Source organism: Aythya fuligula, chromosome 23 (assembly GCF_009819795.1).
Source record: "Aythya fuligula isolate bAytFul2 chromosome 23, bAytFul2.pri, whole genome shotgun sequence".
Classification (NCBI taxonomy): domain Eukaryota; kingdom Metazoa; phylum Chordata; class Aves; order Anseriformes; family Anatidae; genus Aythya; species Aythya fuligula.
The window spans coordinates 7,130,018-7,200,627 of NC_045581.1; the positions used below are offsets into that span (position 1 = coordinate 7,130,018).

At 43.8% G+C, this 70,610-nt stretch overlaps 2 protein-coding genes across 7 annotated transcripts in view; both read left to right on the top strand.

Annotated features, from left to right (window-relative positions):
• SRRM1 (serine and arginine repetitive matrix 1) overlaps positions 1–10,581 on the top strand; it is a 17,832-nt gene extending 7,251 nt beyond the window's left edge. For 2 of the 6 annotated variants that reach the window (XM_032202123.1, XM_032202129.1), the window contains 12 exons: positions 373–576; positions 1,127–1,246; positions 2,764–3,035; positions 3,193–3,273; positions 3,621–3,707; positions 4,243–4,387; positions 4,953–4,994; positions 6,448–6,552; positions 6,893–7,351; positions 8,243–8,429; positions 9,192–9,386; positions 9,595–10,581. In XM_032202123.1, coding sequence (XP_032058014.1) covers positions 373–576; positions 1,127–1,246; positions 2,764–3,035; positions 3,193–3,273; positions 3,621–3,707; positions 4,243–4,387; positions 4,953–4,994; positions 6,448–6,552; positions 6,893–7,351; positions 8,243–8,429; positions 9,192–9,386; positions 9,595–9,699 — 2,002 coding nt within the window. In that variant the 3' untranslated portion in view covers positions 9,700–10,581. The remainder of the gene's footprint in view (positions 1–372; positions 577–1,126; positions 1,247–2,763; positions 3,036–3,192; positions 3,274–3,620; positions 3,708–4,242; positions 4,388–4,952; positions 4,995–6,447; positions 6,553–6,892; positions 7,352–8,242; positions 8,430–9,191; positions 9,387–9,594) is intronic. The other 4 variants (XM_032202124.1, XM_032202126.1, XM_032202127.1 and 1 more) reach the window with 4 other exon arrangements.
• A 15,869-nt stretch (positions 10,582–26,450) lies between these two features.
• On the top strand, positions 26,451–55,664 carry CLIC4 (chloride intracellular channel 4). Its single transcript, XM_032202095.1, has 6 exons — positions 26,451–26,573; positions 41,965–42,074; positions 47,544–47,669; positions 48,987–49,093; positions 50,422–50,603; positions 51,405–55,664. The coding sequence occupies exons 1-6, from the start codon at positions 26,502–26,504 to the stop codon at positions 51,567–51,569; spliced, it is 762 nt and encodes a 253-aa protein (XP_032057986.1). The 5' UTR covers positions 26,451–26,501; the 3' UTR covers positions 51,570–55,664.
• Positions 55,665–70,610: the final 14,946 nt, after the last annotated feature.

Consider the following 70,610-nt stretch of genomic DNA (forward strand, 5'->3'; position numbering starts at 1 on the left):
CTCCTTATCCCCCTAAAATGGCAAAAGAATTTAAGAATCTTCAGTAAGATTTCTTTTTTCCTGTGTAGAATTCTGAAGGTAGACTGCTAAGCTGCCACTGTTGTTTCATCGTACTGGGCATGTTTTCTGCTTCTGACAATGTCATCTTGTTTCCTAGCAAGTTAAGAGAGAGCCTGATTATTACTTTTCCTTGTCTTTGAATCATTGTACCATATTCTAATTCTTTCCACAATTTTGAAGTGGGGTCTGTAACGTCTTGTCAGTGGATGGGCAAGAGAATGTTGTTGGGGAACATCTTGTCAGCTTCTAAAATGTTACTCCAGTGGTTATGGTTTGTATGTGCTTGTAAATTAATTCTTTGTTTTTTAATAGTGATATCCCAAAAGCTCCTAAATCTGAACCTCCTGTGCCAGAGACTAAGGAAACTTCACCAGAACGTAATTCAAAGAAAGAGAGAGAGAAGGAGAAAGAGAAGACTCGTCAAAGATCCCCAACTCGGTCCAAGTCAAGGTCAAGGTCTCGATCCCGTTCTCCATCTCATTCCCGACCAAGAAGGCGTCATAGATCGCGGTCAAGGTAGGACTTCAGCTTGTCTTGATTGCAGAGATTGAGAACTGAATATTTTCTTCTGATGTTGCCATTTAATTTAATGTTCTCAGTTAAGGTAATGATGTTTTTAATGATGTTGAGTTGTGAGTGTTGTAGGCCAAATGAGAATGACACATTCAGTGAATAAGCGTGCTCAGGAGTTTTCATCATATCAGTTCATGGGAAGATTCTTACAGGGACTTACACTGACTGAGGAAAGAACAGGGTACTTAATGCTGACTGTGTCATTTGGTAGTGGGATTTACGTAGCCTTTTAGCAGGTAGGTTTACTGAAGGTTTTGCAAATTTTCCCCTCCCACTTTTTTTTTTTTTTTTTTTTTTTTTGCAACTTAGCATAAGGTATTGGTAAACATAAAAACACTGTGGCTGAATGTACTGCGTGGCACCATAATTTAAATGCTGCTGTAATGTAATGCACTTGGAGAGAAGCAACTTTACACTCAATTCCCTGAGGCTAAATTTCCTCAAATCTGAAAATTAGGTAGTTGCTTTTCATTTGAATTTTTGATTGTGACAGGTCTTACTCTCCTAGAAGGCGACCAAGCCCAAGACGACGACCGTCCCCAAGGAGGAGGAGTCCTCCAAGGCGATTGCCTCCTCCACCCAGACACAGAAGAAGCAGATCGCCTGTGAGGCGGTAAGGTTCCCTTTTTTTAAGGCATTTGAAAATTTTATACTCAGATTTAGAAAGTAACAGTCATTCCTGAAAACTCAATGTTATCAAAATCACCTTGTTCATCTTAACCTAATGCTGTTTGTAATAGATAATTTGAATGATGTAAGAGCTGCGATGTCATATTTCATAAGTATGGGGGGGGCATTCTAGTTGCTGTGGCATGATTTCTTTTGAAATGAAATTATTGCTGAGAATTCCAGTTCTTTGAAAAGTAGCAACTTCAAAACTTCCTTGAAATAGCTCTTGGTAGCTCCCAGCACAGACGGACATTGCATCTACTGTAACAGTTTTTTTTCCCCACTTGAGGGAAAATGTTGAATAATTTACTATGAATTTTACTTTTAGGGATTTTTTTTTTTTTATTATGAGTCACTTTTCCATCACATAAACTTAAGGTCAAAATTAAACTTTTGACTTGAAATGTATTTCTTCATATTCTTTTGCATCAGTAAATAAAAATCTTTTCAGATTGGCTCTTTGGTGTTGGAGGTTATATTTTTGATGGCGTGAGCAATTTTTCTAGTAGGAAAGCTCCGAGTTGTACTGCAGAGAATTGTATACTTAGGGTGATGTCAAAATAGATGTTTGTCTTCATAGGCAGAGAATAGATTCCTGTTTTTGTCGTAGAAAGAGAACTAGCGATGCTTCCTGTGTACAATAGTTACTTCTTTTTAAGAAGGAACAATTCTTCCTTTTTTTTTTTGTTTATGACAAGGTGATAAGTACTTCTTTGAGTTTGTAGAGATGCTCATTTTGCACAGTTACTGTGAGAACTGTGAAAAGAATCAAATATGTATGTTTCGAGATGTACAAGAGCTCCCTTTCAGCAAATGTTTATCTCACTCAAGGTAGGGTTTCTTTTTTCCAGGTTCTCAGGAATTCTGCAGCCAAAGGTGGATTCTGCAGGTACACAATTACAACAGAACTTGCCACAAATTTTGCCGCAGAATTCTAGAGGCCCTACCTTTTTAAAATTGCAAAGTAAAGTTGAAAGACTAAAACACAAGGAGGGATATACTGATTCAGAATTGTTAAGCTGTCTGAATTTTTTTTCTTCCTGGTGTAAAAACTTTTTAGCATACTTGCCCACTAAACTCTTAAATAGATCTGTTTTGAAGATCATTAAATCACATCTGCTAACATGGAGAATTCTCTTAACCATCCAAAAGTTAGAAAGCCCAAAGAAAACTAATTGTACGAAGGTGAAAAGCTTAGTTGTAGTCTGTAGATTGACAGAAAGCAAGCAAAGGTAACACTAACATTTTTTTTTTTTTTTTTGCTCACTGTAGTTTAAAGATAACTGAAAGATTGGTTGTTAGTCTGTTCTACAAGCCACGTGTTGAAGGCTGTCCACCATGTTTTGGGAGTGCTGTTGTATGTGGCTCTCTATGTGCTTGCAAACAAATGCAATTCTGTGTTCATGCTCAAACATTTCCTAAGCTGACTAGTCATTGTCTAATGTTATACTTGATTTGCAGGAGAAGACGGTCATCAGCATCTTTATCTGGTAGTAGCTCCTCTTCCTCCTCGTCACGTTCCCGATCACCACCAAAGAAACCACCTAAAAGAACTGTATCCAGTCCTCCTCGTAAAACGCGTAGGATGTCTCCTTCTGCAAGCCCTCCTAGGCGGAGGCACAGACCATCTCCACCAGCAAGTCCACCTCCAAAACCACGTAGATCTCCAACGCCTCAGCAGTCAAATCGTTCAAGAAAAAGCCGTGGCTCTGTTTCACCTGGCAGAGCATCAGGTAACAATTTTTTTTCAGCACTTTAATCTTTTTGTGCTTTCATTTTCTCACAGATGGTATTTACTGTTTGTGAGAGCAGAGAAACATGCATGGATGTTTTTAAAAAAAATAAAATAAAAAAAAATTACAGCACAGTAACTTGACTTTTGTCCTTTAGCACCCAAACATAAGAGTACTGAAAAAAGAGAATCTCCTTCACCAGCGCCAAAACCAAGGAAAGCTGATCTGTCTGAATCGGGTATGGTTGTCACTTTTCAACACTGGTTTTGGGTGGGATTTTTAATCAGGTGTATGACAATAAAAGGTACTAGTAAAGTGCCAAACCCTGTTGATAAACTGGCATTGAAAGAAAGATTTTTTCAGAAACATAAAAAATGCTCACTCATGCTGCGTAAGGTCTTTCATCTGAGCTTTCTTGGGAAAAGCTCAGCCAAAAAATACACCAGACTCAATACAACCTTAAGATGAGGAGAGTTAATTATTAAAAAAAAAAAAAATGCTTGATCTACTGTACTTAATTACTTCTGCCTCAATAAGACAAATTTGTATTTTTAATTTAATTTTTGTCTGTATGTACCTTTTCAGAAGAAGATAAAGGAGGTAAAATGGCTGCAGCAGATTCTGTGCAACAGAGGCGTCAATACAGAAGGCAAAATCAACAATCTTCATCTGGTATGGATAATGTACATTTCCTAAAATTGGGTTGTATGTATTTACCACTCATAATCAAGTACCTTTATTCTTTGTGAAAGTAGTGTGAGCAATAATTAACTTATTTTTTTTAAGGTTATGGTACGTATCATTAAAAATTTGCATCTTTAAAAGTTGCACTTCTAAACTCTTACCCTCAGATACAAATATTGTTTACTATCATAGAATCATACTATGGTTTACTTAATCTATTGATGCATTAGGTTATTTTCTAATAATTTGGACTTTTGCTTGCTTGAGGTCAGTAAGGTAACTTTTTTTTTTTTAAGTTACCTGGCTAGTTAAATGTTACGTGGATGGTTAGGTTGCTGCAAAGTTTATTACGCAACTCTGATGGATTTATTTATCACATCAGCTAATGTTTGTAGTTGAATTGATTGGAAACAGAGGCTTCTTGTTTTGCAAGAGTGGAAATTAGTGTAAACAGCAGTATAACCATATCAATAACTGCGTAATGAGAATCATATTCCAGAGAATAATTCTTCTACATTTATAGATTCTGGCTCCTCATCTTCATCTGAAGAGGAAAGACCTAAAAGATCCAATGTGAAGAATGGAGAAGTTGGTAGACGCCGACGCCATTCGCATTCACGCAGTCCATCCCCATCTCCACGAAAACGACAGAAGGAATCCTCCCCTCGGTAATTTCTTCTTAAGTTGGGCATAACTGATGTCTTCTTTTAATAACTGGTTAATGTTGTGTTTATCTGCTATGTGACTGTCGGCAACTACCCAAAAGAATTGTCGTGCCCATTTAGCCCCAAATCGTGCAAGCAGATAAACCTTTTTCTCCAAAGTAACTGTCAAAAGAAAATGAGGATCTCAATGCTGGTTCTAGCAAGCTTCCTCTATAGTGACATGATCGTGTTGTGGCCTACAATGCTTTATTAAAAGCCCCTACTATGAACTAAACTTGTGGAAAAGTTCATGGAATTCTCTTAAAATTGCTAGCCTTTGGAAATCACAAAGATAAATTTATTTTTTTTTAATACGGACTGCTTTTTATTCTATTTCCTTGAAGTATCTTCAGCTGCCTGTCAAAAACGGGATGCTGGATTAGATGGACCTTTTGCTCTGCTTCAAGATTGCACTCTTGTTTTGCTCATTTGTTGAGAATTACCCTGAACTTTATTTGAACTTGCTCATTTTTGCCTCAAATATATGGCAGTTAGATGTTTTGTTTTGTTTTTCCTCCACTGCTATCAGGATGCAGATGGAAAAGAGGTGGCAATCGCCAGTGATGAAAAGGTTGGTTAGAAATTAATATGTTAAACAGGATTTGCATATCATTTAGGCTCTCACTTATTTTGTCATGGACAAGTACTTCTGCCCTTTGGATTTGTGCACTCAGAGCAGTAAGGTGAAGGAAATTCAGTCTTATCTGTTCCTTGTTGGTTTGTATTTGGGACCATTTCATCGGCAGGGAAAAAAGATCAAACAACAAAATTAACACCTGTATTATCTCACGATAGAGAGACTACTTGATAATTCTAATGGAGCCTGTAACAGCTAATAACACTAATGTTCTCACTGATGCCTGAAAATAACTGAATACTGGCCTTTCATATTACGATTAAAACCCTTCCCTGGACTTGGAATAGGGGATAAAGATCTTGATGTTCTGGGTCACACTTAATTTGTGTTTTCAGTACTCTGATTCTTCCCATCCATAAGGTATTTGGAGCTAGTAGTTGTGTACTAATAGCTAATACCTATTTTTTCTTATGTAGGCAGTATTGTTAACTCTTCTATTTGTGGAATTGTTTGGTATGTGTTGATCTTGGAATGTTGGAACCTCAGTGTATGATGGGTTTATTAATCCGATATAATCATCCATGTGAGCAATCTGTGATTAAGACCTAGCTAGAATACGGTTGCAGCATACATAATGATGTGAGATTGTGTGACTGCTTCTACCAGTGTAGTCAATTCTAATCATGTATCGTATCTTGTTGTTTATCAAACAATTCTATGTAAAACAGATTAGAATTCAAAGATCTTAAACTTGGCATAAAACTTGCAGCATACTAAATTCACGTACTGCTTATTGTGTAAATGCTTAAACACATTTAATTAGGGCAACTATGACATTTAGAGGCTGTTTTTTTCCAGATCATAAAAGAATGTGTTTTGGAGCAAACTCTTATGTATAAAAAGTGTAATTCATTGCCTTGGAGAACAACAGCCAGGGAAGAATATTTTTTTTCTTTACAAAACGCAAGTTTTCCTCCCTTTATAACTTCAGGAAAGTATAAGCTTTATTGAAACTTCCCTGGAAGTCTGTTTTAAAGTCTGTTTTACTGTCTGATGACTGAGAGTTTTTGTTGAATGAGTAAGCTGGTCTGACTCATCACATTATCACTAGATTCAGCCCAAGGAAGGTGGCAGAAATGAACTTTTAGGAGAAGAAGATGGGAGAGAATGGGACTTCCTCTTTGGTTGCAGGGTGCAAATAGATCAGGTTAAGCAGAACGTGAAATTCTTGTGACTAGTGTTGTGGGGTCTGAAAATTACAATAAAAATCTATTACCTCACTCTGTAGAAATACTTGGATGTATATATATTTTCCCATTAGTGGTTCTACTAGAATTAGAAGTACATGAGCAAGATGCTCTTGTATAGTGAAAGCATAATAATTAAAAATAATAATAATCTTGTAGCTCAGTTGCAATTTTTCTGAGTAATCCCTTTATCTCCTTAGTAGGAGGAGAAGAAGTCCATCACCCCCACCAGCCAGGCGACGGCGCTCTCCTTCGCCTGCCCCTCCTCCTAGGCGGCGACGGTCACCTTCATTGCCTCGCCGAAGGTACTGCATTGCATTTTTGTTGTGAAATAACTGCTTTTTAGTTTGTTGACTTCCAACTACGGTATGTAAAAGTAAATGCCATAATACAGGAAACCCATTCCTTGATTTACAGCTTTACTAAGGGGAATGTAGTTTTGCTGCCGAGATTTTCTGTGATAGGCATGTGGTCTGGATACAGTTTGATTGCTGTTATCAGGTACTGAATAACATCTATTCAGTTGATTTTTCCAAAAAGTTTTTATTTAATAAAGTTTTTCAGAATTTCAGAGGAATGATCATGTAATCATTTGAAATTGATTCACATGGCTGTGTGGCACCTGAACATCTGTTTTCTTTCTAGGTCTCCGTCGCCACCCCCACGTAGACGCTCACCTTCTCCACGGAGATACTCTCCACCAATACAGAGACGATACTCTCCTTCTCCACCTCCAAAGAGAAGAACAGCTTCTCCTCCTCCCCCTAAACGACGAGCATCACCGTCTCCACAGTCAAAACGCAGAGTCTCCCATTCACCACCGCCAAAACAAAGGAGCTCTCCAGCTGCTAAAAGGCGTTCACCTTCGATATCTTCCAAGCACAGGAAGGGTTCTCCTCCCAGTAGGTCTAATCGCGAAGCACGTTCTCCACCACAAAACAAAAGGCATTCACCTTCACCAAGGCCTAGAGCTTCTCATACATCTGCAAGCCCACCACCGCTGCGAAGGGGAGCTTCAGCTTCACCGCAGAGAAGACAGTCTCCATCTCCAAGCACTAGACCCATCAGGAGGGTGTCAAGAACGCCAGAACCTAAGAAGACAAAGTAAAAAAAAAAATCTTGTCTTACTCATTGGTGGTGGTTTTATTATTATTATTTGATAATACAATGAGAATAGCTAGGGGATCACATGAAAAGGGTTCTCGTATCTTGAGGTCACTCAAGTATTGGGGGCTCTCTTGGCTTTCATAGAACCAACCCCTAAGTGATTTTTTTGAGGTTTATTTTAATCACTGTTTCCAACTGTAAGTGAGGTGTGGGGAGAGGCATTACAGAGGATCTAGAGTCTGAGGAGTCTTTTTAGTAGCCTAACAAATTACTGGGAATGAGCAGATAAAAAGAATTTAAAAACTTTTTTCCTAGCTATGCTTAAAGCAAAACAAACTTTGCAGTTAGCTTTTAAATAAAACAGAATAGAACCAATACTTTTAATTCATAAATCATTTCCCACGTGGTTATGGCAGATAAATACTTAAAATTTTATCAGTTTTCTTTAATGTGATGTTGCTGTTATGAGCAGATTGGTGCACAGCAATTTTGGTGCTGGATTATTCTTTCAGCAAGAAAATGAACAAAATGGTTTGCACTCTTCCTTCATTGGATGATAAAATAGCATTGCTATTCTCTTGAATTTTAATGAGGTTATAAATTAGTCATATCAGAAAAAGAAAGGGAGCAATCATTCCTGAACAACAATAGCATTATTGTTTAACAAGCTATCAAGTTGCAATATCCTTTTGCATTACGGATACACAATGGTATGAGATCGTTTTGCCCTTTGTAACATATGCCAGCACAGTAACTAATTTTTTTTTAAGTGGCTGCTTAACCAAGTTATAAATACAAATGTTCTTTTGACTTTCTGTAATTTTTACTTCCTTGTTTCATGTTGTATTTCTAACACTAGAATCTAAGTGTGGCATTTCTGTTTTCAAGGGCTTCCACGCCAAGTCCACGATCTGCAAGACGGGTGTCTTCATCGCGGTCCGCATCAGGATCACCTGAACCAGCTCCAAAAAAACATCAAGGACCTCCATCTCCTGCTCGATCTCGTTCCCCTTCTGGAAACTGGTCACCTGCAAAAAAGGCTAAAAGTCCAACTCAGAGCCCATCACCTGCAAGGGTATTTCATTGCTAATAAAAGCAATACTGTTTGGGGGTTATATGGCAAGTTATTTTCATAAAGACTTAATGATTGAACAGCTCTAAGCTTATTCACATGACAAAATGAAAAATAGTCTTGGAGTGATTTTTTATAGTTAAAATTCTTAGATCACAACACAAACATTTCAAGCTTAACGTTTCTGAGTCTGAAAAAAAGTGCTGTTATAACTTCTGAAACAAAATACGTTCTCATTTCATGAAATCACTGGGATTACTTAAGTATTGCTTTACTTGTAATTAGTTTGATGGCCTACAAAGTGAGGTGGTCTTGAATTATGCTTGGCAGTGTTATTTGCAAACTATATTCATAATAGGAAAGAGCAGATAATTTGGCATTCTTATCTGTTCTGTGGATGTTTCCTAGAGACATTGCATTTCTTTCGTAGAAGAGTGTTTTAGGGAGTTAGATTCCACCTGCAGTATTCATTTCTATGAAGAGGCTTGTGTGTTGTTGCTGTGACAAGCATATCAAGTTTGTGTGGTGTTACATTCTGTATTCAGACAGCACAACCATGCATTGTGTTATCTGTCTTCTGGGATTGCTACTGTCAGTGCATTGGCACGTGACTTTCCCTAAGTTCTGAAGGCAGTCTGGACTTGACTGAGTTTCAGAAGTTGCACAGTCCATCTGAATTGCCCAGTGTTTGGGTGTGGGTTTGTTCTAACTGAATTTTTAAGTCTTGGAAATGAGTTGTAATGTCTGTTGAATGGTTTGTTACAGAATTCAGATCAAGAAGGGGGTGGAAAGAAGAAGAAGAAAAAGAAGGATAAGAAGCATAAAAAGGATAAGAAGCACAAGAAACACAAAAAACATAAGAAGGAAAAGGCGGCGGCAGCTACAGCAGCTGCTGCTGTGGCTGCAGCAGATACCACCTCAGCACAGGAAGAACAGGAAGCAGAGACAGAACCTAAAAAGGTAGGAATTTGGTAGATACGACTGTTTCAGAGTAGAGTGTAAGAAAATAGGTAGAGAATGTACACAGCACTCTGATAGCAAATAGCAGTCTTACTTCAGAAATGCAACTTACTGTTTCATGACTTTAATTGATGATTTACAGTAGTGGGAGGGCTGCAGCCCAGCTTGGCTTTCAGTATTTGAAGAAATATTTTATCTTTGTTTCAAGGAGACAGAAAGTGAACCAGAAGACAACCTCGATGACCTAGAGAAACACCTGAGAGAGAAAGCACTGAGGTCAATGAGGAAGGCGCAAGTGTCACCACCATCTTAGGCTGAATCCTTTGATATAATGTACATTTTATTTGGTTTGTACTCAGAATTCAATTTCAAATTGCTAAATGTGTTTGAGCTTTAGAATATAACATTTGTTGTAATAATTGCTAGGTTGAGGTTCACCATGTACAAAGGGCATGGATTTACATTACAAAAGGTGTCCACAGTGTACTAGTGACATTCTTTCATTGACAGTCAACATAATTTCATTTAGCGTGAGACTTCTTAGAAGCAGTAGGAATTTGTTTTGAAGGTTTCAAACATGACCGTCAATTCCCTAGTTTCTTTGAAATTCAACAAAGCATTTAGAATAATTTGTGAGGGTCTCATTTGACTTCTTTTATATCCACTTACATTATGCTACTAACCTTTGTGGTTTGTAAGCTTGCCCAGAAATAAAACCACTGCAGAATTACCAAGGAAGTACATATATTTTAATGCTTTCTACTGTTGCCTGTACAGTCTCCATTAAAGCAAATCAAGAATAGCAATTTAGAGTGGTACATAAATGAAAGCATGTTGTTTACCAGGACACTGTGGGTTTATATTGATGTAACATGTTGATTTGGAACACTGGAATTTCATTTGTATTTTTATGTTCTTTTTTTTAAAGGGCAGTTTCCATGATCAGCAGTCCCAGAAAAATTCCTTCAGTTACATAAATTTTGTTTGTGAGATGTCGTTGCCCCATTCATAAATCTTGTCTCGTTGCGGTTCTTCTGAATGGTATAAGCAACTTTCAGAGATGTGGTCTTTGAAAGTTTGAGGAACCTGAACTTTGGATATTGTCATGTTTTCACTGTTTTTTGTTTTTGTTTTTTTAACTAAAGCTATATAAAGCTTGTGGATTAAACAAAATAAATTTCTAAATTTAAACAGATGTTGGCTATTTTTATATGAACACTTAACATTTGCTAATCAGCTTTCTTTTGTACAGGGTTAACAAATACACAGATAAAAAATATTTGATGCAGTATGTTGGCTTTTGAAAAATCAGGACCTTTGTTTTTAACTGTCCTATAGATAGCAGAAATAGCCCTTTGTTAATTCAGTGGTGCTCCTAATGTGTCTAGATTGTTTTACTCTTGTTTTGCAAGAACATCAGTCTTACCTGGTCAGCACTCTGTTAGGATAGTAACATCTAAAAATAAGCGCACAAAAAAAAAATGTTTGCCAGTGAAAACTGCTTGTCATAGGAAGTAGAATGTTTCAAAGTATTGCAAAAAAAACAAACAAAAAAAACCAACATGACTCTTAAATGTCAAGTTTGCGTAAATTTAGTTAATTAACTTCATGTAATCACTGGTTTGAATGATCATCTAAAGAATTCTGGTTGCTTGTCTTGTATAGTCATATTTGAAACTTGGTAGATTGCTGCTGTCAAATTCCTTTAAAAATTCAAGCTCTGATTCTGTTATCAAGCCAATCCTGGAGTCGTAAGGCTCCTCTGGAAGGAGGACTGAAACATACAAGCTTTTGAAAATTTTGTTCTATGTCTGACATAGATATGGTGTGCACAATTAAGTGTAGATATTTGATTAGTCTTCTTTCTTGACATTGTGTAGGGTTTTAAAATAAAACTGGTATTATGTAGATACCAGATGCAAGGGTTATCTTTAAAAGTTGCTTCTTTCTTCATTTCCTTATATGCTGAATCTTTTTTGTTCCTTAGCCTAGTATACATTGAATACTGAAGTGCTTGTAAACTTAGTACATCAACACTCCAGTGTTGAGTGTCATCTGTTATGTGTATAATAAATTCCAAGAACTTTCTGGACAAACACATTTTGAAAAATACATTGGAGTCAATTTGGTGCTATGAAACTACAGAACCTAGCAATGTATTGTGCTGATGTCATTGCTTTTTTTTTTTTTTTTTTTTTCCTGTGGTGTTTCTTGGCAGCACAAACGATTCTGAAATTCAGTCTTAAGGGACTGTATGTGTGCAGTTTTCACAAGGAGTTAACATTCCGTGCTTTACAACTTCCATGTTATTTTCATACGGATTTTTGACCTCTGCACCTTTTAATCTCTGGAATAATAGAAGCTCTTTAAAAATATTCTGTACCTGAGTCTCTGACAGCTTAACTTTCCTTATTCCCATTTTTCATGTCCTGCCTCCAGGACTGTACTTTTTGATAAAGGACTTCACTATTGATTTGGACAAACCGTGAAGGAATACCAGAACTTCCTGAGACTTGGGTGTTCCTCCCTTTTCCTCTGTGGAGTTTCAATTCTTAGGCGCCCCCTTTCTCACTTTTTTTGGTGTCTATCCATAAAGAATAATTTGTTTGAAAAGAGGAATTAACACACTTTTCAAGAAGAATTTCACTTCTAAATAGAATTCAGCATAATACTTAGATTCCTTCCTACTTAGCTGTGTATCACATTACATTCAAATACTAGACAAGTGATAGCAAGCGCCCTTGTCATCTTTTGAGTTACTACACCATCTCTTGCTGTTCTGAATACCTGTTGTATAGATACTTTGTTTTAGTACAAAATCACTCAAGGATAATAACCTTTAGTGCTTGTGTCTGTACTGTGGAATTTTGTAGTGGTGAACTGTTGCCTTATCATTGAATTCCTCTCTTGATTGTCTGCAATTGAGATCACATCATCCAAAGTCAAACTTGTCTGATCTATGTGCCACTGATCTTAGTTAATCTTCTGTCTCTGTTCCTAAATCCTTTCTGTAGTCATGCTGTTGTAGTTCATAAGTAACCATGTAGGATGCCTTGCACAATGTGGCAGAATCTCTAGTGCATGAATCATACTTGTTCTTTTTATTCTGAATCTGCTAATGCTGTATGTGTACTTGTTAATCAAGGCAACCTTCCTGAAATGACAGATAAGTGGGTTTATACAACTGACTTGCTGCAAAAACTATAACTATGCCAAAAAAAAAAAAATCAAGTTTAATTGGACTTCAATAATTTAGATGAAAATGATTCCACATAAGTAAACATAAGGATGAAATGAGTCACTGGCAGTTCGATATCTATAGTTCATAGTAAAGAAAGATGTATTTGTAGCGTCAACAGATGTGACAATAGCAAGGGTGTGTGCAATAGTTTATAGAAACTCACTGTTGAACTATTAAATTTTTCCACGTACGTGACTTTGGAATTTTGCGTAGTGAGTTCTTCATGGGCCAGCTCCCTGAGCTTTACCAGAAGTTTTACACTCACACTAATTTATGAATTCCCTTAATGTTCAGGGCAGAGGCAGTTCTACTGGTTTGTGGAATGTCTATTACTCTGAAAGCTGGTGTAGTCTGAATGATAAATAACATCACTAAAGCAGAGTTCAGTGCTTAGAGTCATAACTAAAATTTTGCACGTTAAAGCTTGCTCAGCTGCATGTTGTCTGATTAATTTGTCTCCCAAGCAGAGGCTCAGAGCTGGAGAACTGCCTAGTGTAGGCTATGACATAAGATGCACTAACTTGTAGCAGCTTAAATATCACGTGTTTTTGCACACTGCTGATCTCATTCCACAAACACTAAACAAACTAATATGTGTGTTTTCATACGGAAAGTGCTATTGAAAGAGTAGCTTTCAGCAGGGCATTGAACTGCATTTCTACGGAGTTTAAGTTCAGCTGTTGAGTGTGATAACATCACTTAGTATAGGATCATTTGCTTATAAAACCTTGACTCGTATCCAGCATTGACAGCAATACTTGGTTCACTTGTCAATCTCCATCCAAAACTGTTGTACAGACTTTGGCAGGCAAAAGGGGATCTGCCACTTTTTAGTGTTACCTTGCAGCTTCTTTTGCTTTACTGGAGGGCAGCTTGGTTTTACTGCTGTACCTTTTCAGCTTGCCTGTCATTCACAGAACTTTACAGTGGAATTATTTTTTTCCCTCTTGATCAGGTCTCAGTCATTGTAATAAGTTACAGTGAAAGTAGTGATTGTTTTAATTTGAAAAAGATTCTCAAATCTGAAAACCATAGGCAATTTCCAGATTCAATCAACAGTTTGACTTTGAACTTACTGCTTTGGCTCTCCTAGAACTAGTTTGAAGAGCTCCTATCTTTGAGTCCATTTTGCTACAGAACAAAGCAAAAAGATGCTGTTCCCTGCCCGGGTGGCTGGAGTAGTCCCATAACAGTGACTTTTGTCTGAGCTCCGCCTCAGAAATCAGACAGTCAGCTGCTTTAAGTACAGCACGTGTATCGCATAGTGCTCCTGTATTACATTCCTGAATGCATAAGGTACGTAAACTGTTTAACTTATAATGTAGTCTTTGTTTCAAGGTATATTCTGGTTCAAATAAGCAGATCAACTTGTTTTTTCTTGTTCAGGTTTGGTTCTGACGTAGTAATATTGTTTTCCAGTAAAAGTGAAGCTGAGCTACCGTTCATCATGCTTAAAAACCTTATGGTGATGTTTTATTTAATTCCATTGTTGCTTAGGTTACCTCTAGTAATCAACATGTAAATACGCGGACAAAGTTCCTCGTATGCCTAGTTCTGTGCATGGAAAATGTCTGAGAAGGGTGAGGTCTTATTTCAATGGCCTTAAAATAGTAGAACCACTGCTGATCTGTGTTTAGAGAGGTGGTCCTCAGTCTATTCACTGCAGACATTAATAACACATTTGTCTTACAGGCCTGGCTGGGGAAAGCTAATGCAAGCGGAGAGCTCTGTAGTAACTCAGGTGCTGTGTGCGTGCTATGTCGTGCAGCAGCTGAAGATACAAAAATGGGGATTCAGCTCGGGGAGCTGTGCGCTTGTACCTTCAAAGGATTTGTTTTGCTTAAATGCAAGCTGCAGTTATCGCAGGGCTACGCCTCTGCTGTCCTCCTTGGATGAACGGAGGGAACTGAAGCTGCTGCCGCCGGCCAGGCTTTGCCGGGACAGGATGCACTTGCGGGTGCCTCGCAGCAGGTGGGGCTGGGAGCAGGAAGGCAGGGCTGTGCCAGGGATGGGCGAGAGAGAAAGGCGCCTCTGCGACTGGTGTCTTGCACTTAAAACAAAACTAGATTTCAACATTGTTCAAGAGGAGTCACCGATTAAAATCGTATCAGTTAAAGTCTAATTTAGTTATCTATTAAATTTACTCAGTGCAGAAACTTCCTGAAAAGGACCCCAGGAGAAAGGTGTGTAGCCTTACCTGGATGATCGTTGATGTGGAACTTTGTCTGACCCAAATACACAAAGACTTGGGTGTTTTGGTGCAAGAGAAGCTTTTTAATAAAATTATAAAGTAGTCTTTAGGGTCTCCTCACAATGTGAAAAGGGCTTGCTTTGTGTTGCTGGGCTCACTTGCCCCGTTCACTAAAATGTTGTCTGTTGATGACAATGAAAAACACTGATGCATGCATACGTGCAACAAAATAGGAAACATTTTTCTGAAAAAAATATAGAAAGTATACAGAGCCTTACCAGAGCTGTTTTAAATACTGTTAAATGTATTCAATACGAGGCAGTGAAGCAGCATGCAGACTGTGCTTGTCCACAAACCTACCAAAGGAGCATGAGAATTGTTCAGTTTTTCAGCTTTTGAAGAGGAAAATGGCTGTGAAAATCACCAGACATAGCAAAACAACTGGGAAAAAAAAAAAAAAAAAAAAAGTTCACATTTTGTTCTAATTAACTTTCATCTCTGTGCAATTTGGCAAAATACTGGGGGGGGGGGGAGGAGGTGGGAGGTATTTAACAAATTTAGAAGTATGTATGTACATTGTATGGTAACTGCTCACAAGCGTACAGGGATGCTGTATCAAACTTACAAAAAACATCATCAAGCTTAGAGTAGGGACCCACAGAGCTGTAAACTGCATGCCTAGCATTTATATCAGTTACTTTCCTTAAAGAAAAATGAAACTAAAAATGCAAAATAGGGTAAAACTGATTCCTTGAAAAGATGCTTCCTGTCTAGTAATTTAAATCAGGATTTAAATTAGTGATTTCAATTAATTCAAGCATGTTAATAGGAAACACTGATTCCACCCATCCCTTCTTAAGAGAAAATGGGGAGCTCTCAGCCTCCTGCTGGAACAGAACACGATGTCTTCCATGCCAGGGCTTTAGGAAATGTGGTGCTGGCTGCTCCTGGAGACAGGACAGTAGATTAGATGGAGACAGCCCGATCCATTAGGGTAATTTCTGTGTTGAGGCTAGCAGTGCCAGCTCTAGCCCAGCATACAGCGGGCCACTTAATTAAATTTTATATCTTCTCTTATCTGCTAGAGGGTTTGAACTGGAAGCTGTTGCTTAAGGGAGAAGGATTATAACTACTTTGCAGAACTACAGAAGTACTGTTGGAAAGTACTATTTTTTTTAATCTTTCACTTAAAATCATGAGCTGCAGTACGCTTCCTATCCATTTTGCTGATGTCTTATACAACTGAGAAGGGGCTGTGTCCGAACAGCAAACAGTTATCGCACAGGGCCAGCTAGTGTACCAAGCAGGGGAAATACTATGGAAAATCCAAATGCTTCCTTGGCTGGGAGTGTTGTATTTTATAATGGGCTGGTTCCCGGGGCAGGTGAGTCAGTCACTGAGCTCTCATTTGGCCAGGTGAAACTGGGATTAGAGGGCACAGTGACGCACAGTGACCTCCTGCTGTATGTACCCACTTGTTCAGCAATGTTTTGCTTCTGTTTTTTGCTGAGATCGTTTTGGTTAACCCAAAAATCAGCACTGCAGGAAAGAGCTTGCTGGCTCCCAAACTGGGACCGGCATCGAGTGCTGGCAACGCCCCAGCAGCTTTGGGAGATTTGCTGCAGAGGGGTGGGCAACTCTGAGCCTTTACCACAAGGTGCTCCAGTCACAAAGTTTTATCTCTGCAGTTCGTATCATGGTAGATTCCTTGGGAATTGTGTTTTCTCTCATCTGGGATCAATCCCTGGGGGTTTGCACGCTGAAAGCCTGAGGCAGGCGGTTGTGCAGGACTTAACCTCTAGGCTGTGAGTGATCCCCAGGGACCGGGGGAGCCCGCTCAGGCCAGGCGGTGCAGGGGAACAGGAATTGCTTTTAATTCCCACATCTGTTTCCCCACCCAGGGCATGCTGCAATACACGATGTAATGAGTTAAGCAGCAGAAGGGATGTGGGTCCGGCTGAGGCCTTCCTTCTATACAAACGCAGGATGTGTTTGCCCCTCGGGCAGAGCGCTGTAGGTAGCCCTTGCTTGGGAAATCAATGCTGCCTTTGTGTGCACGGCCAGCCCGAGCAGCTGTACGTTTTGGGAACAACAATTCCTGTGCGGGAGAGGCTCGGCCAGGAGGCGAGATGGGAGCGGGGCCTCACCGAGCGGCCACAAGGGCTGTGAGGCCGGCGGGATACGGGCCCGTGACGCAACCGGCTTAAAGGAGGATCTTGCCACTGCATTAAGGTAATAAATCCAGGGCATAGGAGGTGCTTACAGAGAAACGGAGAAGGAGGTTGTCTAATAGATAGCTGACTGCTCAGGTTGCTCTATCCAGTTGCGGGAGAGGAGCAGGGCTGGTCTGGAGCACGTGAGCTGCATTCACAGCCCCTGGGCGCGGGGTGGGAGCTGCGTGAGGTGATGCTCGTGGCATGCCAGCCTGGATAGCTCTGAATCCTCCCGTTTTACTTAAAAGAAAACATGGAAAACAGTGCTGTCTTGGGCAAGCGACGAAGGGGAAGGAATTGTTCAGTCCCTCTGCAAAAGCTTTGTGTTAAATCCAGGGGCAGAGCTTCAGCTCACATAAATTGTTGCGGCTTCGTTGCAATAAATGGCGTTGTTGCTGATATCAGACTGGGGGAGGCCCCTGGAGTGAGGTCCACCTTGTGCAGCCAGACTGACAGAAGCTTGTGCATCACTTATCTGCTTGGCCAGACCTTCCCTCCAGTTTTCTCCCCACCCTTGAGCTGTGCCGATGCTGCATCCCACCCCAGGCCATCCCCAGCAGCGCCCGTCTCGGCTTCCTTCGTGGCACTGCCCACACCTCGGGCTGTGCTGGGAGAGGTCAGGGCATCAGTGTCCCTGGTCCCTGGTGGGACAGACCCTGCCTGGGCTTGCAGCTCTATTCGTGAAGATCATGAAAGAGTTGGCTGGGGACAGCAGCTTTTTGTGATTCCTCATCCAGGTTTTAAATATAATTGTCTGTCTGCTTCAAATGAATGACTGAAGCTAGCAGAGTTGTTATGAAAAAGTCAGACCTCCTTTGTAAATAGCCCTCACGTGTTTCCCCTCTCCAGAAGGGGTTTTCAGCTCCCATCAAAGATTGGTCTCTCTGTCAGCTGGACTTTAGCTCAGGGAGCAGATCTGACTACCGATGTGAAAAAATTACCTTTGTCATTGCGATGATATTTTTTTAATGAGATGGAAATTGTTTGGCTCCTTTCCAGCTTATTAAAACCTCTACAAGTCCACATGCACCGACACAAGGGGACAAGAAGAGAAAATTATATTAAGTGCATGATTGGCAAAACAGAATTGAGCTCTTTCTTATTTATTTTTAATCTATTACAAACATGTGAATGAATCCTTTTATTATTTATGCTCGAGGATAAAGCGAGCTGTTCTCACAGCTTCTGGAGGGAGCAGACTCCACTTTCAGCTTCAACTCTTCTTTCCAGGCAAGGAAAACGGACACCTCGCTGTTATCCGGGACAGAGATAACTGACAGCAGTTATGTGAAAATGGAGTAACTCGCACGTTTTGTGGAAGACCCAGGAATTACCCAGGAGGAGACCAGCTCCACGTGCGCAAGGCACAGGACTGGTTGAGTGGCTCATGGTGGTGGTCTGTGGGTTCCCGGGGCCTCCACAGAGTAAACCTCACTGCTGAGAGTGAGCTTCATCCTCCCAAAGGCTCTCAGACTGCTCCAGCTGGGGCATCCTGTGAGCTCGGTCACGCCGGTGTCCGCTTACTGCTCCGAATGGCTGATGGGGCTGCAGCAGCACCTCAGCCGGAGCTGTGAGCACCGCTCTCCAGCTACAAAGCTTTGCTTCATCGCTTGTCCAAATTACGCTGTATGCACAAAACACCTTGTCTCAAGGTTAGCTCTGCTGCCAGCGGGGACTTGGCCTTGCTCCAGCTGCTGCTTCCTTCCTCCCTGTACTCAGTGCAGCACTCAGTGCCTTTCGCTGCCTCAATGGCAGCTTGGAGAAACTGCAGCAAAATGTTAATGTAATTTGCTGCTCAGTGTCCTTTTCTGATCATTTCTCACTGGGGAAGAAAGGAAATGATGACGGTCCTGAGCTGAGGACACTGCACTGCAGCTTGCTCCGCCAGGGCCTTCCTCCCACTGCCGCAGCAGGAGCCCGGCTCTGAATGCCACTGTTGTCATCCCTGGGGTGGTTCGGCTCTGCTGGGGAAGGGGCCCTGGCTCCCTAGCCTTTTGAGCAAGCTGTAACAGTTTTGGGTTATCAAATGTGAATAAAAGATCCGTGTACCCCAGCGCCTTTCCACACCCACTGCGATCGCCACAGCTCTGCTTTGCCACGAGAGTGCTGCACCCACCTGCCCTCAGCCACAAACACAGAGTTGGTTTTGCCAAAACACAAATTAGCTTCTGTTGCTGGGAGTTCCCAAAGGAACTAAAAATGCTCTGAAGTCCCTGTCCATGTCAACCTGGTTTGTCTGTAGTAACTTTTCCCCCTAGAGGATCCCAACGTGCTTTGCCCTTGCAGCCGATTTTCCGGTGATGCGGGTCGCAATGGGCTGTGCCGGGGGCTTGGGGACCATGGTTTGTCCTCCCAGCTCCTCGGTGCTGGACACCGGTGTCCTAGCTGGGTGAGCAGATGGCCAGATCCCGGCCTGGTGCCGTGTGGGCTTCCACAGTTTTCGGGAGGACCCAGGGCAGTTTGCATGCAACCAGCAGCACCGGTTTATCTGGGCTGATTGCAGTGGGGATTTGCCTGCAGATCCCAGGCGGCTCCAGCTCCTCCCGTGTGGCTGCTGGGCTCTGCACTGCCCCCACACCCTGACAGCACCCGGCAGAGACCCTGGCACCACCCTCGGATGGAGACATCGAGGATACAAAACGCAAGGAGCACAGTTCCCCCACAGCAGCGGCCCCCACCTTGATGTGCCCTGTGTTGGACCTCGGGCATGGGGCTGAGGATGGGTGCGGTGCCCTGCCCTGCCTTGGGGGTGGGCTTGCTTGTGAAATAACCCCCTGGAGGGATGGGGAGTCCCAGGCTAACCAGTTCCTGTAGGGGGGAGTTATGTGGAAATGGGGGATCTGGGTGTAACCAAACCTTGTTCGGGTTTGTGCTGGAGCCTGAGCGGCGGCGTGCGTGGATTTTTCCCCCCAGGTTGCGTCCACTGATGCAAAGCGAGAAGTCTTCCAAAGTTATGACTGGATTAACAGGATAATGCCAAGGCAGATGGCGTGGCATTGCGCGAATGCAGCAGGGACCCTCCCTTCCAAAACAGGGTTTCTGCCAAAATGCCCAGGGAGCCCTAAATCTGCCCACCCCTGCGGCGAGTGCCCTGCAGGCAGTGCAGGACAAGGGGTGTGCAGAGGGTTGGACTTCTGCCAGCTGACAACAGGGGATTGGGGCTTATTGTCTCAAAATACACACCTGCGTTTTAATGAGGGTTTCATTTGAATTTAAATGACATCGCAGATGTAGCCCTGCTAATTGCTCACTTGCATACCCAGAACGTTAGATCAGTAAGAGAAAACTGAATCACAGAAACCTCTTGTGCATCTGACTGGGAAGGCTGTAGGAAAGCAGACCATGTTTGAACCACTTCGTAGCGATGTTTGCACGCTGCCACACGTGGCTCTGGTGTGGTTCCACTGCTCACCTCGTGGCTGCGAGGGGCTGGGACGTGCTGCAGGTCGCCTGGCGGTGCTGCCACCGCGGATGGGATGGATGCAGAGGATTTAAAAGGGGAAAGCACGGCCAGCTTTGGTGCTCAGAGGGGTGCCGTGCAGGGCCCGGGGGGGTCTCCAGCAGCTCTTGTGTCCGGTGCTGGGCTGGTCCTGTGAGATGGACGGAGGGAGGGATTGGCCCCTTGCACGGCTGCCCCAGTTTTGCATCTAATCTTCGGGCTCTACATGTCTGTTATTGTAACGTAGTAGGAGCCTTATTTCTATCACTACAAGAGTGTCCTGTAGTGATCATTGCACAGAAAAGACACTGGGTTAAAGAGGTGATTATTAGAATTGCAAAATCAAATACCCAGTGTTCAGAAATACCAGAAATTCAGCCTGAGCAAGTAGAGTGCATGCTGCAAATAACTGGCTCTTGTAATGGGAATATTTGGGAAATCTCTGCTCTGGTTCTACCTGTAGGATTGTCGTTCTCCCCATCTCCTGGGTGAAAGAGGTTTTGCTGTGACAAGGACCGCAGCTGCTCCTGTGAGTTTTTAAGCTGTGACTCAGGAGGTTCAAGTTCAGGTCTCCATCCTCCTGTGGGCATATCAGGGCTTTGGGCAAGTCACTTTCTCGGCATTGCTGTGCCTGCAAGGTTTGAAGAAGGTGGAGGAGTTTCTGTTACTGTGTTTAGAAAGCTGCTAGCACTATAGGTGTTGCTGGAATACAAATAATTTTATCAATAAGATTATTTCCAAGTCCTCATAAGATTGTGAGACCTTGGCTTCTTGTCCAATCACATTTCCTTTTATTTTTTTCAAGTCCTTTGAAAAAAAGTCTTACTCATTCCACTGTGACTCAGGAGGAAATAAACTCCACATTCACCACGTCACTGCTTGAGTCAACTCTGCACTTACGCCATTAGTCCAGAGCTGGTTGGCTCTGTGATGGGCGTTTGCTTTTGTGTCCTATGATGATTGCAATATCCAATCTTGGATATGGGCTTTGCCCAGAGAACCACCTGGAAAGCTTGGGGGTGTTTGGATGCCTCTTTTGTGGTGCGCAGCTTTGCCCTGCCCAGGCAGCGGCTGCCGTCCTACCGCGAGCGTGGAAATGCTCTGAGCAGTGGCTGCGGGCTGGGCTGCAGCAGGGGACATCAGCAGTGTTTACTGATGAAAAAACACAATGGTTTGTATTTTTAAGAGTGACAGTCTTTCAAGAAATTGAGATGGATGATCAGGTGTCTACAGTGGTTGTGTGGTTTTTGTATTCAACAAGCATGAGGATAAAGAGCTTTTGGTGTTGGTTTTGGGGTTTCCTTTTTTTTTTTTTTTTTTTTTTTTTTTTTTCTTTCCCTTCTTTTATTTTTCTTTCTGATGTTAACCTGTAACCAGAGAGAAAATAGACCGTCTTGGTGTCATGGCTTTAATTGGGCTGATGCTCTGCAGACGCTGTTTGCAGGCTGATGAAGGGACTGGTGCTTCCACCCTCAGCTCACACACAACGGAGCACGCAGCGCACCAGAGGCTGTCTGTGCTGTGCACTGCTTTTCAGCACAAGATCTTCCCCCGGGGTCTTTTACAGGACTTGCAGACCATTAAAAAGCCACATCAAAGAGCATTTCTTCCATTTAAGCTTCATGACAGAAGCCAGTCCATGGTGTTGAAACCCAGCTGGGAGCCGCTTGGATATTACATAAAGAGTTCATTAGGGGAGTCCCCAGCTACTGGCAACTTTCAGGCTTTTCACTTTGCACTGAGATGGAAATCCAGGAGGAAACACAGGTGGTGGCATTTGATTGCCGCATTTCAGTATAGTGAGGTTGATTTAACCATTTAACCAACCAAAGATAGACAAACTTGGTATATTGAGAGAAGCAGGCTGCTTAGTGTCGTTTTCTTTAACAAAATTACATTAGGCAATTCAAAGAGCTGGAATGACAAAGACCTTAAAAGAAAATAGTCAGTGCTCTTCATTTATTTACTTGCAGGCAACTTTTGTGCATAAGGGTAGGAAAATAAAAAAATTATTCAAGTAGGTGATGAAAAAGTCCTTTTTTCCAAATAGTTTTTAAAACCAGCACTGTGATAGATTTGGGATTTTCTTGCAGGAGCCCCAGGTGTGTGCGGGCTCAGTGGGGATGTGTCCTGGGAGGGTCCCAGCTTCCTTCTCATGCAGCTGAGCATCCAGCTCTCACCTTCGGTCCTTTCCAGGTCCCTCTCTGCAGCAGGTGAAGCTGAAATCTTTAAATTTGCTTCCTGATGCTAACAGGACAGGAAAACCCTTTGCAGCATGGGCCAATATCTGAATTTTAAGAGCAGGGCAGTAAGAAATACATGGAAAGGTGACGAGGCATGGCACCAGCCTCCCACTGGTGCTGTATGTGTGGTCCTCAGAGCCAACCTTCCTTTTCCACCCCTTGGACTTCAGCTCCAAGGGCAGCCAGCTGCCAGCAGGATAACTTTCCCAATGTTTCAGTGACTCTAAAGGAAGCGAGGTGAAAACTCTGCCAGCGTTCCTGTAAAACTGACCCCAGCGTGCCTCAGTTTAGGGGACTCACACAAGCTGGGGAAACCTGCAGACAATGCACGCTTTGTCTACCTCTGTTCTCCTTGGGTGCCGTGAGATGCTGAGTCTGAACATTTAACCACAAAATGCATTAATTACTGTCCAGCTCCCTGGGGTAAGGACCATATGCCAGTAACCAGAAAAAAAGAATGCTATTGCATGGAAAGTACATCGATTGTTAAATGTCTCTAAGCTGCAATTACTTCCACTAAAAGTTCCCGATTAACACTTCCTAGAGGCATTTATCCTTCAGTGTTCGTGCTTGGAGCAGTGTTAACTCAGACTGTGCAAAAGAGGAGTGACCCAGAAATTGTGGGATGAAGTCAGCTCCCCACATAATGATATGGGACACGTCCCTCTGCAGTTCTGCCTGCCTCTGGTGCCAGCCCACAGCAGTGAGCTCTCTTCCACTACGTTCTTCACCAGTGCCGGACGCTGACTCTGGGCACAGTGCTGCATGTCCTCAGCTGCTCGCTTCAGAGCCTTGTGGGATCAGCTCTGTGAGCGTGCAGTTAATGCTAAAATTTGGCATTCGCCCCGGATGAGAATGAGCTATCTAGGGACAGCTGGTTGTGAGCTACAGCAAACTACAAACAGTCTGACACAAACAGAAGCTCGATCTCCCCCGCAATCCCTGTAAGTCTGGCGGGCTAACACCCTCCAATGAGCTCTATAAACAAACACTGCTCAACACAGGGGTAATAAAATAAAAATGAGCAATATCAGCAAGAAAAAACAGTCCATCCTAGACAGCAGGTGATGGACAGAGCCAAAAATCCCACTTTGTGCTTGGACAGGAGGCAGAAGGTGACTGGAGCTTACAGGGTTACTCTGCGAAGGGGCACCACCGCAGCACAGCCTCTGGGACGTGCAATCCCTGGGCCCGTGCTTCTGCTCTTCCGCGTTGTCAAGTCTCTGGGGAAGGGCTTTGCAGCATCCCAGCCTGCAGACAGGCCCAAATTAGCACTGGAATGAGAATACTGGTATTTTTAAACCAGGCGGAGTCATTTCTGCTTTTCTTTTAATAGGTGTCTGTGGGCAGGTTCTTCTCACAGTTTCATCCACCATGGCTTTATATTGATACAACAAATCCTTCAGTCTGGCTGGGCTCTTGTTTTCAGCTGCAGCCAACACTGGATGGTCCAGCACAGGGCTATGCGGCATTTTTGTCTTCCAACCTTTCCTCAGCACCCTTTCTTCCCTAAGCAGATTCATTGTGTTTAAAAAACAGGATGAAGACTTGGCATGTGGTCCTGCTGAGTTGCAACACGATCTGCATGCTGAGTGCCTCCAGTGCCTGAAAAATCCCACTCAGGGATAAAGAGCCACTTTTGAACCCCGGGGTCAATGCGGCAGCAAATGCCCCTGACTGAGTTTGTGCAGCGAGGGCTGGGGCAGGAGAGCGCTTGCTTTGATATGTTTAACATCTGATGCCTCCAGTTCCAAAAGCACTTGGAAAGTTTGAGATGGAAAATTGCTGCATAAAGGCCAAAGTGCTAGAGAAATGAAACAATAATACACTGTACTGCTGCTCTCACAAATGGAAATAAGCCTTCTCAATACAGCATAAAATAATATAGAGGGAGTGACCTGCTGCTCTGAGCATAGGTGGGAGGCCTGAACTGCTTTGTTCTGACTCCCTGACTTGGTGCAAATTTAGCTTTGAATAAGTCACTTTTCTGACTCACGTCTCCTAGCTGTAAAAGGTGGGTAATACTCACTTCTCTATGAATCGTTAAGAGGATTGGTTATTTATTTTGTAAAGCTTGGGCAAATTAATTCTAAGTATTACTGCAAAAACCTGCCAGAATAACATAACCAGCAATTACAGAACTAAGAAACAACCGAGAGCTTTCAGCATTCAAAACTGTTCTGAACATTGTTAAAGAAAGAGGTTTCGATTGAATGGGAAGGACGAGGGCTTTGGTATGAGGCAGCTGGAAACCAGGAAAATGTCATCTAAAAGTAAAATAACTGAAAAGATGTTAAGCAGCTGACAAGGCTGGTGCAGCTGGATATAAATGAAATAAGCTATTAGCTGCTCGGCAAGATAACACCACGCGAACTCTTTTGTTAAAGAAGAAATTCAGTGGTAGTGAGGAAAAATGGCCCTGGCAACTGATTTGTCCTGCTGGTAAAATAAAAATAAAACAAAACACAACACAGAGTGCCTTACAGACCTCTGCACCTATTTGTGGTGGCTCTGTGGTGGAGCTGGTTCTTTGTACTCTACTCCTTACCTTCTCAAAAGTAGCGGGGTCTTTGCTGTAGAGAGGGGAGGCACAAAATACTTCAGCTTTTGCAAAACCCTCCGAGTTTGAAGCTTTGGGCTCTAAAGGCAGGTGAGGCGCAGGGTGGTGGCGGCCCCGTGCTGCCCGGTCACGGCTCAGCTCCCGGCCTGTCGCAGCAGGCAGCGGACGAGCAGCAGAGGGTAACGGCCTTACCTGGCAGCGAGCTGCTGTGTCCTTGCAATTAAAGCCCCCTGTCAGCAGTTCCTGAATCCACCGGGGACACGGGCCTCAACTGGGGCAAATTTCTTCTGTCATGCACAAAAAGCGACCCTGAAGGCCCCAAAGGGCCGCTCGCGGAGCTCCGTGACCACCCCGCTCAGGGGAAGTGTTCTTCCCTGCCCCCCCTGCCCCCCCTGCCCCTCTCCCCCAGCCCCGTTCCAACAGAGCTACCCTTGTAGCACGGTCTAAGTCATTTAGGGTGGGTTATTCGCTGAGGTTCCTGGCCGGGGCTGGGACGCGTGGTCCTGCTCCCAGCGGGGTTGGTGGCGGTGACACACCGACTGCCCGCTCGGCCGGTCCCACCCTGTGAATCAGCGCGGCTCCCGGGCTCCGCACCACAAACAGAGGCCAGCGGGGAGGGATCTCCCGGGGGAGGCGGCTGCCAAGCGCCGTGAGGAGGCCGCGGGAGCCACGAGGGCTTTGCGGTGCCGGCTGCCCGGCCCTAGCGGCGCGGCGAGAGCCCGGCAGCCGCTTCCCTGCTGTGGATGGGGACTCGCGGGGAGCGGGAATCGGCTGAGGGACGTGCGGCTCCGAGGGGCTGAGGGCAGCGGGGCCCCCGCGGCGGGACGGGGCTGGGCGCCGCGTGCCACCGTGTCCCGGCCGCAGGGTCCTCAGCTGCCTTGGGTGCAGCTCCCGGGGAGTCGCGGGCGGCCCCGGGCAGCTTCGGTGAAACGACCGGGAACGGGCACCGCCGCCCCGGGCCCGGCAGCGCCCGCGGGGCCTCCGCCAGGGACCCTCCCGCGCCGCCCAGTGCCGACCCCCGAGGCCCGCGCAGGGAACCGTTGGCCCCCTCGGCCCCGCCCCCTCGCCTTGGCCCCGCCCCCCGCATTGGCCCCGCCCCCGGGGCGCCGGCCGCGGCGGGTCCCCGTGCCGCCGGGGCGGGGCCGCAGTCGCGCGCAGGGCGGGCGAGGCGAGCGGCGGAGCGGGCGGCGGCCGTCCCGGGGGGGCAGCTGCGGGCGAGGGGCGAAGCATGGCGCTGTCCGTGCCGGTCAACGGGCTCAAGGAGGGCGACAAGGAGCCCGTCATCGAGCTCTTCGTCAAGGTACGGGGCCCGGCGCCGCTCCCCTCGTGCCGCCGGGCGCCCCCCCCCCCCCCCCCCTCCCCTTTCCGTCTCCCCCCGCCGCGGGCTCCGCGTCCCCCGCAGCAGCGGGCGCGGGGCCCCCGGGCCGCACGCGGGGTCCCGGGGCCGAGGCGCGGGGCGCTCCCCTCGGGCCGGGCGGGGCGGGGCGGGGCGGCCGCGCACAAAAGGGGCCGGGGCTGGGGGGGGGGGGGCGCGGGGCTGGGGCTGGGGCTGGGGCCGGGGCCGGGGCGGAAAACGCCCGCCCGGGGCCCGCGGGGGGCGGTGGCGGCGGCTCGGGGCAGCCCCAGCGTGGCCGAGCCCCGCGTGGCCGCGCGCTGGGCGTCGCCGTGTCGCCCCTGTCGCCGCCTGTCGCGGGGCTGCGCGCCCCCGGGCCGCTTATCGGGGCGGCGCGGGGGGGGCGGCTCGGTTTCCCCGTTTAAACGCGGCTCGGGAACAGCCGAGGGGCCCCGGGACGCGGCTCCCGGGTGGGGGGGGGGCGGTGGGAGGCCAGCCCCGGGCCCTGGGGGCTGCCGGGCGCGGGGGGCGGCGGGGGGCGTCTCCTGCACAGCACGGGGGCTTTGCCAAGAAGCCGTTCCTACGCCGCTAGTTTATGAAGTGGTGCTCCAAAAAAGTTGCCTTTCGCTCTTTTCTGACTCGTTAGCAGTGTGGAGGTGCGGGGGGGGGGTCCAGGCCTGGTCCTGGGCCGAGCACGGAGGCTCCCGCAGCTCGGTTCGAGCTCACCGGGACAGCAGTTGTGTTCCAGGCTGCTCTGAATTATTTATAGCAGTACTTCTTCGGTGTAACGTGCCCGCTTACCTTCATCCAACCTAAAGCTCATTCGCCAGTTTTTGTCTTTATTTTTAAACAAATTAGAGCAGTTACTGATGGCAGAAGGGTTTGGGGGCAGGGTGAATCCTTGTGGATCTCTTCAAGGAGGCTGTGTCGTGCTTGAGGAGCAGCAGGAAAGAAAGAGTAAAATTACTTGTCAGAAAAAAAATGATTCTGATTAGTATTGGACTGGCAATGACATCAATGAATATGAAAGGGAAAAAGCAGGGGACTTTTCTGTCACCCTCGGTTAAAATTTCTTTATTGGGATGGATTTAGGACAGCTGTGCTCGGGATTATCAGTGAGTACTATCTCCCTCAAGGAAGCCTTTTCCCAGTGTTATGAATGACTGCTACAAGCTCTATACTGGCAGCCTTTGCAGTAGAGTTCAGGACAAAAAGGGATTTATTTTTGTCTGTCTTCATGATCTTTACGTAAAGGTTATTTTCCTGGAAAGTCCTGCAGAGGAGGAACACCCTCTACCCCCCTGAACACTGGAAATAGTTGTTTCATCTGGTGTTGCTACCTGCCCCATACTGGGCTGAAGCTGTTAAGTGTTACTGGAATAGTGATCCCTGTAAAGCTAACAGAAGTCTTGTTTGCTGTCTGACTGCCCAGAGCATCGCTTCATGTGAATGAGAGGAAGATATTTATATTTTTTCAACAGAACTAACAGCATCTTTTTAGCACAGCACCCGAATTTGATTTAGTCTTTTTCTTTTATAAATGCAAAGCACAGTGTCTGGTTTTGTCTGTTCTGCGCAGTTCTCACCTGGCTGTGGGTGCAGACCAGAAAAAGTCTGACGCTGCTGAGTCTGAGAACAGGACTTCACACTGTGGTAACGTTCTGAGCAGCGCGTGGGGGCTCGGGTCTAACAGTGCACTGCCAGTCTGCGAAGTGCTTCAGACAGAGGCGGTGGCAGGACTTCCTGACGAAAAAAGAAATGTGTGCCAAATGCCTGCGGCTGAAGGGCGGCAACTGTATGACCTGCGTGCAAAGGATTGTAGCAGCCAGACTAAGATGAAACAGAAGTATGGGTTAAAGCTTGAGAAACAAACCTGTGAAGCAGGGGAAACTGCTTGGTTTCATGCCCAAAATGTTGTGTTTGAATCCTTTTTAACTGTGATCAGTAACTGGATAGGGTGGGCACAGCAAGGAGTGTGCAGATACAAATAGCTGCGTAGGGCTGTCAGACACACGCTGATTGCTTCGGCTTATTCAAGAAGACAGTGTAGTGTATCAGTCTGTTATAACCTGTATTTTCATCGGCTGTGATAAAGGTTGTGCAGAATTAGAATATTCAGGTAAGAAAATGTTTATATTGTGGTGCTGGAACTGACATGAATAATGTCTTTCTTGGTCTTATAACAAGCAACTTCAGGAGCTTTTTTGTTACAGCTCTGGTGGGCTGCCTGCAGGCTCTTTTAAACTAAGTGAAAATATTTCTCAAGTCTTCTGAGAGCTGGTTAGGAGAAACGAGTGATGTATCTGATTTCATTCAGTTCCTCGTATGTTCATGTGTATTATTAATAAGGGAGGCCCACTTCCATTGTCTAATGAATATTTTTATATACCCTGGTGGCATTTCAGAAAAGTGAAGACTACACTGTGATGAACGTGCACACAGAAACTCAAGCATTGGGATCTGAATACAGCTCATATCGGCCCTTTAATAACTGCAATTTAGTTGGTCGTGTGTGGATTTTTACTGTAAATAAAAAGTATGTCTGACTGCTTTGGTCAAACAGAGCCACTCTCCTGCAGAAACCGCAGGACAGAGCCTGTGCAGAGTAAGATGTGTACAAAGGAGGTGGGGATGGAAGTTGCCTATAGCTCAGCCTTTGGTGTTCCAGAGGGCAGCCAGCAATCACATTCTTCTTGCAATAGCAAGGTGAAGACATGGACGATCAGTGAGTTCAGCGTTAAGGAAAAAAAACAAACTCAACAAACAAGAAATTCCTAGTCGTATATCTGTTGGCAGGAGACATTGGTTTATAGTAGATATAGGTAATCATTAAGGAATATATGGTCGTATTCAGCTGTGTGACGTGTGTATACATGTAAATTAATTAGGCTGTGGATATCCAGCAGCTTTCAGATAAGATGTCTTTGTGAAACTGGGCACTTGTTTTGAAAATCAGATGTGAGTTGTGCTGTCTGTAGAGAAAAAGCTGTGAATTCATATTTGATAAATATCCTCCTCTAAAACTCCCAGTGATTGCGTCAGAAGTTTATCTACATTTCTCTATGGCTGAATTAAAGAGAAATTTGGCAGGTGAACTTTGTCTTCTGGGACCTAGATGCAGTTTGTTCAGTTAGATGTGGAAGCTTCTGAGAGGGAAGGGATGTGTGCCCGCATCACTAGCAGCGGACTCGATGCTAGCTCCGTGCTGGGTGAAGGAGCGCGATCTGTCTGTCCTGCTGGCTTGTGGGTCTGCCTTTGTTCTACGGCTGCTCTTTGCCTGAGTGTCTTTATGTAAGGTCTGATCTGTCATGCTGCTGTATGTTGGTTTATAACACATCGTTCCATAAACTTGCTCATTGTCATTTTTTTGTCAACTGCAATACAGCTGTAAAACTAAAAAAAAAAAAAAAAGGGGGGGGGGGAGGGGAAGAAATAACAAAACTAGAGACACATAACATTGCTTCTCAGAGATGGTGTTGTCAGGGGCAGGCTTGTCACTTGGTAATCTTATTGGATAAATCTCTTCCTTATGTACAAGATCATCCTTTGGAGGTTTTAGTGTAATAACCTCAGCACCTGAGAACTTTCTCAGTATGCATTTGGTATGGATAGCAGCATTTCATGTGTGGCTTATTTATTGTGAAGGATCCCGTCGTACACTGAAGCATAACCATCGTGGTATACCTGTGCTTAATTGTGGCGAATCAGGCCTTTTTCTTTGGCCAACAAACTACATTGTTTGAATTTCTTCTTGGGAGACTTCTTATATCCAGAAACCTCTTTGTCTTTTTTGATCTGGTTGCTGATGCAGGAACCAGTGCACTTTGCAACATATTCTTCACAGATAGAGAGAGGGCCCCAAGTCTAGACATAATTTTTTTCCAAAACATTGGAAAATAAGCTTAAAAACTTCTAGCAATAATTTCCAAAGGGGTTACGGAGAGGAATTACTTTATCTTAATTGTGAAATTGCTTCTGAATGTCTTTCCACAGCAATAAGGGTTTTCACTGGCATCTGCCCTCCCCTCGCCAGCGATTAGCACCTAGGCAGCTCAGGTGGTCAGGAGAACTTGAGGCTTGCTTCGCAGTAGCAGGATGCTTGTTGCTCGCCTGCTTTTCCTCTGCCCGCAGCGAGCGGCTTGGTGGAGTCCCTGAGCCTCAGCTCGCCGTCTGTGCAGCCTGCTCCTCTGCCCGCCGTCTGCAGCGGGGCTTCTGAGTCACCGGCTCCGTGGTGTTCGCAGGGGCTGTGTGCCACAAAGGCGTTCTTTGAGCATAAATCCGAAGGGAAGTGTCTCGGGCTGCGCAGTGGAGGCTCAAAAGAAAAGAGGCGCCTGTGGGTTAGGCCAGGTATTGCTGGAGAAGCTTTGGGACCTGGGTCCTATTGAAAGTTGGGGGCAATGCACGCCCAGGGCTGAGCAGTGCGAGCCTTGTGCTTCTGTGTTTCGGTCCAGCCATCTACGTGTGTAGTAAGGAATGCACAGAAGCAGGGAAGAGTACACTTGCCACTAGAGATGATACAAAAATATTTGAGGAGAATGAGAATCCTCTGGAGGGAGTTGCCTCGATGGCTGAGAAGTAGCGGGTGGGTGTGAGGGCTGGTTGTGAGCTTGGTTCCACCGCTGGGGGGGCCAACGGGACTCTGGGCCCCAGCGTGGCGAGCGGCCGGTTGTGGTTCCTCGCGGCGTCCCTGCCTGGCCCCGTGCAGGCTGTCCTGGCCGAAGCTCATGGAAAGAACCAGGGAGGGAAGAAAGAGCTCTTTGAGAAGTAATCCTGCCCGTCTTCTAAGGGGAAGAGGGTGGGCAGAGAAGCAGCTGGCTCTGCGGCCATCTTTTGTCACTGAACTTGTGGATTTTGAGGGCTGTGTTATCCCGTGAAAGTCTGGTATTAGGCGCCTAGCCAGGGAATCTGTTGGACTTTTGGCTAAACAGTAATCTGTCTGCTGTGGAAAGTGACTTTTGTACGCTGAGGTTGCAAAGTGTGCATTTAAGTGTACCTTAGTTAGAAGGGACCAGAAGAGCCGTGCACTCTTATTTCCTCACTGCTGCGAGTGCGTTCAGGTTGGCTGTGGAGGGGGCATTCGCTGTGAGGCGACTAACGCAAGGCACTGCGCCTGCAGCAGCTCCAGGGCCTGCTGGGCTATGCAGAATTCCCCAGAAGCTACATTTAAGGCTGAATAAATGTACTTGTCGGTATTTTATTTTTCTTTTGAAGATGTCCTCTGCTGATTAGGCCTCGCAACTGATAACCAGCTGAGCAGGGCGATTCCGTAAAGCCTTAACTGGACTGTGGGAGAAGGTGAGGTGGCTTCTCCTTTAGGATAGAGGCACTTGGGACTGCAAGAACTTCTAGAAGTGAGGCCCTGAAGTTTGTCTAAAATAACAAACTTCAATGAAGCCGGTGGTTGGTTGCAAGTTGACCGTCTATGGAAAAATAGTTTACATCTGAACTTGTTAATCCATGTAATCAATTTTTATATTCAAAGTTCTTCTGTAAATGACCCTTAAGAAACAACTGCTTTTTGTCCTAATCGACTTTTTATTTCTTGCATTTTCTTGAATATTCTTCGATTCAGTATACTCCTAAAATAGGTGTCAGGTACTCATTCTGCTCTTCCTTTGTATTAAGAGTTTCTGAACATTTTAACAGTTAAGACATCCCAAAACAATTATTTTGCCTTGATATGAGTTTAAATAGAGCTTTGACATCAGGGGCTTTATGTTCTTTGCTTGAAATATTTTTTTCTTTAAAAGAGAACAGTGTCTTTTCTTAAACTTTTTTTTGATTTTTTTTTTCTCAATTCAGGTCAAACATGCATTTGTGGCATAATCTGATTTTCAGGGCTCTGAATGCTGTTTGTTTATGCTGAAGTTAAAAGTATAAGGTAAACTGCTATTAATTACAGATGTCTTTGTGTGCGAGTTCTCTAGGAGTTCAAACTTATTCCTTGTATTGTTGGCTAGACAAAGGACAAAGAACTTTGCACGAGGAAAGGAAATGACTGAGTTCTGCAATGAATATCCATATTAGGTATAAACTAAATATAGGAGCGTAATCCAGGAGTGAAGTCACATCTGTATATTTTCATGAGAAGAGCCGATGAGATCAGTCAGTGCTACTGGATCAGCTTCAGAGTGTTTTGGCTCTGTTAAAGAATTACTCTTTTGGCGAGACTTTGGTCTGTACTTTGGAGAGCTGCTATTTTTAAATAAAGGAAATAGTTTTTTACGTGGTTTTGTCTAAAAATAAAATGAAAGAAAGCATAAGTACATTTCTGTACTCTTTTAAAGTGATGTTTTAGCTGCCCTCATGAGACATGCTGTACTGGATCTTAATGAGATAAGGCAACATGTCCTGAAGGAGGAAGTTCTGCTCTGCGAATGAAGACCTTGGATACCGCTTCCCGAGGGGTGTGGAATACGTTCACAGAGGTGCCTCTTAGTAAGTGAATTGCTCAGCACTTGCACTGGAACAAGAAGCAGCAGAGGGCAAGCCTCCCGCGGAACCTTCGTGTGCTAGTAGCTACAGAATAAAAATTCCAGCGCCGATTTTGGTCTAAGTGAATGGTTTTCCTTGCTAGAGCATTGAATGTGCTGTTAGCGGGGGATGCAGGTTCAAAATGGCAGCTCTTCTTCAGCAAATTTTGAGAATTCAAGCAATTTTTTCCATTTACAGGCAATTCTTCCATGGACACTGCTGTTGATTTCATATTTGGAGGCAGTTGTGCTTAGCTGTGTTATTTTTTTTCCAGAATTTTGAAACTCCTGGGTGAGCGCTTGTGTATCGATGTGGGACTCCTTTGGGCATCCAGCACTGGCTCTGCTGGGGGCATCCTGCCCAGCTGGCAGCACCTCCTCGCTCTGAGAACCCGGCTGTACACTACCATAAACGGGGCACTTTGTTTTGCCCCATGGAAGTGATGTGTGTTCGAAGGGTTATTTGAAGAATTCTTAAAATTTAAGATTGTGCTCAGTCTTCTGAACCCCAGTGATGCAGGTTTGCTGTTCCTTCCTCTGATTTCTATAGATGCTTCGGTGTTTGGTGGGAGATCTTGGAAATGGGCCTCTTGGGGTGTAGCCGAAGCACACACTTCATTAACAAATTAATAAGCTGAGAGAGGAAAGAAACGTTGTGCTGAATGGTTAACAGCATACTTGCCTTTCCTACTGTGGAATTGCAAGAATGTGTCAAGCTGTCACTTAGCAGATTTCAGTGTGTTTGGCATTATTTATTTTATTTAGGTCTGTTACAGCTGAATCACTTTGTTAAAGGTATTGTCATTGGAATAAAAAGGGTAGAAGAGATGAGCTGTGAGGCTTCTGCTATTAATAACATCAATTTTCCTTACATCAGGCTAGGAGAAAGCTGTGCGTCTGGCTATCCACAGTAATACCAAGTTCGTACCATTATATTTGTAACATTAAGCCAATTGCTCCACTGAAGAAAATGGTGGTTAGTATTTAATGCAGGTTTTGATCTGACTCTCCATCCAATTCTCCCAAAGGATGAATGTGGGATAATGTCTTTTCTCCAAAGAACTAGAAGAGCTTAATTAATTTCTACTGAATTATGAAGTTATTTTAATACATCATGAAAATCCCATAGCTTTTCCCAAAAGTTTTATGCTGAAAATAAGCAAGAGCTGCATGAAACTGTACAAGACAAATCTCCTAAGTATTTTGATAGGAACAGCATCACAAGGTTAAATACAGCATCATCCTAAAATGGTCAGTTGCTGCTACAGCCAAATGTCTGACACAGCAGCAGCTAATGGGAAAGGTGATGACTTAAGAGGCTGCTTGAATGGGCTGATAAACATTCCTTTCTCTGGTTTAATAGATCTCAAGTACTTACTGGGAGTCCAATTCATTCATTTATTTTTTTTAAAAGCTTTCTTAGTTTCCAGGAATATCAGCTGAAGTGGAAGTTGGATCAATTACAAATGAGGTGAAGATGCGGCTTGTCCAGAGGCAGCAGTAGCTAAGGTTGCTTTTTCCCCAGGTTGGGGTAGGTGTCAATCACCACACAGAAAATACAGGTTAATCATCTTAGGCTTCTTGTATTTACAGCTAATTCCAGGTATGGGCACTGGACTTGTTTTTTTTTTTTTTTTTCCCCCTATGCTTTTCTTAGTACTCCAGCTATTTAAGGTAGCAATGATTATCTAAATTGTTCTTTAGCACTAAATAATTACTTTTCTGATGATCTAAGAGTTTAAACCTAAGTTGATGTAGTACTACCAAGCTCTAAGTTTCCTTCTAAAGGTCAAACAAGGGCTTGCACAAATCAATATAGTTCATGTAGGGATAAGGCTGTGATATAGGCACTGGAAGCTTAATTTGATGCTTTCTGAGATCATCTGGCCTGTTTGTAAATGGATGTACATTCTTTTCCTAGCAGATACTTTCCTATTTGTAGGTGTTGAAGGCAGAGGCAAGTTAAGCACACACCTCTTTATAAAAATAGTTACCTTCTGAGTTCAAAAGCAGTTGACATAGGATGAAGGTTAGTTAATGATGGATTTGGAGAACAAGATTATGTAGAAAAAGGCATGCTGTAGTGCCTGTTAATGCAGTAGGCTCATGATGAACAGAGGTGAATTTGAACTAATGGCCATATAACTTGTCAAACTGCTGACCTTTGAGGTAATGAGAATGATGCTGGATGTTTTATTTAGAATGTTCTGAGCATCATAAAAGAATTGTAGGAGTCAGCGTGCTTGTCAGAGACATTCAATCATATAAATAAATAAACAACAATTACAATTTTTTTTTGTAAAAAAAGGCAAGAGGATATTCTTGCAATGTTTGTGAAGTGTTTGTTGCTTGAGCACTCTTTGATATGTCTGGTGTGAGAAGGGACCATGCTGCAAGGACTTGTCCAAGGCTGCCCCTTGGTTTGTGCTGCCGTAGCAGGTGCTGGTTGGTTGGTTGAATAATAGACCCTGAGATTTTGTTTTCATCTGCTAGTATGTCTATCCTTATAGTACTGTTCTTCAACTTTTCCATGTTAAGGTCTTTTTTCAGCACTCTGTTTTATGCTTCCCAGGACAGCTGCATTTGAAAGAAAGGACTCCTATAGCGGCAGGCTGTGTACCTAGAAACAATCTTTCAGTGCTGAAGTTAGAGTAAGGTTTAGTTGATCACTTCCAGTGCTGCTAAGAAGATGAAAATGAGTGTTTGGATTTGTTGTGCATCACAAGCAATGACCCGCTGCTGCCACTAGTTATATATTTCCAGCAGCTGCAATCCAACACTGGATCTATATTGCAACATGACAAGAAAGTCCTTCTAGTATTCTGAATCCTTTGCAGGTTGCAGTTGGTTTTACAGCTGTGTGTTTTTTTTTCCTAGATCTGACCTTCAGTCTGACTTGCTCATTGTGGCAGGGAGCTCCTTTGGGCTGTCAGACATCTGGGCCTCCTCTATCACAGTGTGCCAGTCCAGCAGGGCAGCGTCCCAGTACGTCCCAGCCTGACCCACTGCCACCAGGAGCTGGACTGGATGCGAGCTATCTGCTAGCCCGGGGGCAAGGCGAAGGGGGAGCTGGGGACAGAGGTGTCCCTTTGTCTTGTCATACCTCGGATTAAATGTGGCAGAACCAGATTTAGTTAGCAGCAGAGTTTGGGGCTGGATTCTAACTTGCTGCCTGACCTGTTCTTCCCATGAAAACAACTGCCCCCACAAGCTAATAAGTCTGGAAGCTCGAGAATCCATCTAACATCACATGTTACAGATAGTGCATCATTTTCTCTGTCCCGTGCATCCTACCACCTCATCACCTATATTCTCCTCATAATGGTGCCTCATTAATATTTCAGGCGTTGTGATCCTTTAAGGTGTGTTTTGGCAGGCGAAACCAGCACGTACCTGCGACACCCTCAAGCCTGTCCGACTGCTGAGGGTGTTGCGGCAGAGCCTCGCGGTCCTCGCGCAGACCCGGTTCCTTACGTCTTATCTGAGAGCCCTACCCAGTCAACAGCATGGAATTCTGTTTATCCAGCTCGGCAAGATAAAGGCGCAAGCTGCAAGGGTTTAGACTGATACTGCCAGACTTTTCCGTATTCCTGTGTGGAACATTAAACCACTCCTGTCTATATTCTTTCATCTCCGGGGTTTTGAACTGCTGCTTGTTTTTCACTTGAATCACTTTGTTGGTTTACTTTAAACTGTTTCCTCTCAAAACACTAATCCATGTAGGATTATTAATTTGCTCATTTTCTGAATGAGCTTACTGTGCGAGAGTGATTTTTATCTGCTGTTTTGAGGTAATGGGTATATATCATGCTGTTTTCTCTTGTAGATTTCCCAGCAGATTTTTTTATTAGTTAGAACTGAAATAGAGATTGTTTTTCATTTTACTTTTTTTTCTAGTCTGTTTACTTGAATTTGAACTTTAATCCTCTGGGCTGAAGTTCAATTTTCTTGTTCAGATCAGTGGAGACTTTATTGGGGGTGTAACTAGCTTTGACACCTGTGTTTTTTGCTTTTCTTTTCCCCTCAGGAAGTATTCTGTGATGTGTTTCTTAATTGGATTTTTCCTTCTTCAACAAAACTTTTTTCCCTCCTCTTCCTGGTATATCAAATCTGGGAAAGATTGCTTTGATGGTTCTTCATTCCTGAGGGGGGGTGGTCTACTGCCCTGCCCTTTCTTGCCTTTATTTCTATAGGCAGAGCCTGAGCTGTACTGCGTTTCCCATCACTTTGACTTTACTTATTTCTGCAGTCATTTGATGCAGTTTGGGAAAATCATAATATGCTCCTTTGAACTGATTGCTGTTGGAAACGATTTTGCAAGCCTTCAGGACCAAAGATTTCTAGAATTCTGTTTTACTCTCAAGTCTTTTAGCTGTATACTATATAATGAGGGCTATGGGTCTTTTTGAGTGTTTAATTTCTTGTCAATTTCTGTTAGTCTGCAGTAAGCCTCAGTGCTACCTCGGTAAAGTAAATGCATGCAGGTCATTGTGGTGGGAGTCAAGTTAATTTTTATGCTCTTGTAAACACAAATATTTCACAATTTTAATTGATTTTTTTTTTTCTGTTAGCTTATTTAGCTGTTAGAAAAATGTATGATTACTTAGACTCTCAATTTTTTCGGAAAAGACGATCTAATTTGAATGAAATCACTGCTTTGGGGAAAGAGAAAGGCGGTGGCTTCTGCACCACCTGGATCAGCTGAGCCGAGCCTCCTGGGCAGAGGGATAAGCAGATCATTTTCTTCAGGTAGCTGGCATGATCTGAGGTACTTGCCATTAGAAGTTGCTAGTCGTTTTAAGTTTGTGGGCTATGATAAATCAGATTGTCTTCTCAGGGAGCACACTGGTTTGTTTTACTGCCTTGTGACTCTTCTGTTCTTAAAAGCAGCCCGGTTTGTCATGCAGTCCTGCCCGCTGTGTGCTGCAGGGGCTGCCCAGCCCTTTCTCTGCCCAGCACCTGACAAGTAACGTGAGGTCCATTTTGTCATCTTCTCAGGTATTTCTTAGTTGAGGTCAGTTTGGAGGGTAACACAACTTCATTCAAGTCAACTGGATGTCCTTAGCTTTTCTGTATAGAATGAGTATAATCTTGTTGAAGTAACAAATAATCTAGACTGATGTTCATATAGAGAAGTCAACGTTTAATATTCAGTCTGATGGTGCTGAGGATTAGAGGCTGAGCACTAGAGACTGAAGATACCTTGGTATGTTGTGGCCTGAATTAAAAGACCAGGTACTGCCAAATTTCTAGCTTCTAGCAGTGAGCTTGAGAAATGACTGTTATATGATAATCCCCTGCAGGACTAGTCATGTGGAACATCAGAATATTCTTGCAATATTTAAAGGTACTTTACTGCCGACACAGATACATATTCCAGGGGGAAGATCAGCCTGCACCGACTCTGACAGAGACTCAGCAGCTACCAAACTCATCTCCCTCCAGGGAAGTTCCATGTGCAGGAGAACCGTGTGCTGCCCTGCCAGCGCTGTGCTGCTCGTGGTGGCGGTTGTAACAGATCTGGGCTGCAGCTCTCAGTGCATCACATACAGGAAGATAAAAAACGGGCCTCTCGGGCAAACAGTTACATAGCAGAATTCCTTGGCGCAAGAGCATCGAAGCCAGAAGTTTCTTGGCGTTCTGACCGCATTCCTTTTCCAGTATGTGCTCAGAATAACTCGGGACTTTTTGGAGCAGAAGTGGGACAAACTTTTGAATGTAGATATAAAAGTCTGTGCTCAGTTCAGCTGTTTGGTTGCAGCTTTGAAAATGCATTAGGTTTTGATAAAATTACTATTTGGTAGGGGGCTGTAATCCTTTTTCTCTGATTTAAAGTAATTAAAAATTCTGTAATGCTTAAACAAAAGTAGGTGATATTGATCATGTTGTTTGTTCATTTTGAATGTTATGCTTATATTGAGAGAGAGGAAAAGTTTCTGTACAAGTTGGTGGGACAGCATAAATGCATTTCACCTTTTTTGGTCCTCATTAAGAATTGCTTTGGGTTTGTTACTGGGCTTCAATGAAGGCCACAGTTCTGTGCTATGCCTTAAAATTTGATTTATTTTTGTTCAGTTCTGTGACTTCAAAGCAGTTTTGTTTTGGGTTTCAGATGGACTAAGATTGCATTGGTAGTACAAGCAAAAATGCTTCCTGAATTTGAGATTGGTTTATTCCAGTCACAATTCTTTAATCTTCCACTGGAAATGATAAAACTCGGTGGTGGAATTGTATTACATGAAAGAAGACATGGGATGTATAAGACAAGACCTCTGGCCATGTGGTATTGCACCAGCTCTGGTCTCGAGGTCAGAAGTGCTGAAGGAAAGGAGAGCGAGGGGAGCTGCTGCGGGTGGCCCCACGGAGCCCCTTGAGGACGGCGGCATGAGCAGCTGCTGCAAGGCGCTGAGGGGACGGCCGCACGGTCTTGGTGCTGCACCCCGGTAGATGCCCATGTTCTCTTCTACGATAAACGTGTGGTGGCTTTATGGTAAACGTGTGGTGGCTTTTCCGCCTGAGGGAGTGGGGGACAGCGTAACAGAATGGGACGTGCCCGCCTGTGCTGTTCCTGCCTGTGCCTTGTGTTACGTAGTGTTGGTGAAGTTGGTGTAAAACTTGAAGATGGGGCTCGATTCTGAATCAAAGAATCGTTTCTGCTTGAAACGATTAGACTGGGCAGGAAAATATACATGTATGTACTTACTCAGATGGGATGAGGTGGTGTCTTTTTCAATGTTTTTCAAAAGAGGTGATTTTACATGCGTTGAAGGTGTTTTTTGGGGGGAGTAAACAAGTGCAAATCTACGTTGGCATAATTCAACTGCAGAAAGTGTCTGTTCCAGTGTAAACACAGTAACCACTTCAGTGGAAAATTCTGAAATATACACTGTGATCTGGAGGGATGGGCATTGTGGTTAAATATTAACACCCGTAAAAACATACATCTGTTGGAAATACACCGCAGAGAGAGCTCTTCCTTCACATTAGCAGGTTGTGAGGTAGGAACACGCTCATCCACAATGCTACAATCCTTTCCATGGTTATGTGCTCAATAGAAAATTGTGTGTTGAGCAGTATAAAGCAAAACGGCCTGAGTAACCAGACTGCCTTTTTTCGCATTTCAGTCGGTGCTTTTAGAATTTAGGCTCCCAGACACTGAGAAGTCATGTGCCAGCTTTGAAGGCAATCTAATACTGCTAATTAGCTACCAGTTTTATTTCCTTTCCCAAGAAAATGGAGGCAATTTGTAACTTAGGCAAAAACCAAACAAACAAAAACAACCCACCAACTTTTCTTCTTTCTAACCTTCATTAGTGGAACTAGTAAATGTTTGAAAAAAAATGGCTCTATATAATGTCCACAACTAAGCATAAACTTGAGGTATTGTAAGCCATGAATCCCCATGTCCTGATATGCCTAGATGGCTTATCTGTGGAAAGGCAGTTGATTTTTTTTATAAAATAGCTTTTTGAATTTAAGACACTTTCTCTGAAAAGCTTTTACCCAATCTTTGAAAATCCTGCTGTTAGTCTTTTTAACTTGCTCAGTCTTTCTTCCTTCTCCCCGCTGGGGCCCCTGCTCAGTGCATGGCTGGGAACTGGCAGAGAATTGAAGAAAAAGCAATTCCTTTGCATGAGTGCCTAAACTATTTTTTTTCTTTTTTTTTTAAGATGGATCTCTACCAGTCAATGCCCAGGCCTCGTATTTAGCCCTTCCAATTGTGACTATGCGGTGTTTAGTAAACATAATTGTCCTGGGTACTTTCTCAGAGGAGTACAGCCAGCATATTTTACAACGTGTTTTAAAGCTGTCTAGGGAACAGGTAATAGTAACAATGAAAGGATTAGCTAGGTCTTGAGAATTTCATTGATGAAAATTATTCTTGGAAATATTCTAATAATAATAAGCAAGATTCTATAATTTTTTGACATAAAGTACATGTCAAGATAATCTGACATACTCAGTCTTAAGAACTGAATCGATTTTTCTATTCAAAAGCTCATTTTTTTAACAGGATTTGAGGATTCCAATGTCTAATTCTAGCCTACTTTAATACTAAAATCTTCCAACTCAGCAGTACGTACTTCATTGTCAGAGCAATCATGAGATGCATGCCATCGCTGGGTGCCCTGGAGTGGCCTACTGTTATTATGCAATAGAACTTTGTTGTGGAAGGACAAAGGCTTGTTGATAAATTGCCTATAAAAACTGTCTTTGGAATATTACTGTTTTGGCAGCTCAGTCCCTATGTACTTAGTTACGTCCGTCCTTACAGCACCTGCAGCACAATGAAGTTCTGTAGCTCCTGGTTGCAGTTGTCTCAGCAGGACTACACAGTGTGATGAGCAGTAAATTGGAAGATGACTGTAGTTAATTATCTGTGCCTTGTAGAAGAAGGTATAAAGAATAAATCCAAAGAACAATGTTGACTTTAGAAAACTGATGTCAAAAGCGTGGCTTTTGTAAATTTGACTGTAATGAAATCCTAGTTATGTCTGCTACAAAAAAAAAAGAAATCACTGGAAGGTCCAGGTATAAAAAAACACGGAAACAAAATGACGTGGAAGTCCAGGCATACCTTCCTGGTATAGGAAATGAGTTGATATGTTCTGAGGTTGCTTATCTTTATGCATTATATGGAGGTGCCATCAAGATATCTGTTCCAGGTACATTGGCTGGACTTTGAGAAGAAAGGAGTGTTCCTGCAAGATGACCCTAGGTTTGACTGTAAGCTTGTTGGGTCTTTAGAAGAGCTAGTGATGTGAAGACAGCACGGGCAATAGAGTTTGTTTTGTTACTGTCTCTAAAGATCTTTTAGTAGTTGTGAGCACCTGTAGATGGCACAGTTCTGTCTTCTAATAGTCGTGCTCTGTTCTCTTCTGCAGGCTGGCAGCGATGGTGAAAGCATAGGAAACTGTCCTTTTTCTCAGAGGCTGTTCATGATACTTTGGCTGAAGGGAGTGGTGTTTAGTGTCACAACAGTTGACCTGAAGAGGTAAGAAATATTTGGTTTATCTGAAAAGCAACAGTACAGCTGGTAGAACAAATATTTGTCAGCAACTTCTAAATCTCACGTCTTATTTTCCAAAACTTAAAAAAGTCCTCAGATACTAAGCAACAGCCTTAATTTAAATGTTACAAGCAGTTATAATCAAAAAGAATTGGTCCAATAAATTCTGTTGAATTTGATAAACGATGCTCTTCTGTAAAACTAAAAGCTGACATGAAGATTCTTATAACTGAATACTGAATCTTACTAACTTCACATTGAGACCCCACAAGTAGAAACTGCCAGGTGAGTATTTTGGATCAACAAATCTTAGATCAAATCTGCAACGAATATTGGATAACTGTCACAAATAAGGTGCAGCCTATTCCTCTCTTTAAAGATTTTAAGGTAGTATTGCTTCTTATGCATAAGAATAAACGTCACAATGCTGCATGTCACCTAAACTATAACTTTGCTATCTTTGAAGTAGTGGATGAGAAGGATGAGATATGAATCCAGGAATCTTGATTTCCTAAGGTTTTAGAAGCGGTATGGCTATATTCAGCAGAGGCCTTGTATTTGTTTTTGATGTGAAGTAATGCTTTCAGAGCACTAACGTGATGTTAGTGACTGAACTCTCTGGAGAGGAGAGGCTGCTAGTGCTTGCAAATCTTATTTTCAGAAATAAAGCCAATAGCAATACACAGCATTCTCCAACAAATCAAGTGTAAAATCTGTAAACTTTCCTAGGATTAACCTCTCCAGTTCTAACTTTTTTTTTCAAGGAGGTGACTTGTTTTGCTTTTTCTTCAAGAAATAACACATCCTCTGGTGGCCCCCTCCATTTTGATTGACAATACTGCTTTTTAGTATACCAGTGTTACCTAAGTCTCAGTTGCCAGCATTGAAGTGGCAGCGAGTGTTAAATATTTCTATGTGCAGTAAGAGTGAGGCAGACCCCTCAAACAGGGGTAAAAAGCAGCTTTTGTCAATTGTTTGCATTTGTAGCAGCTTTAAGATTTTCTCTGTCTGATGTGGGGTATTACTGCAAACACTGTTGCCAGCACACACAAACCAAATATATCATACCTTCCATGTAGCACTGCATGTGGTTTGTGGAAACCTCAGGAGCAGAGCTTGTGCTTGTGTGTTGTTTATAGGTTTTGGACCTGCTTTACTTTTAATGATGGCATTACTTAACCTTTTGCAGTCATCTGGGGAAAAATTAGAAAAAGGTTAAAAGAACCGTTTTGTACTTTGAAGCATTAGTACTGCTGAACTAGTCTGAGAAATATCATTAAAATGCCAAAGATCCCTATTGAATTGGCTTTATTTGGGTTTGTTTGGCATCTTTGAGTTGATTGGATGGGGGCATGATGGGATGTAAAACTAATGTTTAGAATTAAAATTGCTTGCAGATGTTTAAAATTGTCCTTTACAATTCTCTCTTACACAAGAGAACTTTCTTTCAGGTTTTCTTTTTTATGTTGGGAAGGGGAAAACACAAAATGAGTCCAAAATTCAAAAAAAAAGAATGCACAAGAATAGGTCAAATTAACTCTATTTTTCCTTGCATACTGGTAAAGGAAAATAAGGACCGTTGAAGCTAATTCAGATTTGAATAGATGATGATGCAAACTTGATTCCTTGTAGGCTTTGAATAAAGCTTCAGGAGAAAAACAAACAAAACAATGTTCTGAATTGTCTAATATCTTGTTGTAGTCTAGTGTAGGTTGCAGAACATGAAGTTCAGCAAACTGCTCAAGTGGAAATGTTTTATGATGGTATTTTTACCCCGTTAGCATTACCAGAACGACTATAGGTGCTAGTTTTTGCCCTTGTACTTCTAATATTTCACAGGAAACTGATTTAACAACTTCATTGTTCGAGCCAATTATTCTCTTCTTTTTCCCCCTCCCTCCTGTTATAGGAAACACATAAACTTTTTCAAGATCCTGGGTAGTAATGGTTTATCATTTGCATTTATTTTACTTGGTTAGACAGGTTTACTTGAAAAGCATGTTTCAGGCTCAGTGTAATTTCTGTTCAGTAGTTAGACAAGCTCTGTTTGCGAGGCTTAAAAGGTCAGGATTGGATACAAAAGTTCACAAGTTAATACTTTGGGACACAGGAAAAAATGAGTCTGTTCTGATTGACTTTATAGCATGTATTTTTCCCTTCTGTGCTTGCATTGAACATCGTACTGTGCTAACAAGAGTTTTGCAGTCCTCGGCTCTACTATTAGGACAAAACATGCACATAGGCAAATGAAGAGGGAAGCACAGCTCTTTCAAAGAAATAATGCGTTTCTTGCTTCTGTTCAGCCAGACAGAGACTTCATTCTTCCCCTTTGCAGAAGCAGCATTTCAGAGCTCAGAGATCTGACTTGTTCTGGTGACTAGAGCAGTTACAGTACGTAAACCAGTCACAGGACATTGTTGGGCTTGTCACAACACTCAGGGCCAGGTTGCATTCAGTTAAGTTTTGAAATCCTATTTTAAACATCTTGATTGTGTAGTTTTACAATTATGTTGACAGACAACAATTAAATAAAGAGTTTAGTAAATACTAAAGACTGCTCAGAGGTGAATGCAACTTCAGCAACTTAGGAACTGGAGATGTGTTTCCTGTGTTGTTTTTTCTTCCTTGCTTTTTTTTTTTTTTTTTTAAGTTAACTCTTCAGACACTTGTTTGAATACTTGTCTAAATTACACATCACAGTAGAGCATATTAAATTTGGGGGATGGCTTTTGTCTGATCTTCAAGAAATTACTGAAACACTGATTGTTATTCTGGCTTGTGGCAAAGCCACAAGATGTTTGTAGCTATTCTGTAGCTGAGCTCTGATGTTAAAGAGTTTGCCCATTTAATTAGCTAGTGATAGGCAGATACTTAAGTATGTGGTCCTACCTCCAAATACCTCAGCATGCTTTGGGGCAGGTACTAACTATCCTGGAATTGCTTTAAACTGCCCAATTTCATATCTGAAATAACCTTCACTATATATCTTAATGGTGTTCTTTAAGGGAAGTTGTGCTCACAGCCTTTTAAGGATATTCCCGTGTACTTACGGTGCTCGAGAAGCTGTGGCTTGTATGTGGTTAGCCAGGGTTTGTTTAATGTCTACTGCCAAGAGCAGCAAACTGGAAGTCGAAGCCAGTATTAATGTCTAGGCTTTGGCTGCGGTATGTTAATCTCTGCTGTCTTTGAAAGATGCAGATGGTGCGACTGGAGTGGCAGGAGGGGTCAATGAGATGTTCTGGTATCCTTGAGATGCACTCTGATTCTCTGGAAAACTTCTTTGTTTAGTTCATTAGACTAGTTTGCTTCTGAAATTCAGTCTTTCCTTTGATAGCATTAGTACAAATCTGGAGGTCTTGCCTGTGTCAGTTTTTAAAGTTATATTCCTTTTGAGGAATGTTATCTAGGCAAGATGCAAAATTGGAAGTGAGCCACAATGACTTCCTGTAATTGTTGTGGGTTACAAAGCTGTATTTAAATGAAGTGTTAAGCTAAGGTTGGAGCATTAGCCTATGACAGACTTTAAGCCCTAACAGTGAGAGGGCAATGACAACTCATAGTGAGAAGGAACTTCTTGGAAGCTTAACAATTGATTGAAAATGGTTAAATTCTTGTATTAACATCTGACTTTTGTCACCTGGCTAAAAGCAGGGAAGTTAATTTTCTTAAGTATGAAAATCCATTGTCTCATGCAGGTTTTACATGTTCAGCCAAGTGCTGATAGCCGTCCCAAGTGCCGTTTGGTTCGGTAGTGGGCAGGACACGAAGTCCTGGCAGGGAATCCAAATCTTGTAAGAACGTGGAAGGTAGGTTTCCACAGAACAGGCTCGTACCTGTGTGTGCGGACAGTTTGAGTGCTGTCCCTGGAAGCTTTCCCATGCCGACCAGGCTGGCCGTGGCTGTGGTGGGCTGGTTTCCCTGCCCTGTGTGGTCTGGAGGCTTTCCAGTACACAGCAGGTCCGGCTCCAGAGTCACGGCCGCGCTGTGCGAAGTACAGACCAGGTCAAGGGTGATGCTCCAGCTTGGATTTGTTCAAACAGTAACGAAGGGGTAACTTTTTCTTAGCAAACTTTCTGCTCGATTTGGGTATCGTTTGTTGTTCCTTGTCCAGCGCATTAGCAAGAGGTGGTAGTCGTCATCTAGTGGGTGCTCTGGTTAACTTGCCAGAAATGTAGGTGCACCCTTGTGCCTCCACTGTCAGATATTAGTACACAGGGGTGGTCTGAGGAGCTAGGAATTGCATGCTGCCCTTTACAATGTGAAAAGGTTCTTCGAGCATTCAGTATTTGTTCTTCTGATAGTCTTCTGGGCTGCAGTCAGTAGCTTCATCAGAAGGAGGTGCTGCCGCTGTCGTGCCCAGCGGTACTGTAACTGTATTTCTGCCTATACTGAGATTGCTGCAGTTATCATGGGACTAACCAACAATATAATGGTTTACTGGGAGAAAAAGTGCAGCTTTTTAGTCTGTTTTGGATTCTACAGCTTCTAATGAATCCACATCACGTTGCTGAATTGACTCCAGCTTTGCATGTAGACCTGCTGCTAAGGCCTATGTGAGAGCTTTACATTACAGAGTGAGTTAGGCATTTAGGGGTGAACGAGTAGTTAGGTGTGTATGTGCAGCTGCCATCCAGACCCCTGAAGTAATGCCTGTCACTCATCACTACAACATCAAGGCCCATTAGAGGAGAGAAGAGCAAATTGCATTTGACTGGCTTAGCTTGGTAAGAATTGGTATAAAAGGAGCTGGAGTCAGTCTTCCAATAGCAAGAGGTATCACCAAAACTGACTTGCATGGAAATGTCTTAAGTATTTTAAGCGTGATTCTGCTTTTCTCTTGGGTTTTGTTATGGTAACGTCATGGATTCTCCTCCCCTTGTCTAAGTGTGCTGATATTATTTGTATTTTTTTTTCCACTGGAGGAAGCTGCAGGTGTCATTTTTAAACATGGTTCTTAAGCACCTCACCTTGTCTAGAGTTGGAGAGTGGGTGCAAGTAGATGGCTTATATGTAGTGCTCTTCCTGCATTGCTTATTTCCAGAGAAGCCACGTGTAATGAGGGAGGATTATCACTGATAGCAGATTACACTCTGTATAAACTCTGTACTGCATACGCTGGGAAGGAGCGTGTAAGTATTGGGGGGTGGTAATAGCACATAAGACCTAATCCCAGCCACACTATTCAACATTATACAATTGACTTGAGGAAAAGTAGGTAACCAGAAGGTAGGAGAAAGCAGTAGTTTTTAAGCACTTTAAATTAATTGTTAAAGAAAATATTAACTAAGTTTTAAACTTTTTTTTTGTTTTTTTTTTTTAAGAAAACTGGTGATATATTTTCTGAAATGCCAAGGACTGGAAAACCTCACACACTGCTTTTGAGACCCTATCATTGAAAGATAGGGTAATGTGTGTCCCAAGCTTACCTTTGTATTTGTTTGTATTTCACCCTAGAAAACCAGCAGACCTTCAAAATTTGGCTCCAGGCACTCATCCACCCTTCATAACTTATAATGGTGAGGTGAAAACAGATGTGAATAAGATTGAAGAGTTCCTGGAAGACGTTTTGGCTCCACCAAAGTAAGTTTTAAAATGATTTCTCACTTTAGATTAGATGGAGTGTTCTCAGGGGTTTTCTGCACTGAAACAATAAGTTCTTCAGCATCAGTAAACTGCAGCTTAGATTTCAATAATAGCTTGGAGCTCTTGTTTGTCATACCTTTTGTCCCTCCAGCTCTTCCATCTTTTATATTGAAAGACATTTACTTATTTTAAAATTGTCCTTTCTTAGTCCTGTCACCCTTCCTGTCACCTGCAGTTTTTCAGACTAAATGACTTTTCCTTTTGATGACTATGGCAGGCCATTCTGATGGTGTGTCCAAATAATGTAAATTAAGATGAGCCTGTTACACAAAACGTAGCCCTGACTCAGTAATGAACCATGGTAGAAATTGATTTTTAAGATGTCACCTCCTTTTGGAGGCTTGTAAGGGCAGTCGTTCTTCTAGAAGTAAGGTGTTACGTAAGCTTCTAAAAACTTGTAATTTTCTTGTTCTCACCAGGAGTATCAGTGAACTTTGTATTTAATACTATTTTTTTCATTATTCTTTCCAGCTTTTTATAAGCAGATTGACAGTTGGTAATTGTACAGAAATGATTGCTAAAAGCAAATTGGAAATATTTTTGTAAAAATTCCTTCATATGGGGCATGATGATGAAACCTGGAGATAGAGTATTTACTATTTGGGAAGTGTAGTTGAAAATACTGAACGCTTCTTGAGATAATTAAATAAAACAGCACAAACATGGGAAATGTGTTTGAGGTTTCTCTTAACTGTTTGCTTTCTTCTACCTCAACTGGGAGACAGTGGCAAAATGCAGACACCGTCTTTAGCAGAATGAACTGTTCTGTCTTTAAAGCTTGGCAAGACTTTACTTTTTTGTTGAAAGGTTTGGGGTCCATGATTTTCTGGGACAACTGATCATAACTTGGAAAAAAAAAATCTCCTGCAAACAGAAAATGGGCAAGAGTATATTTCATTTTCTACCTGTTTGATCTGTCCTGTTGGCAACACAGCTATGCTAGAATAAAGGAGCTTGTTCTTGTTGCTATTGTCTGTTTCAAACACTGCTTAAAGCAAATGTTTAAATCAGAAGGCAGAAATGTGCTTTGTTTTTCCTCTGGTAAGTTGGAGTTAAAAATCTTGAACTTAAATAGAAGTGTGTGATAATGCACATAAGAAGCAAGTTCTCCACATAAATCTGAAAATGGATAAATTGGTAAATGTATGTGATATAGAATATTTAAAAAAAAAAAAAGTCATTTTGTACTAGTTAATGTATGATGATCGTCATTCTGCTGAATGTGCTGTAGATCTACTTATTTTTACTTCTTAGGTACCTAAAACTTTCTCCAAAGCACCCAGAATCAAACACTGCTGGAATGGATATATTTGCCAAATTTTCTGCATTTATAAAAAACTCTAGACCAGAGGCTAACGAAGGTATGTCACTGGAGGGCTGATAGCCGTACTTGCATTATTATATTCTTGTGTTGTTCAGAGCTATGTGAAAGGTCTCACTCTTCAAGATAAAATGGTTTATTTCCCAGTAAGACTGGGAAAGGATGGAAACATGAAGAACTTTAAAGCTCATTACATGCTTCTGTGTCTCCTCTTAGACCCTTATACTAAGCATGTCCTTCTGTGTATGGCAGAGGAGAATGGGTGGGAGAAGGACTTCACTCCATTCTTGCACCCCTTCAAGTCTCTTAAAGCTTGTTTTAAAAAGAACCGTTCCGTCCACTTTTCTTACAAGCAGGGTATTTTAGTAGGGTGTGCATGTGTTGTACAAGTCCCTAACACTGAAATTTCTCTCTGCAACAGCCATTCAAAAGTCTTGAACTAAGTAGTAATGATTTTAACATCCAGAACCAAATTCCATGCAGTGACCGAGTTCCAGTCCAGTTGATGAGGCCTTACTGCACGCTTGATATTTGACCTTTCTGTGACTGAGTGCTCCTATTCACGCTGATGAATTGAGCTTAGTTTATGTCAGTTTATGTGAAGAATTAAGACACTTCAATGTGGAGAGAACATAGGAGATGGAAGGTGCGAGGTTAATAAGAGTTAAAGAATGTGCAATTAGGACTTAAAGTCATTCAGTACAAATCTTTTATGGTCAATGTAGTTTGAGGGGAAAACTTCATTCAGGGAATCAGAATGCCTTTCTGCTCTATTTCAGTCAGAGAGCTCCAAAATATTTGCAAATATTCTTAATGAGAAATATTTTTTGTTTTTATGGGTTATGCTGCCCTCTGCTGCTGTGTTTCAAAAACCTGGGTAGTCTGCATGCTTAGTTGTGCCTCTTAGCTGAGCATGTGACATTAAACAGATTATGTAGCTTAACTTAATTCTAACTACAATTTAAGCCAGTTAGGAAGAGTCTTAAGAAACTGACATAAGCCACTTTTTAATCCAAAAATAAACATTTGTGAATAGTCTTACAGTGCTACAAATTAGTGCAAGCTCGTATATAAACTAACTTTGAGATAACCTGTATCAGTGTGATATTTAAGAGACTCTAGTTCTGTTTCATTGTTACTAGTGTTTCAAGTGACTGCAATTGCAGTTCCAGCAGAGGTGTTGTCACCAAAATTGTGCAAGGATTAGAAATCCTTCATTGTATAATCTCTTCTGGGTACCACAGTGATGTGGATTTTGTATTTCAGGTCTGGTACCAGTATCAGTATCCCAAATGTTAATTTGCTTTGAAATTTGCTTGCTGTAGTTTGGCTTTCTTTTTGTTCTTAAAGCTATTCCTTCTTCAATAGCCTTAGAACGTGGCCTCTTGAAAACCCTCCAGAAACTGGATGAGTATCTGAACTCTCCTCTTCCTGATGAAATAGATGAGAATAGCATGGAAGATATTACAATTTCTACTCGCAAGTTTTTGGATGGCAATGAGATGACACTAGCAGACTGCAACCTGCTACCCAAACTACACATTGTCAAGGTAAATGACTTGTATGTAGTTACATGACAACTAAGGAAAAAAATGCTTATAGTCTTATGACATTCTGGAGTCCAATTCATTTCAACCATGCTCCCATGTAAATTTAACTGCAATATTAACAGTATGTGAAGGTACTGTTCACAAAGGCTTTAGGAGTAGAGCAGCTGAATTCTATGAAGGTGTAAACCAATAGACAAGTCAGGTAGTAGATGATACAATGGGACAAGCTAAATCCTGTTTTACTGTGCTGACCAATATGGTCACAGGAGGAAGTTGCAATATGTAAACGAATGAGGTAGAAGAAGGAAATTGAATGTCGTGTGACCAGGTAATGTTGAAGTGCATGTCCTCTTCTTATACAGGTAGGGAAAACTGCTCTAACAGTAATAGTGTAAATACCTCGATGCAGGAAGTAAAAGGAAAAAAAAAAAAAGCCAGTTCAGAGGTGTAGAAAGGAGGAAGTAGCACAGGAAAACTGTGGGAGTGAAGATGTGCCTATGTAGTCATGGGTTGGCTTCTTTTCACTCACTCCAATGATCTTTGTCAGTTTTGTACTGCAGATGGAGCCACAGATTAAGCTTTTGCCTGGATGCGGAAGTATTTACTTTGGAGAGGACAAATTAAAGACTATGTGAGGCAGTATGCTGCCAGGTCCAGGCATATCCCAGAGGGGCAGGTTCTACAGAATTGAGAAGTGACTCTGAGCATGTTGGAAGGGTTACATAGCAAGAGAGTGATGAGGGATGGAAAAGTTGTTTATGCTGAAATGTATACATTTATCTTTTTTTGTTATTGTTCTAGGTGGTGGCCAAAAAATACCGCAACTTTGAGATTCCCAAGGAAATGACAGGGATTTGGAGATACCTGACAAATGCTTATAGCAGGGATGAATTCACCAATACCTGTCCTGGAGACAAAGAAATTGAAATAGCTTACAGTGATGTAGCCAAGAGACTCACTAAGTAAACAACACTTGCAAAAGAGATGACTTCTTACATATTCCATAACAATGCTTCTAACAGACTGCTCTTTCCATATAAGATAGCATTTTTTTTGCATGAACTTGCAGTTATTCAAAGTTAATGGTGGATAGACCAGGTACAGTAATTACCTAAAGTTTGCAGACTTAATTATAGCCTTGTTTTTCCTTACCTCTTTTCATAGCAAGTCTGAATATCATTAACTCAGTTATGTTAATGTTGCACTGGGATAACTCTGGATTCTTTAGCAAGAAGAGTTACCTTGCCCCTGCTACTTTTCCTTGCAAACATTTGATCCCTGTCTATGAAATGGTCTAGGATACTGTCTTGCTATATGGTACCAGGAATATTTATGTATTTTGGAATTTATTGCTTTTCCAGAAGATTTATACACAGTTGTCGTATCTACAACACATTGACCTGTACCTGTTCGTCTATCCTCTTTGCATATAGAAGGGAACTTACCCAGAAAAGCCATGTGTGGAATATTTGGCTTTTTAAAAACAAATCACACACACACATTTCTCTTGGATTTGCAATCACAGTGATGGCTGAGAATGGACTCAGATGTGAAACTTGGATTTGAATGACCTCAAACATCAGGAAGTTTGAATCTAGGCTTATGCACTATAGCCAGAAGCTCACAGTTCAGAGCTAGCATTTAGCTATGTCTTCAAGAGTTTGAGATTTAAAAAAAAAAACAACAAAAAACACAAAACACATCAGCTTACACTTGCCCCAAGTTCTGAGTTGCAGCGAATAACTGTCAGGATGCCCTTTAACATCATGAAACCAAAAGAATTGGATGCTTGCCATCTGTTCACCTTAAAAATTGCAAGTGGCTTTCTTTTTGGTAGTTAAGAGCCTTTATTCTGTATAGGTCTTTCTGGTGATATTTACTTAAATCTTTGTCGTAAACAAAACATGTAAACATTAGTGTCATAGTTGATAGGTAGCTACTGTATATGGTGAATAGCAGTGCAATGATTAGTGATATAAAACTGAACACTGACAGCCGTTAAAGTTGGAACTTTCTGGGAACTTTCTTAAGCTATTTTTTTTTTCCTGAAGAAAGCTAAAGTGACCTTTAAAGATAACATTTGCCTTAAATTATAGTATTCCTTTTTCTTTTTTGAAAGGAAACTTATTAATTTCTCTTGTAAAGAAATGGTGCGTGGAAATGAGTCCGTACATTGAATTTATCCTGATTGCTTGTCTGTGTACCTGGATTGCAACTTTGCATAATCGTAATCATTGCACTACTATACATAATCTTTTTACAGCAACACTGAGGAATAGCACTGCATTTTTTTAAAATCAATTTTCAAATATTTCTAAACCAGGTGAATAGTTTTCTTGTTTAAGAAATTTTGATGCATGAAATAAATTGCTAGGTTATTTTTTAAAAGGCCATCATAAACAACTCCAAAGAAAGCTAGACTTATACCTATTTTTTTTGTAAAGATACTTTTATATTTAACTGATTTTAGAAGCTGGAAAGTGCTATTCCTGTTAGGTTGTTCTTGGAATATTTAACATTATGCAATAACATAAAAATGCTCACATAAACACTTTTATACACTATTTTTTTTTGGTAAGCACTGGTTTTATGAAAACCAGCCTGACTTTTCTAAGCATCCTGCTTTTGCTACTTTATATACCCATGATGTTAGCTTGACATAGAAAAATTAGAGTAAAAGATCTGTATTTGTATACATGGCTTGTGGTGCCTTGTCTTGCCTTCCTAGAACTAGAATTGCAATATAAAGGCAATTAACAATCCTGTTACATGTCTTTCTAAGACAACCGTAGATACATCTAGACCCTATTATAACTTACTACAGGAGTGTTGAGGCACAGAAAGTAAGTTCTGCAGGGTGACCTGGTTAGGAAGAATTAATTGTAGCCTTTTAATAATTACTGTATTCTAACATCACATTCTCATCCTGAATAAAGTTTCTCAGCCATACTAATCCTTTGTAGGGGTTCAGTCTTTGATACGTGGCATCTAGAAAAAGGAATGACATGTTATTTTGTTAGAGAAAAGTTTTTTTTTTTAATGATATATAGAGGTTTAAAACAAACAAACAAACAAAATAAACAAGAAAAAAAAGCCTTCATTATTTTGGTGCTCCTTGCCATCCTGTAGTTAACCTTTAAAAACAGTATAGGAAGCAATGTAATTGTGGGCATAGTTTTGTTAAATTTTTAACCCTGATTTAAAACCTATATCATGATGGCCCTTAGAAGCTGTCTGAGGTTGTAGTAATCAGGCCTTGCTCTTTATGAAAGCAAATTAGCCGTCGTGTGCACGCTTCAATACACCAGACAACTCTGTGCATATGAACATGAAAATGCTTTCATGCAGTTCTCTAGTGTGTGTGCTGCCTGCATATCAATGCACACAAATACTTAACTTGTTGAAACACCAGACATGTTGTCTTGTGTAGGTAATATATTCTCTCTACTTTTTAGGCAATCTTCAAACACTTGTAATACATTATATTCAGCATTAAATATTTTAATGATTGTGTCTGAAAGCTTGTAAACAAAGTTGAAGCTCTTGCTGTAAGTAATGTATTTTTTATCTCAGTACAATGTAGTGTTGAGTGTTAGAGCCTTTCCCTTATAGGTGTAATTCAAATGAGGGCCAGGTTAGTAATTTCTAAGGCGATTACCATATGATAGCTGTTAACTGTCCAACGTGAAAGGAATTGATTACTTTCTGGCTTCCTATTGCACAGCTTTATTGTGTTGTGGCAGAAGCTGGCCAGCCTCTTGCTGGCTTCAGCAGAGTCCAGGAATCTAATGGAGGGTGAGCTGCTTTCACCTTTGTAGGTGATCTTTTCGGAGCAGCACAGTATAGCTAGGGTGGTGTGTAAAAGCCTTAGCGTCTGGTGTGGGTAGAGCACTTTCATCTGGCCCCAATCACCAGCCCCACATTAATTAAAAAAGCCCTTTCATAACTATGTAAATTCTTGACTTCTGTCAACTTGTTTACAATCTGATCTTTAAATGCATTTTTAATTTCATCAAACAGCAATTAATCTACCCCCTGTTTAAATTTAAAATGATGCTTCTAGCCCCTTCTACAATTTAAAAACAGCAGTTACCCTTTCAAGTAGGCATTCCAGTTTGCAAGTTGGTTGCATGTATTAGCATGCTGAATAACTTGCTCTATTCTCAAGCTGAAATATTCTTAATTTTCCATTAAAACAGGTGACTTCTGTTTCCTGAACATAAAGGGAAAATCCATCATCTTCACCCCGGTTTTGTGTGGGAGACCAGACTATAGAATGTGCATGATTTTTTTTCTTAACAAAGCTTTATTGCTTGAAGAGATTTCTTATGTGTACCCAGCTGCCTGTTGAACAAGAGGCATGCGAACTTCTGAAACAGTTGCATGCACTCCAGAACTTTCCTATCCATTTACTGTTCACTGCTGGTCTCTGTAAATGTCCCTCATTGACAGTCACAGCCATGTAGCTTGTACGTTTGCATTTTCCCATAAAATTGGTGTTTTTTCCGCAATGGGCATGTCTAAACTGATTGAGAGTTGCGTGCAGTTCCATGATAAGAAGAGAGATGTAATCAAGTTTTTATGCTAAAGTAGCAAATTAGCATTTCATATCAAAGGAACACAGACATGAATAAATTGAAGATGCCTGAGCCAAACCCACTGATGCCTATCTTAATGTAGAACAAAAAGTGGCTAAGTACAGTCAACTTTTTTTTTACTCTTTGCCACTCAGAATACTATCTGAACACATCCAATTAATATCTTCAGAAGAAAGCTTTATTCCAAGTGAAAAATATGTAATCTGCCTCAGAACCTGTGCCACTATTACATTTTGTTTCTGGAGGGAGGAGGTGTGAGGATGGGAGAAGAGTGGAGCAGAATAGGATATAGAGACTCCCAAGACAAGATATCAAGAATTGGAGCATTGTTTGCAGAAATACTTGAAGAGTTGATACAATTTATTGTAGTTTGCTTATGTCTTTCACTCTCTTGAACGTCTTTTACAGATATACCAGTATACTGCTGGCAGCTATTGTTAAAAATAAAATTATATTTTCACTACCAAGCAGATTTTCTATTGTTTTTGAAGACTAAGTTCCTGTATGTGTAAGCTATGACATGAATGTGGTGTGCTAAACTTCAGGATAAGTTTATAGTTAATTATACTCTCAATTTTTGGCCTTCTGTTTTTACTTAAGGCAGAATACATGCTGTTTTTTTATGTTATTACTAGCTGTAATGCCCCGTAACAAAGGAACAGAACAAGTTGAAAAACATTAAATTATCCTACAGAAACTTTGGAAAGGTTTGTGTTCCCCTCTGATCCCCCTTTCAGGTTTCCACATTCTTAAGTATAAACACTTAAGAATATACATTTTGATAGCTTGTTTTTCTCCAGAACACTAGATACTCAAAGTTAAACTGGAAAATTTGATTAAAAATACATCCAAAAATATATATATTTTTAAACTTGTTTACACCCAAATAATCCACTAAAACTAGGCATTTCAAGAGTCGAGACTGAATTCACGTCTCTACAGAAATCTTGGATTGTGGATTTTGGTGCTCTTATTCTGAGTTTCAGCCCTGGTTCCTCACTGTCTTTAGCTTGTAAGTATGTCTAAACTAGTTGTGGTAAACACCATACACCCCTGCTTTTAATCTGAGTGTAAGTAGGTATTAGGTCTCCAGGGCAGAGACCACCAGCTGCTAGTGGAAGTTTTGAAGAAAACTTCCTAAGCGTTATCATGTCAATCTCTTGTCTGTCTTGTGAGTGTTTGAGGTGCATCTTGGGTCTCATTTTGTTTTTGAAAGGAAATGTGTGGAATCCAGAAGACGTTCCTGGAGCCTGTAATCTGGGATGCTATCATCTGGGTTCGAGCGTGTGCAGGAAAGCAATGGCTGTGCTCGAAGGAGTAGGAAATCCAGCAATTAAACCCTGGGTAGGATTACATGCTTGTATCCCTGTATTATTTTACTGACCAGGAGGTCTGTGATCAGAGCTGGGTTTTGCAATGAGATTTCCAGTTACCTTGTTTCGGTTTGGTCACATAGTTCCACAAAATGCAATCGTGTGGACTGTAAAGCAAGGTAACATGCTGTTTGTGTGAAGAGCGTACAGAAAGGGAATGGTGTTCAGCTACGAAGATGGTGTTTGTCCTGAAGAGCACAAACAATCGTCCTAGGATGTACAATAAATATTTTATATAATTAAAATTTGCTGCAAGTGCTGCTTTCATCCAGCTGATAACCTTTCTATTTTTTGCTAGATGTTGTTTTAAGGCATTTCAGGTACCCAGGCTGGTGCGGAAGGTTCTTACTGGATGTCCTAGCAAGAAATGGATGGATTTTGGCTTCAGTGAAAGCTATGGAGCCCATTCCCAAACAGTTCTGTGTAGCTGCTGTCTGTGAGCAATGGGGAGAACTTGAGGGGAGCTAGGTGAGGCTGAACGTTTCATGTCTATCTCTGACCACTGCATTCTCCCTGTTCTCAAGGACGGCTCTCATCCAAATAATTATGAACTTGATGTGAATCTAGGTTTCGTAGCTCTGGCTTATCTCTCCAAAAGTATTGGTGTGTTCCCTAGGAGAATTAGTCTGGAAATCTCTTGCAATGAACTCCAGTGGTTTAGAATTTGAACCACCTAAATTATGATATGTAGTAATTGTGAAAGCAGTCAGTACCTGTTGGGCTCAGTTGCAAGGACTGAGACAAGTGGAATCTGTACTGCAGTGACTATTGTGCTTTGTCACTCCTCTTCTTCCTCTCCTGTGCCGCCTCTTCCAACGTCAACAGGCTTTAGCTAGACCCCAGTTATATTTGAGTAATGTTTTTCTTCTTGTTTGTACTCTGGCCTATTTTGACTGAGCTTAATCACAAAATGGCTTGTGTTGGAAGGGACCTCAAAGATCATCTAGTTCTAACCCCCTGGCTTAGGCAGGGATGCCACCCGCTAGATCTGGTTGGCCAAAGCCCCATCCAACCTGGCCTTGAACACCTCCAGGGATGGGGTATCCACAATTGATTGCACAATTGCCAGCCAAGCCACATGAAGATCTGGAGATCATAAGTGCTGGTTCATCTTTTCTTTTTTTTTTTTTTTTTTTTTTTTAATGGCATTGGCCTTGAAGTATTGGCATCTTGTATGGAAATACTGTTTTATATGCTCATCACCTTATTTTTGTGATGTTTCACTGAAGTTCCTAGAAATTAGCTAGAAATAAGCATTTTTTCCAACCTAACTGGCCACACGGTTTCCTGATTTTGTTAGTGTAGCTCCGTATTTTATGCAGGGGTGGTGCTTGCATTTCAGAAGATCTGATTTGTCTATGTTTATTCCTTCAGCAACGAGCACACTTTACATGTATTCAAACTCCATTTTTTATTGCAAAGAGGCTAGAACAGACTGTTTTCCAAAAGTTTCCATACTACTAGTTATGGTGTGGAAAATCCAGAAATGATTTTCTAATTACTTCCTCAAATCGGTTTTCTTATAAACAGCAGCAAAATACAGTAGCTAAAAGGCCAAGGAGAGCCTGCTGGTATAATCAATTTGTCAGAGTGCAGTTGAGATTTTTATGGAAGGAAAAAGAAAAGTGGACAAACCTTTGTATTCAGTGGGATAGAAAAAGAACTCATTTGACGTGGTTGCCTGAAGGCTTTTGGACACCCATTACAATGAAAGCTAAGTATGAGCTGAATGTCTAAACATTTTTGCTGTCTCTGTAAGTCTCCAGGAGAAAGGGTGGATTTAGTGACTCATTAATCAAGAGTATGTTTAACTGTAGCGGTTCCCAAACTCCTCTCTGTGAATCGCAGGTGGTCCATGATGCCAACGAGAGTTTTTATGGCTTACGTGAAGCAGGGGATAGTGTTAACGAAAGGTGAATGGTCTGTGAGAAGCTGACAGACATTCTGATCGCAAGTCTTTGGGAACTGCTGCTCCAGGGCTTTACTTTGGTGAATTTTCTCTGCAACAGCAAGATTCACCTGGAACTGCTGAATAGCTCGCATCCAAATGCTTGGTTTTGTGGTGGTCTACTGTACTCAGTAGGTATAGTGTGAGACTGAATGCAGTTTAATGGTAAATAAATAAATAAATAAATAAATTCACTAACACTGGCAGTAACGAAGCTCTTCAGCCTGGGTTAGTATTTTGCTGAGATTACCACAAGTGTATCGTGGCTGAGCAACCTGGGTTCGTGTTTGCTATGTTCGAAATTAACCAGAGATCAGGAAAAGTAATACATTTGTCACGATAAATAACTTCTGAAACATAATAAACTTAAGATGACTTAAAGAGCTGCCCATCTTTTAACTGTGTGGGAGAAAAATGAAAGGTCTGGAGGTACGTGGTCTTTCTCTCTGCAGATACGTGGAGGTACGTGGTCTTTCTCTCAACATTTGGTCTTGCTAAACTTCTTGTGAGCGCTCAGAGCTGATGCTGGATGGTTTCCAGAGCCGGAAAAAGAGAACTCATGATTCTTTGACTCAAGAGAAGAACTGCTGTGTTCTTACCACTGGACAGAGAGATGAAAACAGTTGCTAAACAAAGATCAAACATGTGAACTTTATAAATAAACAAACAAAATTGATGCTAAGGGATGTCTCAGCTCCTTTGCCTACGGCAAAGGGCTTGGCAGGACCTAGGAGAATGACTTTGTCAGTTTGCACATGGAATTCTTATTTTAAAGAGTCTGATTAAAGTGATAAGGCTCTTTTATTCTGGTTAAAATGACCTTTTCAGTCCATGCATTGGTAGAATGTACCAGAGGATGCAGGGTAGAGGAGAACCCTTTTCCAGTGTTGAGCTCTAGATGTCGAATGTGGCAAAGTTATAAGTGATGTGTGATTAAAAAGCTGATTCTAAGAAGCTGAAGAAGCTGCTGTTAATAGTAGAACACTCCAAGGCAGCAGGTTTGCTGCTTTGCTAAGGAGGAAGCTTAGTTACCTGAGAGAGTTGCCTGCAAGGCAGAGCTGGGCAGCAGGGTTCTCTGTCTTGGTGTCCATTTGAGTCCTGTTCCAGTCCTAACTTCTGATGTGCCCGTTAGTAATACAGGACTGTGGTTTTCAGAAATCTTTGATCAGTATCTTAAAAGATGCTGGTGGTCAGAGTGAGAGCAGAACCCAGGTGCAGGTAGCTGTTCTTTTTACCTTTTTTTATTCTCTCAAAATTTAAGTGATGTAAACTGGAAATGGGAAGCTTGTTGGTCCGACTTTTGCCCAGCACCTAAACCTAACAGTCTTGACTGTCCCTGCTTGTTCACAGCGTTAAGTTTCATCAGTCTGTGACAGCTTCTGCTCTCGTTGCTCCTTTAGCTCCATACTCCTGCTGCGGCCTTTTCTGTGTGATGCTATACCTGGATGTGGAGCATGGCTGCGGCTGGCTCCTGGTTTTAATTTGGAGCAGCCCATTTGCAGCCTCCTGACAAGGCAGCCGGCTGCAGTCAGCTTAGTGCCTGGTAGCAGTGAGCCCCAACTTGCAGCCTTCTCCCAGAGGCCCAGTTGCTCTGTACTTGTGCTGTGTGAATAGCTTTCCAAGGAGAACTTACACTGCTGAATGTTCCTGCTGCTATGTGGGATGCCAGGCAAAAGGTAAAGGCCCCTATCTTCTTCCTGAACAATTTGCTGCCTCGTAAAGCTGTGGAACTGGACCCTGTGAGCTAAGTTGAGCTGTTACTCTGCAGCTGTAGGATCTTTGGAGGTTGTTTCTGGGACAAATTTCTTGTAGAGTAAATTGTGTAAGAACTGTGGTCTTAACAATAGTTCCCTGGACTTGATGCGAGGGGACCTGGGTTAATTTCTTGCCTCTTTTCAGCAAGCTGTTTTCCTTTTGTGCTGTCTCCTTTTTGCTTTCATAAAAAGGGAGTGATTTCCATTAAAATATTTTAGTAGTGCTTTCCATCTGTAGATACCAGTGAAGAAACTTGAAGTTATCCTGGACAGTCATGTCTCTGTGAGATACAAGGAAGGGCAGAGCTCAGCTGCTGTATTGGCACTGGCAGCAGAGCTGGCCTAAGCACAAGCAGAGCTCCAGATGAGTTACGGCACTGCTGCACCCTGCCTGGTGTCAGCAGGCTGTGGGGTGAAGAGAGCTGAGGTTGCTGCAGCAGAGAGGGGTGCTTGAGGACAAGGGCATGTGCCACAGGGAAACTGGCTTCTGTTAGCTCTTCTGGTCACAATGACTTCTGTTTATTTGCTTTGCTGGCTCACTGAGAATGAAGTTACATTGGTGTAACAAAGCTGTGTTAGCATTCATACTGATTCTGTGGCTTGTAGCTGAATTTTTTCATTTGATCTGGCTGGGATGATCTGTATCCATGGGCTCCTGCTTTGGATGTGTTTGAAATAGACCCGTATGATGAAGCTTGTGCTTTTTTTTTGTTGTTATTCAGGGACCAGGACAATGTAAAATGCTGTTTGCATGCAGGGTGGCATTACCTGTGACAAATGAGCATGTGAAGCCAGGATACACCGTGCAAGGTCACAGGGACACAGGGCAGGAGAATGCTGAGAGTTGTTACAACTCCTGCTTGTATATGTGGGTTTAAGGTGTAGGCAGGCATATGCTGCTTCAGCTACTTCTTAATTTTAATTTCCTCAGGCAATATTTCTTATGGGGACTGGGAGTTCCTGTAGTTTGTGTTTTTATTAAGGCAGTGGTTGGCTCTTTGTCTTGCTGCACCCACTTGCCTAGGAATCAGATACACTGCAGCACATGCGCATTTACTGCAGGCATCATGCGAGGGGTTGACAGGTTTGAAGTATTCAGCATGAGATTTTTTTCAAGGGATTTCTAACTATCATCAGAATGTTTCTGGACTTTGAACCAGAATCAACCATGCAGTAAGATTTGCCATAGCAAGACCGTGGAATAATGCTGCTCTGATCAGTGGGTGAGTTCTGTGCTAATCTGTTGAAGAAAGAAATTTTGCACACTTGCAGGATGGAGATTGTTCCTGGGTCCCAGCTACCTGCCCTGCAGTCACAATGTGTGACAGACCAGTTCAGTTAGTCTAGGATCCTTTCATACTAGTGGGCAGTGAAAGATGCACACGAGCAAACTTTCTCACAGTGCAACTAGCCCACAGGGCAATGCAATCCACAGTTATTAGTGTGCAAAATCCCTTCTCAGACTCACTCTGTCCTTCCCCTCCAGATGAAACTTTCCCTATGGGTAGTTATTCTGTAACTCATTACAGCAGAATTTGCTGCTCTTTCCCATGAAACTTCCTGCTGCAGGCTGGATTTTGCAGTGGTTACTGCATTGGTCTGAACCAGTCGGCATTTCATAGCATCTTTGGGAAGGTGAAGGATTTAGGGAAGTCTGGGGTAAGGGGGAAGGTACCACTCAAAATGTGCTGTAGGTGATGGTAAACTTGCTGGGAGCAAGTGAACAGGGGCTCCTTGGCGGCAGAATCCTGCCTGTGAGCCTCTAGAGAGGAGACGCAGGTGCTTGACTCTGGGTCCAAATGGTTAAGCCTGTGCTTAAGGAGGGAGAGGCTCCTGAAAGTGTTGGATGGTTGTAAGAGAAGGATCCTGAGTATCATAACGCGACTCAATGTATTGGAAGTCTTTGAAGTCTTCTCCTGACATCCATCCCGTACCAGCATCTTTCATCCTTCGCCAGCGCTTCCCCAGCTGAAGCTATTAAAGGGAAACTACAGAAGCCATAAATCTTGGCTGTTAACATCTTCAGTGGTAAGATTTCACAATGAGCCCAAGTTGCTGCAAAAGATAAGAGAAGGCCTTGAAACCAAGGCAAGTTGTGACTGGTTCCCAAGAATAGCTGAGCTTCACAGCTTCGTTGGGGGTCCCTCCAGGTTACTTGCTCACAGGCGCTGTAGCTGGCTCTGCTGCTGACTCCGGGTGCCCTTCTGTGAGTCACCGAGCGCGTGTCTGCAGCGTGCAGCGCAGCCGGGAGCAGAGGTCCCCCGCTGTGACCTGACCTGAAAGGGTGAAGCAGTATCTGGGGGATGCTGTATGGAGGTTAAACAACCCAGCTGCAGTGCTGCCCTGCCGTGATCACACTGCTTCCAAGATTGATCGTACGCCCACAGGGCGACCTTACAAATGCACCCGTTCTGGTGGAGTGTGGGTGCATGTCAGGGACCCCCTTTGCATGTGGAGGGTGGAGTGCCTCTCCTGGCGTTAACAGGTCTAGGAAGGAATCCAGGAATCCTGATTCCCCAGGATTCCTGATTTGGCCCCCCGTCTGGTTGGAACAGGCAGCGAAAGGTGAGGGTTTTTTTTTTTCCTGTATCCTTACATTAAGACAGTGGCCGGAAGGCTCCTTGCTTTATCGGGAGCGTTGGTTTAACAGAGGAGAAAAACGCAGCCTGAATTGCTAGATAGCAAATGGGAATGATTCCTGGGAATGTTTCCTTAAGTGACTGGGAGCGTTGTTAGTGGGCAAACTGGAATCAGTGCTACATTCATGATCTTATTTACACCCTTGCTGTGATCCTGATCTCTGCCCAGCCTAGAGTGCATATCTGTACAGAGTTCACTTCAGTATAAACACTTGGCTCTGCAGAATGTGTCAGTACATCACATCGTCTGCCAGGCGCCTTCCTGAGTGAGTTTTCATGGGAGACTTGTTTTTTTCTCATGTCATCTTCACAGCACCAGTCTGGCAAGGCTGCTCCTTCCAGCTGAGCAGCCAACCAGGAGGGAGCAGAGGGGTCTGCAGAGGAGAAGGCCGGTTACCACCTGAGAGGGCTGTGGCAGAACAGCCAGACATCTTTGCCCTCTCCATGCCACAGGCTGTTTTCCCATCAGCATTGCTTATTCCTGCAACTCCCATCAGTAGTGGCAGTGGAAGAGAGAGAACCTGCCTCAGTGTGCCAAATGTTGCTCTGCAGATGCAGCTGTTTGACGGAAGGTCTTTGCCATCTCTGTGAAACCACCTTCCTGGCTGGGTAGGTGAGAGAACCTGCCACGGTGTCTGTGTTGGAGCACAGGGCTCGGGCTGCCCCTGGGGGCTGTCACCTTGTGCCATGCAGAGCACAGGCTGGGCTGAGAGGAAAGCAGGGGCATGGGGCATCTCATCACGTCTGGCCAAAGCCTTCCTGAAAACAGCCCCAACCTGCAAACCACTCACTCAGTCCTGCCAGTTTCAGTGGCTTTGCTCTGCCCACTCTCTTCCTCCAGGCATTGAAATGATTCTCTGAATAATCTTCCGTTTGATTTTCTTGTTTTGATGTCTCCCCAGCATCACCAACTTAAAGCTGCCCTTCTGCAGGGAGACTGCCTGCCGCTCCGGCCGCATGCTGCCCCTCAGGGCTGCGCTTTTCTGTCCTGTCACATGCTGTGCCGAGGGGAGGCTGGTGTGCACAGAGGGCAAAGCAGGACCCACTCGGACCCAGGAGAACTTCTGCATCTGACGCTAACACCCAGACAAAGCCAAGGCTTTGAGGAGACAAATGCTGCATCTAGGAGTTCAGATCAGCAGCTTTTAATGAAAACCTCAGCGAGGCAAGAGCCTTCAGAGCTGCTGTTGCCTTCCAGAGCTGCTCCTTTGCTCCCCATCAGGGCATATGCATTGCTCCCTTGGACCTTTTCAGAAAAGGAAGCCTCATTATTGGCTATGCAAATAAGGTCGGCTTTTATTTATTTATTTATTTATTTATTTTTTGGCTTCAAAAAATAAAATCTTCAATGTTTGCTGCCCTGCTGATAGACTGGAGACCTGCTAAGCCCTTCCTGGCATGGCGTTAGCGCAGAAGCGCACAATCCTCGCCTCTCAGCGCCTGCTCTGAGCAAGTGGTATGTGTCTCAGGGGATCAGGACTGCTGGGTCTGCTTCTGGCCATGAAGTTCTGCTTCATCCTCTCTATGCAAAATGGGTCCTCAAGGCCCTGGAAAGCATGTTTGTACTTCAGCTTGTCTGTCAAGGGCCTTTTTTTCCCCCCTACTGCACAGCATCAGTCTTGCTCCCTGCGACCTGCATACACCAGGTGTGGATCTCGTCAGAGACCACTGGTTCTGCAGCCAGTTTTGCTTTGGGATCAGTCTGGGGCTCTGTTCCTGTGTGCATTGGCTCTTCCAAAAACGGTGCTGAAGGCAGCATCTGCTTCAGTCTCAGAGGTGGGAGAGGACCCCCAGAAGGGTCTAGGGCACATGGTGGCAGATGGGGAGTGAAAAGCTCTTCTTGGAGCTTCCACAAGCTTCTTTGTGTCCGCGTGAGATCCAAGCGGCGTTAGGTCCGTAGGGAAATGCAGGAGGCAAATGAGGCAAGGCGAAAACTCTCTGCTGGTGGTTCAGCAGCTGTGGGGACCGGCCGGCCCCGTGTCCCACTGTGCTTCTCGGACTGGGAAGCTGTCGAAACGCCTGCAGCTTGGAGCGGCTGCCGGCGGGGCCGAGGCGCGGTGGAGCCCGCAGCGCCCCGCGCGGGGCCGGCAGGGGGCGGCCTCGGCCCGGGAACCGCGGCCCGGCCCGAGCGGGGCAGGGCAGGGGAAGGAGGCCGGGAAGGGGCCGCGGGGCCGCGGCCTGGCCCCTCCTGACAGCCGGGGGCGTGCAGGGGCCGGGGGGGCCTCCTGTTCCCTCCCGTGCCGCATCCCCGGGGCGCGGGTGCGGGTCAGAGGTGGCCTCGGAGGCGCTGCGGGGGCCGTCCGGGTGGGCGCTGGTTTCCTGGGCTGTCCTCCAGGCGCTGGGTGTCCTCAGCTGTGAGGGGAGCGCAGGGATGCTCTGAAGACTGAACTCAGAGGTGCCCGCACAGGCAGGACCCCACGCGAGGCTGTGGGTTTCTCTGGGAAGTTTGTGGTGTTTTGTCCAGCGGCACCGCGGGGAGGATCCCGCCTCGTGCATTGGGTGCGGAACGCTGGAGGTTGATGGGTGCCCAGCAGGACATCTGGACAAGTGCCTCTGACCGTGGTATTTCGAGGGCCATCTCACTCCACAAGGCGTCTCCTTGGCCTGTGCCCGTTGGCTTCCCACAGAGGAACCTGAAGCACGGCTGGATGCCGGGGTGGTTCCTCACTGCCGGCAATAGATGGGACAGGTAGGGTGAGGGTGGGGGAGCCAGGAGTTACCCCAGCTCTCTCAGGTTGGTGCCCTTGCTGCTTAAATGGTGTGGCCACTTTTGTTAACCACAGCAGATGCTCAGAGACTCTCGGCTGCTCTCTGGCCGGGTAACTGTCCTCACTTTGTGCTCCCCAGGCTCCTTCACAGCCATTAATATGTGAAGAAGTTAGATACACATTTAGCTCATATTCTTTGCTATTAGCAGGTTTCTATAGATGCCACAGAAAGCATGTTATTAAGGCAGATGAAAGGCCAAGGAACGAGTTTGCTGTGCTTGTGCATGCCCATGGGGTGAGTTTTCTACCCCTCCCCCATTTTTATTGTATTCATCCTGCATCAAAGTTGCTTCGAGAAGCAAGTGAGCTCTCCAGAAAGGCCCTGCAATGGTGGTAATGGAGCAAAACCACAAAAGTGTTTCACTGCTTGTGAAGTAACAGACTGATGGCTGGGCTGAGCCAAGCTGACAGGTTGATCTTTTGCTTCCTGCAGCCTGTTGTTCAACTGAAAAAAAGGCAGCCCCGCTCCTTCCTGGAGGCTCTTCCACCAGCCCCGCTTGCTTGCTGACTCTTGCATTCCTCCTTCCACATGTTAGTTTAATTGCTCCAGTTGGAGCCTGGAGTGACTGGGCAAGGCAGGACATTCTGCTGTTGACATTGCTACTTTTGACTAAGAGAGGCCAGAGGTTTTGGACTCACCCTGGCCAGTATGTGTGGGCAATTTCCTTGTGGAGTTTGGCTACTCCCTGTCGCAGACACAAAGGGAAGCTGGAACCCACCTGTGCATGCACATGCTCCCTGTTGGGGGGGATTTCTCTTTGCAGAACCATGGCTTTGCTGTAGATGCCCAAAGGGTAGCCAGGTCCCAAGCTGGGCAGCAGCAGTCTGGACAGGTTTGGTAAGAAATGCAGCTCTGTCCTGGGACTGGGAAACTGCCACGGTGCAGCCTTTGGGTGGTGAGCAAAGCAACGTCTTGGTGGGGGTCTTGGTGGAACTGTGGACAAGGGGTCTGCTGCTGCAGCACGGCCAGGTCTCTGTACAGCCTCTCCTGCCTCTCCTGCTGGCTGTGCAGCTGCCAGAGGCTGCTCTGCCTTTGTGCACACTGAGCATCACCCCTGGAGCTCTCGTGCATCTCATCTTGGGGAGCTTTTGGCTGAATGCACGTACCCCATCTGCAGACCTAAATCAGTCACACAGCTGCACAGGACCTTCCTTCAGATCTATCCCTTAGGATTGCCAGCCTTAAAAAGAGGAACCTGGCTCCTGCCTTGCTCAGCTCAAACCACACATGGGAAGACGTTGGGAGAGGCTGTGCTGGAGCCTCAGGAGAACAGAGGCTTTCCCCAGGGTTTTTTCTGGGTGGTTCTGCACCACTTTGGTTGCTGTGCTGTCCTGTGCACGTCTGCCTCAGCTGAGAAGTCAGGGCTGGAGGCTGTAAGGTCAAACCTCAAAGGTAAGTGGCTATTTCTGGAATTTCACAGAGAGGAGGCAGACATTGGGAGCCTCAAGCAGGATACGTGAAGGGACATCATGTATTGTCTAGAGAAACGAGTAGCGGGAAGAAGCACAAATCCCCCCTGCGCAAACAGGAGCTGAGGAGGGAAGATGATGTCCAAAAGAGAGGACACAAGGTGCAGATTTTCCCACCGTCTCTGGCTTTGCAGCAGAGGCCAGGGTAGTCTCAGCAGGCTGGGGAGCCGCCACCACTGGGGGTGAAGGACATGTTACAGCGCTCAGACAGATGTTTGTCTATGTAAACACGAGCGCGCCTTGGGCAAGGGAACAGGTTCGGCGGCTCCCTGGGCTCCAGCGCTGTTTCTCTGTGATTTGTATGCACATACTTGCGTGTGGGCACATTCACTCACCTATGTGCTTGTCCCACCATAAACACATGTCTGAGATCTGAACAAAAGTTCAAATACATATTGTCCTTGTTTTATTGTCAACTGTTTCTAGTCTCGTTGAGCACTGCAGTTTTGTAGTGCTTCTGGGTATGAGAAGGATTATACAAATGGAGCTGTTGTAGGACTGTAATTTCAGAGAATTTTTCTTACCATTAATTTTTTCTTTTCTTTCTTTCTTACTCAAAAAAAAAAAAATACACACACACACAAAAAAAAAAAAAAAAAAAAAACACAAAAAACACACACTTCTTTTGTGCACTTTGGACTGAGCTTGTCATATTTCTTAGAGTCTCCAGTGACTCCTTCATACTACAGACTTTCTGGAGTCCTTCTTGTTAGACCAAGAACTGCGTGATTCATTGTGTGCTGGAGATTTAATACTGCACGTAAAACATTCCCGGTTCAAATTTGTTTTCTTTCTTTCCCCCCTCCCCTCCTTTTTTTTTTTTCCCCTCATTCTTGGCTTCTCACTTACATCCTGGAATTTTTTCACAAGATATAAAATAAATACATTCCCAAATATGTCCAGGAGGAAATGATCTGCTTGGATTTTTCAGCTCTTGCTTTAAGGCCTTGCACGGTTTGGTGCTGTTCACGGCAGCGTGTTGGGAGGCCATCTGAAGATGCACAGTGCTTTGGGAGCAGCCCAGCCTCTGCGTGCAGCAGGGCTTCTGTGTTTGGCGACACATGTTGCTTGCTGAAAACGTTTGGGGTTGTTTACCCAATGATAGAGGCAGATTGTTAGTGCAATCAAAGACTTTCCTGATCATTTAACATGGATAACTTCTTTAGATGACTTTTAAGGTCATGGGCCCTGTGATGGCATGTCTCATGCCAGCATTAATCAGCAGGTGCTTCACTGGTTTGGTCCGATATCACTTTTATGTTGAACAGCCACTCCAAGAGCAGTGGCCAGGGCCAGCTTCCTCTGAGGACAAAGTCGTCTGACGGGCAGTTAAGTGATGACTTGAACCTGGGAAGAAATACTTGAAGCCTTTAATTATTAGGTTGCCTTATGCCTGCCTGTAGCAAGGTGTATCGGTCCCAGGCTCTTCTTCATCTGCATTTTTTAAATGTATGGTAATGAATTCAAGTCATTCAACCATGACCTGAGAATCAATTTTTCAAAGGAGCCCAAGGCTGGATTTCCCAGGACTTGGTTCTTGCAGTGGGCTCTTAAGTGCAGTCCCTTCCCAAAGTCCTCGCAGTGTCTGATTTCCAAAGGGAATGCAGCACCCCTGTGGTTTCCGTTGGCCATGCTGTCCAAGGAGCCCTTTCCTGGGCACAGCGTGTCTGAAGCAAGGTGGTCCTGCTCGCTTTGCTGCCCGAGGATGTGCTGCCCGAAGCAGTACTTGCCAAGCCTGCAGGAGACGGAGTTGCATCAGCGTGGCACCTCACCTGCAGCTAGGGTGGATTAGCATGGGTATAGTGGCACGTGAAGACACCTCGACCTCTCATGGGCCTGGAGCACCTCCTGGTTCTGCACCATGCCCTGGGGCTGTGTCAGCCTGCTGGGTGTTAACAACATCACCGTCCCTGGGGGTGTTTAAGGAAAAGTAGGAGGTGGTACTTAGGGACATGGGTGATACTGGTGGTAGGGGAATGGTTGGACCAGGTGATCTTGCAGGTCTTTTCCAACCTTAATGTGATTCTAGGATTTTGTCACTTGCCTTTGACAGCTTTGGCCACCTCTGCTCCCTTCCAGCCCTTTCTCTTCCCACCGGAGCAGCAGTTTGGATTGCCTCTGGGCCTTATGTTACAAACCTACGAATCTTTTTGGTGATTTGGGCCCCTGTGCTTGACTGGGCTGCTATCCCTCTGCTTGAGTGACTCGAGCAGCTCCTGTGTGTGTGCAGATATATATATGGCGAGCAGCTTTCCTGCTTCTGTGCGTTGTGGAAACACCTCAGGGGGCTAATGCAATTCCTGGCTGCTGTCGCCTCTTTGCTCTGCTCAAGGAGCTGCCTGGAAAGGCAGCAATAAGTGCACGGGCTTTGCTTGACCGGTGTGTGCTGGGACAGGCCCAGCTGGGGAAGGCTGGGCCCAGCCTGTGGGCAATGCTGGCGAAATGCCTGGGGCCTGGCTGCCGTCGGCCTGGCACCAGGCACCGTCCCAGGAGATGCAGCCAGCTGGTGCCCAAAACGGGCTTTGCAGGGTGGATTTTTTGGGGGGGAACTCTGTTCCTAGACCCCCTCCTCCAGAAGAGACCTCTACAGCACCTCAGCCTTGGAGCAATGAGTGAGCTGTCAGCAAGTACCTTTCTCAGGTATCCCTGTGCTGGTGGCCCCAGCTCCTGGTCCCATGCCAAGCTCTGTATGCCCAGAGAAGGGGTGTCTTGTGGTGCTTCCAAACCTCCCCTTTCCTGGGGAGAGGAAGCAATGGGGTTGGGACCAGCTCAGCGATGGACCGGAGGCCATAGGTTCAGTCTCATGCTTTTTTCTTTAACTTTGTCCATGCTCTTAGCTTCTCGTTGGCCAGCGAAAGTCAAAAGGGCTTTTCCAAGAGCGGCTTCTTCCCCAGGTGCATCAACTGCGTCCCTGCTGCCCCCTGTGCCGGCTGCTGCAGATCCCGCGGCGGAGGCCCCGGGCTGCGTGCCCCGCCGGGCGCAATCAGCCGCCATCGCGCCATGGAGCCTGTGGCGGCTGTGGGCTGTCTCCCTGGAGCACCCCAGCGCTGCTTTCATTCAGCAGCCTGTAAACACGGTGGTTCAGGCATTGCTTCAAGTGTGGTTCAGCCATCGCCGCTGTGGGGGCTGCAGCTTCCCGGCTGGGGTGGGGCTGGCAGCTGGGGGCTGTAATTGCTTCAGCCACCCAACTTTAATCCACCTCTGTCGGTGAGTCAGTGCCCTGAGGGGCTCAAGTTAAGAGCTAGGGCTCACTATATATAGTCAGTGGGGCTGCTAGGAGGCAATTTAGGAACCTGCCCCTCCCTGTTGGCTACCTGGGTACCACAGGTAGGGAGAAGTACCCTGAGATGGGGAGTTAAGCAAGGCTGTTTTACTTAATGCTGGGACCAGACAAGGAGCCCGTGGTCAGTTGCCACAGTTCATCTGCGGCTGAGGCAACTTCTTAAACCACTTGAAT

Bases quoted from the DNA above. Each gene is read 5' to 3' on its own strand.
- CLIC4 (XM_032202095.1), top strand. From the start codon at position 26,502: ATGGCGCTGTCCGTGCCGGTCAACGGGCTCAAGGAGGGCGACAAGGAG. The intron at 26,574-41,964 runs GTACGGGGCCCG...TCTCTTCTGCAG, and splicing joins TCATCGAGCTCTTCGTCAAG to GCTGGCAGCGATGGTGAAAG. The intron at 50,604-51,404 runs GTAAATGACTTG...TTATTGTTCTAG, and splicing joins CCAAACTACACATTGTCAAG to GTGGTGGCCAAAAAATACCG.